Source organism: Cynocephalus volans, chromosome 16, assembly GCF_027409185.1.
Source record: "Cynocephalus volans isolate mCynVol1 chromosome 16, mCynVol1.pri, whole genome shotgun sequence".
Taxonomy (NCBI): domain Eukaryota; kingdom Metazoa; phylum Chordata; class Mammalia; order Dermoptera; family Cynocephalidae; genus Cynocephalus; species Cynocephalus volans.
The window spans coordinates 22393980-22463275 of record NC_084475.1 but is presented as its reverse complement, the minus strand read 5'-3'; the positions used below and the strand labels follow the sequence as shown (position 1 = coordinate 22463275).

The 69296-nt window shown below is 56.1% G+C and overlaps 2 protein-coding genes and 1 long non-coding RNA gene across 4 annotated transcripts in view; 2 read left to right on the top strand and 1 right to left on the bottom strand.

Moving 5' to 3' along the window:
• The first annotated feature begins 21430 nt into the window (after nucleotides 1-21430).
• On the top strand, nucleotides 21431-32165 carry SECTM1 (secreted and transmembrane 1). 2 transcript variants are annotated; one of them, XM_063081174.1, is made up of 6 exons: nucleotides 21431-21577; nucleotides 27251-27410; nucleotides 28178-28486; nucleotides 29436-29489; nucleotides 29784-29926; nucleotides 30557-32165. In XM_063081174.1, the coding sequence occupies exons 2-6, from the start codon at nucleotides 27317-27319 to the stop codon at nucleotides 30566-30568; spliced, it is 612 nt and encodes a 203-aa protein (XP_062937244.1). In that variant the 5' UTR covers nucleotides 21431-21577; nucleotides 27251-27316; the 3' UTR covers nucleotides 30569-32165. The 2 variants fall into 2 exon arrangements, with proteins under 2 accessions (XP_062937244.1, XP_062937245.1); XM_063081175.1 differs by lacking the exon at nucleotides 29436-29489.
• An 18854-nt stretch (nucleotides 32166-51019) lies between these two features.
• Nucleotides 51020-53368, top strand: CD7 (CD7 molecule). Its single transcript, XM_063080394.1, has 4 exons — nucleotides 51020-51101; nucleotides 52032-52364; nucleotides 52590-52723; nucleotides 53249-53368. Exons 1-4 carry the CDS (start codon nucleotides 51020-51022, stop codon nucleotides 53354-53356), a joined length of 657 nt encoding a protein of 218 aa, XP_062936464.1. The 3' UTR covers nucleotides 53357-53368.
• Nucleotides 53369-67775: 14407 nt separating this feature from the next.
• LOC134364386 (uncharacterized) overlaps nucleotides 67776-69296 on the bottom strand; it is a 4383-nt gene continuing 2862 nt past the window's right edge. Inside the window, exon 3 of the long non-coding RNA XR_010021849.1 lies at nucleotides 67776-68297. This is a non-coding gene — a long non-coding RNA (uncharacterized LOC134364386). The remainder of the gene's footprint in view (nucleotides 68298-69296) is intronic.

Here is a 69296-nt window from a genome sequence, read left to right as displayed (position 1 = left end):
GAAGAAGTGTGTGGAAACGCCCCTGCTCGGCCCTCGGTGCGCGATTCCTCCTCCGGATCAGTACAGGACTCTGCAGAGAGGCCCACCCAGGAGAAGGCCCTGACCAGACGCGCCCCCGCACCTCGGACTTCCCAGCCTCCAAAACTGTAAGCACTAAATTCCATATTCTTATAAATTACCCAGTTTTAGGTATTCTGTTATACGGCACAGAAAACGGACTAGTACACCTGGGGTTGAGGAAGAACAGATTTTTTGCTACCTGCCTATTTAGATTGTTTAATGTCTCAGCTGTGTACTGTATAATCTATTAAGAAAAACACATTTTAAAAGGAATAAAGGGTCTCACCTGTGATGCCTAAAATAACTTAAGCAGATAGCGTGGGGCCCAGTGATGGTGGCAGAGGTCCTTGGGAAAGAGGTCGGCAGCCCAGGGACTGTGGTTTGGGGTTTAACATATAACCAGGGCTTCCCTGAGAGGAGCGCTTGACCGTGGGGGGATCCTATCCTGGGGTGGGAAAGACAGAAGGGACTCGGTGAGCCTGTGGTGGGCCTGAAGCAGTGGTGGTCCTGAGAGGTGCAAAGAGGCATTTTCCTGGAGCGTCTTCACCCGCTGTGGCCCGGCAGGGACAGGCTGAGCCCAGGGCACCCGGAACAGGCTAGGCTGCAGAAACCGCAGGGCGCCACTGAGGCAGAAAGGCATGGCAAGGCAGGGGAGCTCCACGTGCACGCGCACCCGCACGCAGCCCTACGTCCACGTTCACAAGCAGCTCACGGGGCGGCCAGTCACAGGGCAGGGCTCCAGCCAGGCAGGAAGCTGCTCTGCTGGTTCTCAGAGTTGCTCGGATACAGAGGAAACAAAAAAATGTCAACGTCTGTTATGAGAACAAAGTGTCCATTTAGACCTGGGTTGGAAGGAAACTCAAGGCATAATGTGCTCATCAGTACCCCACGTGCTGGCCAGTGATACCCACGTGCTCACCAACACCCCACATGCTCCCTGATATCCCACGTGCTGGCCAGTAGCACCCTATGTGCTTGCTGATACCCCATGTGCCTGCCACAGTCTGAGCTGCTGCAGGTGGGTGGGCTCCAGCAAGCTTGCCTGGGGCTTCCCAGCTGGGCAGAAAGGTTTAATGACCCAAGTTCTCTCCTCTTTCAGGGCTCCGCAGACACACTTGCCTCCCTCCTATCCACCAAGGGTCCCAGGAGAAGCGGGTTTGTAGGCCCCCACCCCTGCTGCCCTGCTGCAATGAGGCATGAGCAGGTGGGGCCCCCTGGATGCTAATAGGCCTCTGGGAATGTGGGATGCCAGGCTGTGCTGCTGGGGGTCGGGGGGCTCTGAGTCTGTCCCTGTAGTCTCCCTCTGAGCGGGGAGAAGTGTAAGGGGGACCTTCGCAGAGGCTGGAATGAGGAAGGAAACCCCCTCCCCCACTTCCCATTGGAGGATGTGTGTGCTGGAGGCCCCTGTTTCCAGCTCCTTGGCTGGGTGGTGAAGACAGACACCTCCCCAGGCCATCCCAAGGTGAGGCTACCCACCATGACCAGAATCCCAGCTCTGCTGATTACACACGGCTCTCTGTGTAGACATTTTTCCCAGGGCTAAGAGCACATGGCCACGCAGTGGGTACGTTCATTGCTCCAGCCTTGGGCGAGGTGGGCCTGGTCAGTGGGAGCCACCCCCAAGCCCAACCCCTAAGGGTGCTGACACCGGCTGCCAACAGGAGCCCCAGTAGGGAGTGGGACTGTATTGCTAAGGCCATCATTAGAATCCTGCCGACATAGGCGACTGTAAATCTACATGACCATGTCACTTGTCGGGCTATAGCAATAGCTGCGCTAATTGTATGGCTAGGCGTTTGTATTGTCAGGCAATTCATAACTAAAGCCAGAACATTTTATTATTTTAGTTATACTGTTTCCATTTATCTTGTCAGGGCTGGGCTCAGACCCTTCAAACCCATTGTACAGACTGGGTCACCAGACCCGTCACATGCAGGTCCATGCTAGGTAATTGGGAAAGATCCCGGGAGCCATTGGCAGACGACTCGAGCTCAGTCCTCAGCAGTAGCAGCAGCAGTGGTGTTGGCCTCTTGGGGCATCCCAGGGGCATTGGCAGCAATAGCCTCCAACAGCAGTAGTGGCACCCCGGGGTCAAGGGGGCCCTGTGGATCAGAGCCACTTGTCCTTTATACTTAAGTCATAACCCGGGACACTTTGGTGCACATGTGCATATTTACATCAAATGCTCAGCAGGATTCTGAACACCTGAGGGGCCCTGACCCCTTTCCTTCACTTTCCCTACAGGGACCCCTCCCCAGATGGCCCCTGAGTCCCCTGCCCGCCATGGCCAGTGCACCCACACTGCGGTGCATGAGCACTGCATCCTCAGGCAGAGCAAGCACCCATGTTCCCACCTCCTGATTCCCAGAAGGGTGGGGCAGCTCCCAGAATGCTAGGGACCATGAGAGTCTGTGCGAGGGGGCCATGGGACAGAGGTGGGTGGCAGGAAGCAGGTGTAGGGGCTGACTCGGCCCTTCTGGGAAGAGACCACGGAGCCTGTGCTCCTGTGGGACCCATAAGGAAATGCCAGACCTGTTAGTGAGGATTCCCGGAAAAGAGAACAGGAGCTCAACTCATCCATCCTCCCAACCCTGACGGATTATCTCACCCCCCTCCCAAATGGTCTCAGGACAACCCCTCAGAGGCAGATAGAGGCCGAAGGCTGGGCTCCTCAGTGGGCCGGCCGTTCTGTCTGAGGCCCATCCACCCAGGTGCCAGCCTGGCTGCCAGGAAGGGACAGCCTCCCAGCCCAGGACAAGTGCCCACCACAGGTCTCAACTCACCACCCCACTCCCCAGTGAGCCAGGCCAGGAGACAGCAGGAGTGTCGAGAGTCCCACACCACAGGCTACTTCCTAGATGTTGGGGTCAATCTATTCACTCAGTAACCCATCATCTCCACATTCCTTTAGTCTCCGAATCTTTTTAAAACCCTTCCTTCAGCTGAACCATTAAGGCGAGGCATCAACACAGTCTGAAAAGCACTTGGAAAATCCAACCTTAAAATGCAAAGTCAATCTGAGACCCTCCCGGCATGGAGCAGGGACAGAGGAGAGAAGACATATAGTAAGGTTTTTATCTTAATATACATAACGGATAGAAATTCTGATTAAATTTGTATACCACTAAAAAAGTACACGTTTTAATATTTGTGATTCATGATTTAGCATTGAAGAAGCTCACGAATGTTCTGGAAGCTGCAGGCGCTCATTCCTGTGGACCAGCTGCCGATGGGGAACTATCAAAGGGAACACATTTTGAACATATTTTCAAAGAATATATTTCTTTTCCAAATGAATATATTTTCTACATATTACTGCTTTTACGTTGTTAAAAGTTTGAGCATCTGCTAGAAGTATAGAAATAAGATGCCCAAAATCCATTTCACCCACAATAATATGAATGACATAAATTTTCTTATAAATACAGATTTCTCATATGGCTAAAACAAATACAAATCTGCTACACAGCATCTACAAGCACACCTAGAATGAGACATGTAAAAGTTGAAAATGTAAGATTGATTTAATATGTCAGGAAATGCTAACACAAAGGGCAGTATCAACAATGTCAGGTGGGCTGAGTGCCCGGGGCACCCGTGCCATCTGTGCCACCAGCTCCTGCTCCACCCACAGTCCAGTCTCCGGTGGGCTATGGCTTCTCCAGCCTCCAGGCCATATGCCAGGATGGCTACTGAATGTTGCACCAAATAAACTCACGTGGTGTGGGGCACCACACACACTCCCATCTGTTCAGTCCAACGAGTCTGTGATGAATGGGCCACACACTGTGGGTGACAGTGTGTGCGTTTTATGAAGTGGACCTGACTGGCTTCTCCACTCACCTGCATCCTCTTGGATGTGCTTCCTTAACAGGGGAGAAAGGGGCTTCAGGAGAGGCCGATGCTATGCATGTGCATCCCCTCTGCTCCAGGGACACCCATGCCTGCCTGGTGGCAGTCACTGAGCACTTACGGAAGAGTAGGGACAGTCAGAACAAAATGCCCTTGCCTGCTGGTTCCCAAATGTGCATGGCAGGGCAGCCACCTGTCCCACGGTGTCTTCATGCCTCTCCTCCCTTCTTCCATGCCCTCCACCCCACACCCCACACTCCAAGTCAGCCTGGGCTCGGTGCAGCAACAAATAGCTCCACAGCTCTCTTGGCTCTGTCCCCTGTCTGTGAGCTGCCCCCTCCAGCTGGATTCCAGCACACGATGGATCACTGACAGCCAGGCACTGAGTGGATGAGGCCTGACACCTGTCCCTGGGCTGGGTGACTGCTTGTTCTGCTCCCTGCTGTCCATTCCTGCACAGCCCTGCCCTGGGGCACCTCTGCTCTAGTGGCCTTGCAGGCACTCCCTGTACTCTGGACATTGACCTCCAGCCAGTCAGACCAGGTAGCCTGAGGTCTATTTGCATCCAGCCCTGGGCCAGGATGCTGCTTGCCAGGAAGGAGGCTGGAGGCTAAACATGGATGTGGGTGGCAGGATGAGCAACCTGCAGAGCCCACTCTTGAGCCATCACAGTGGGGGTAGGAAGGGCCCGAGGTGCCTACTTGTTCCTTTAAGTGTCCTAGGGAGAGAGGCTGAGGTGGCCAGAAAGGCCTCCCTGAGCCCTCAGCTTCCAACCGCTGCTCAAGCCTCTGAGGGGAGGGGGCCAAGCCCGCCCAGTGAGTCCCACAGCTGTGCCACTCAGAGGAGGCCCCTTTGCCTCAACTGGACGCCTTGATGACCATTCAGGAGTCCCTGGGGACCTGCTCCACTGTAAGGAAAGTGAAAGTAAATGGTCAGGCTCCCTCAGATGTTGGAATCTTGCCGAGCCAGACCTAGCCTGTTTGATGTAAATATGTTAACCGTGCACGCACAAGTGCACCCAGGTGTTCCTTGGTTATCTGACAGGTATAAAGGACAAATGGCTCTGATCCACAGTGCCCCAGGGACGCCCCCCTGGGAGGCCACCAGGCCTCTGCTGCTGGATCTGCTAGAGACTGCTGCTGAGGAGGCTGGGGGCTGAGCTTGCATCTGAATGGAGCGTGTTAACCTTGCCAATGGCTGCCAGGATCTCTCCCAATTACCTAGCCCATAACCTGCACAGGAGGGGTCTGTGACCCAGTCTGTACAATGGGTTTGAGGGGTCTGTGAGCCCTAGCCCAACATCTACCCTGGAAAGATAGCCAGGTGGTGCCTGGTCCTGGCAGCCTCTCTCTTGATCTGCTCAGAGCTGTGGTGGCTGCAGGGGGCGGGGTGTCCAGGGCACTTGGAGGAAGGGGCAGGTGGGGTGTGACTGATGAGGGTGTTACTCCAGCAGCCCCTCCCTGAGAAAGGCTTGGGTGTGGGCTGGGGGAGGCCTTCAAAGGCTCGAGGGCATTTCAGCCTGGCCGCCCCTTCTCTCCACCTCATCGGGGGTCTAGAAGGAGGTCCCCGAGTCAGGCTGGGCAGGGCTCACTCTACCCTCCTCCAATCACTCTCTCTAATCTAATAAAATTATTGTTTATTCTTAAAGAACATGGTTTTCCCTGATTATTTATGTGTCCGTAGTAGAAAATTCGAGGAAAAGGGCTGTGACCTGCAGCTGTCCTACTTAGACCTGATGCCTGACAACACCTCACTCCTATGGGAGACCAGAAGCGTGCCACCCACAGTGTGCCTCTTTTTGGCATGAGGATCATTTTGAACTGGTTGTTTTGAGGAACTGCAGGCCCAGGAGAAGCTCTGAAAAGTTTCCTTTTGTGAGGGAAACGTGTTCCTAAAGGGAGGCCCCATGTGTCAGGGTGTGTCCCTGTGGCAGGAAGGCCAGGACAACTGTAAATGGCAGAGGCTGTCATCAGCGGAGCAGGCACCAACCTGCAGGTGTCTGCTCCTCCTGGTCCCTCCACAGCTGTGGCCCCAGCGCCCTTAGTCCTGTTTCGGGGGGTGAAGCTAGTCCTGACTCCTTGCCGAGATGTACTCATTTCTCCGGTTGTCCCCATGTAAACGTGAGGTACAAATGGTAATAAACTTGCTTTCGTCTTGCTGTCTTTAAGGGTCTGTGCCAGCTGAGAGCAATGAAAGGCAGAGATGAACTGGTTCTCCTGCCCGGCCCCCCACGTTGCTCCCACTTGGCTAGAAGCATAGACTGTCATATGCTGTGTCTGCCCACCTGGCTCTGGCTCCTTCACTGGCCAAGTCATCAAGGACACCTGGACAGTCCCCCGGGCCACAGCCTGCCTGACCGGTGCGCAGACACCACGCCCCGTGCCCTGGCTTCCCGGGCAGCCCTCGAGGTCCCCCGCAGGCACCTCCATGCCTGGCTCCCACGGCAGTGTCACGGGGGCATCCCTGCCCCAACGCTCAGCCCGCTCTCATCCCTCTGTGAGTGCCCGGAGCCTCCAGATCGGTGTCAGGGAGCTCCTCCAACCTCAGGGCTGGCGTGGGACCCTAGCAAGCCTCTGTCAAGAGGCACAGGGATGGAAGCGAAGGAGCCGTCGCTCTGAGCCCAGCCCCGCGAGGCCAGAGAAGCCCGACTACCCCCTGCAGGGAGGGTCCCAGCCACCCCCGCCACCTGGCCACCCAGTGAGGCCCCAGCTGACCATGAGCCACCCGCTAAGCCCAGACTGCTGGGAACAAACATACTGCCCCCGTTCCGGACGCTGGGTCTGGGGGTGGTTTGTTTGGCAGCTACAGGTAACTGAGACCAGGCTTTCTCCAGACAGTTGGGGGAATGAAAAAACAATAAATATAAGGCAGTTAGGAAGGTTTCAGAAACCCTAGAAAGCTCTGCAGCTCCCAGTTCTCAGGGGACAGGATGCAGAACCACCGAGGGGCCCATGTCACCATCCCGGGGCTGCCCCCCTGGAGAGGACCCTTGAGCCCCGGCTGGCCGTCCCTCCCAGGCCAGATCCACGTGCTCGTATTTGCTCAGTGGGGTCAGGAGAATGCACCCTTAACCAGCTTCAGTTCATTAACTCCTGTTTCCTGTCAAAGCAGAGGCAAGACCGGCAAAGTTCAGCATAACTGCCCCGTTTCTTTTTTCTCTGCAGCCGGTTTTTCCTTCATTTTCTTCTTTCTCTTCTGCTTGTTTTTTGTTTTTATCCCCCAAACAATTCCACTTGGCTTCAGAAGTTTGGGTGACACTCGGCAGCTGGCAGGAGCCCAGAGGTGGCTGAAAGGTCGGAAGACATTCAGGGTCCCGTGCGCACGTGCCCAGTCTCCCCCCTCAATCCGGTCCTCTGACCCGGAAAGAGCATGGGTGGCTGCTGTGGGGACAGGCTCCTCAGGGCGGGCTCTGGTTTCTAATTCTCCTGCTCGGAAATGCTCTCATCCTGCTGGGGGGGAGGGGACACTTAACTACAGCCCCTGCCCAGACGTGTGTCAGAAAGTAAGTGGTTCATTTTCAGAAATAATTCAGGCCCAGCCCACTCCTGGGGGGTCGCTGAATAAATAAAGTTCTCCTTGAGCTGGTGATGAGTTGCCAGCCCTGAACTGTTTATTTCAAATGGATCAAGTTCTCCTTGAGCTGGTAATGAGCTACCAGCCCTTTATCTTCTTTATTCCCTAATGTTTCTCCTTTCACAGGGTTTCGGGGGGCCTTTCCGGTGAGCCCTCAGACAAAGAAATTTCTTACAAGGGGTAATAAATTGGGGTGATCTCAGGCGTCACCCGGGAAGATTGTGCCCCCTGACCAGCGAGGAGACGGGGCAGGGACTTGTGCACTGGGGGATAAATCACCTGTTGCACCCCTTGTCCACGTGCCTGCCCATCAGACACCCGAAACTTGCAAGGTCGTAACTAAAGTCTCGCTTCACTGTACCTTGTGTCTCTCTGTCCATCCTTTGGCCTTGGACAGGGGAGGGCGTTTCTCACAACATGGTCCCCAGATGTGGAGGGGCTGCCTGCTGCTGCCCTCAGGCGTCTGTCCTTGCAGCCCCTCAGCATGCCCCTGAAGGTGCCCTGCATGCAGGAACTGAAACGGAGGGTGGCCTGGGGGGAGGATGCTGGAGGGGCAGGGGGGAGTCTCCCAACAGCATTTCCACTTCAGTAGCAAAAGAACCGGACCACTCGTCCTGGGATGCCTCTCAGAACCCTCCCTCTGCTCCCATCGAGGGCTGCAGGAGGGAGTCCCCCAGCACCAGCCTCGGATCAAAAGGAATCACAGCCCAGGGCTGCTGCCCCTTGTCCTGGCTCAAGGACTTCGGGGACTCCCAGGCCCTGGCCTGCCCTGTGAAGTCGGTTGGGGTTAGAGTCTCCCCTGATTTTAGGCAATTCTGGGAAGGGAGAGGCAGGCATCCACGGGAGGGTGGGGTGCGGGTGGGCCAGCCCCTCCCCAGGCTGAGAACCCCTTCTGGGGGCACATCTGGGGTGAGCAGGACCAGGCATGGCCGGTGACAAGAGCCCTGCTGATGGATTTGGTTGTGTCGTCCCCTCCAAAACTCACGTGGAATTTTGATCCCCAGTGTGGCAGTGTTGGAAACTGAGTCATGGGGGCGGATCCCTCATGAATGGATTAATGCTCTCCCTGGGGGAGGGGGCATTAATGAGTGAGTTCTCGCTCTATTAGTTCCCGTGAGAGCTCGTTGCTTAAAAAGACCCTGGCACCTCCTCTCTCTTGCTCCACTCTCCTTGCTTCCTCTCGCCATGTGATCTGCTTGTCCCCACCGGCTGCTGCCACTTTCCACCATGAGTAGAAGCAGCCTGAGGCCCGCGCCAGATGCAGCTGTCCCAGAATCATAAGCCAAATAAGCCTCTGTTCTTTATAAATGACCCAGTCTCAGGTATTTCTGTTATAGCAGCACAAAACAGACTAAAACACCTGCCCAGGGCAAACACAGGCCAGTAAAGAATCAGAGGGAAGCCGCAGCTTTGAAAGGCTCTCACCATGGGTTTGTCGGTCACAGCAGCACCCCGCACATGATGCTGGTCTCAGCAGACAAACTTGGGATGGGGGGGACGGGCTCAGGGGATCTCCCCTCGGCCCCACTCTCTCTCTGCACTCCTGGCTCCCACACCGCCCTTGGTAAGTGTCTGCTGAATAAACAGTTACCAAGCCGAGAGAAGCCAAGTTGTTAGAACACAGTAGTTTAAACAAACCAACAAAGATTGAGCACATAAAAATGTATCTGTGCTGTTAAGAAGAACCTGGCAGGGCTGCCCGGCCACCATGCAGGGCAAGGACTCAATGAGGGAGACTGTCTCGGCACCATGACCTGGTCCCTGTCTCTTGGGCACTCGGGCAGGGCCGGCTGAGTGCACCAATGGAGGGACCGGAGCAGCTGGGGGCTCAAGGCCAGGCTCCCCTGGGCAGGGCAGAGCCACATGCCGCGTCCTCCTACTCCCGGGCCCCAGGGAAGGCCATGTTGGCTCAGGGGCTGGCCTGCCCTTGCCAGACTCAAACTCCCACTCCTGCCAGGGCCCTCACCTGCTTCCCGTGGCCCCTGCCCACATCTGTCTTGTCACCACATGGGGAGTGATGTGAGTTGCTCACACACACACGCAATTCGTGCTCCCAGGAAAATGGTCACGCTAGGCCCCATGTGGGTCAGGGTGCCCATGCAGAGTTCACAGGTGCCTGGAACAAAGGGGATTCCAGCTGTCTGGGGCTGACAGCCATGCTGGTGGGACACTGCTCTGGGCCAGAGGGAGGCCAGGCTTGGCAAGCCGCCGGGACGTGGGGGGCACTGGCAGGATGGGTGAGGGGCCTCAGCCCTTGGGCCCAAGAGCAGGACGGGTTGGAGGTGAGAGTACCACCTTCTGCTCCAAGGACACGACCTCATTAGCAGGCTCTTGCCTGAGCCAGAGGACAGAGTTGGGGAGACGACAGTTCAGAAAGGGAGAGGTGGCTCCTCACACACTTAACTGAAGAAAGGCAGCAGGAGCTGCCTCATGGTGCATCTGAACAGCAGGGTGGTCAGTAATGCACTTGGGACACATGGAGGAACCAACCCTGCCCCTGTGTCACCCACTGTGTGAATTAAAGTCACTGTGGATGTAAGCACATCAGAAGCAGGAAAGCTCCCTCAAGGGGTTTCATTGAAGGTGATTTTTAATCGTCTGTTTGTATTTTGTAAATATTTTACAATAAACACATACATAATAAGGAAAGAGCTGAGGAACCCTGCCCCTGCCCCCCACTGGCCACTGCAGCCACCTTGTCACTGTTGTTGGTGCCAACAGCCCTGCCATGTCAGGAGGGTGATGTCAAGAAGATATACTGGCCGGGCCCTTCCCCAAAAGGAATGGAGGTCAATAAATGAAGTGAGGCGCGGCGTGAGCGCTCGCAGTCGGGCGTCAGGAGCTGGGGTCCCTCTGCTGAGCCCGCCTGCCCCATGGTGAGGGCTCGAGCGCCTCGTGGCCCGAGTGACCCAGCACTTCTGCTCTGCACAGGGTCCCAGCAGGCGGGTCCCAGCAGGGGGACATAGACGACAGCGGCTCTGAGGCTCTGAGTACTGGCGAGGGGCCGAGCTCGCTTCCTGCAGTTGCTGTCCCTGTGCTGCTGCTGTGAGGAATGCACGAGGGAAGAATGTCCCCATATCGAGAGCTGTGCTTCCTGAGGTTTAGGCAGGGAAAGGTGGAAGCTGGAGACCCTGCCCAAGGCCTTGACCGCCAGCCTTTGCGGACCTGGACCCCCTCCCGTGGGGGTGGGGGTGGTGTCTCCTGGGCCCCAGCAGCCCCACTGTCCAGGAAGACGGGATTGGCCATGGCCCCACCTCTTGGGGAAGTGCTTCTCTGTTCCAGAGGCCTAGGGTGCACCAGACACCCAAGCTACATAGTGGCCTTGGGAGGACGGGCAGGCCAGTGGCATGGCGCCCACAGGGCCTGGCCCACAGTCCACTCGGCCGGACTCGCCCAGGTCCCTGAGTCCCCCCTTCGGCTGGATAGGCTTTGGGCTCCCTTGCCTGCACACCCCTCCCCTTAGAAAACACGGAAAGATGACCCATGGCTCCTTCCCCCCACCCAGGCTGCTACTCCTGTCCTCCCAGCCCAGGTGGGCACTGCAGGGTGGCAGTGGCCTGCAGGGTCTGACCCCCGTGGATCCCTGCAGACCCCGGCGCATGCCCCATAAGTGGCACCACTCCTCTGACTGCGGCAGCTGCTCCAGCTGACGTGACCCTGCGGGCCAGTCCCGGAGAGGTTCAGACCAATCATTCCATGATGCTCATACCGGTGGGCAGTGGTGACACATGAGCAACCACACTGCCCCCACCTAGATGGGCTGCCTGGGTCAGATGACCTACCTGGCCCAACTGGCTGTGGCCCAGGCTGTGACTGGGTCAGGGGCTGGCCCCTGGTGCCCTGTGGTGGGGACTGGCCCGGGAGGCACTGCAGAGCACGAGGGAGCCTGCAGGAGCTGTGGGCACGGGCAGCACGAGACGGGCCTCCAATGCCTGCTCCTTATCAGTCCTTCAGGTACGGCAACTGCGCATGTGCAAAGAGATGGCTGGAAAACCACCGGAGGAACAGGGCTTCCTACGCTCTGCAGGCAGAAAATGTCCCGCTGACAGTGCCAGCAAGAATACTCCAAAGAAGGGGGCTGCCGGTAGCACAGCTGGTTATCATGCGGTGTCGTAACGCCAAGGGTTCAAATCCCTGTACCTGCCTGCCACACACACACACACACAAAAGGTTTCTAGTCAGCGATATGAAGGACCTATAGAAAGAAAACTTTATAATATACTGAAGAAAATAGAAGCGTACTCCGATAAGCAGAAAGGCACGTCTTGGTCTTAGGAAGGCTTAATATGAAGAACATGATTCTTTCTAAAATTAAGCTATAAAGACAATAAAATCCCAATCAAAATCCCAAGAGCATTGACGGCTGGGGTGTCTGGGGACAACAGAACCAGATGTCTGAAGAGTGTGGCCATTTCAGATGGATTCCATTAGATGCAGAAACATAGCTATGTAAGAATTTCAAATCAGCCTTAAATTTTAAAACTTCTAAATTTTATAAAACAGAGACAGTAGAATTAAGTTAGAAGAAAAAGAAAACAACAAAGAACCAAGTAAAAACCTTGGATAAGGAAGGAAAAAAGTGCCGTTGGGGCCGGCCCGTGGCTCACTCGGGAGAGTGCGGTGCTGATAACACCAAGGCCCCGGGTTCGGATCCCATATATGGATGGCCGGTTCGCTCACTGGCTGAGCGTGGTGCTCACAACACCAAGTCAAGGGTTAAGATCCCCTTACCGGTCATCTTTAAAAAAAAAAAAAAAAAAAAAAAAAAAGTGCCGTTGGATTAAGGACACCAGGGACAGGTAGCAGCAGCACAGGTGCTGCGGGGACGGAGAGACCGGTATGGACGAGTCTGGCTGAGCAAACCTCCTGGAAGAAGACAGGAAAGCGGGACAGACGTGGTGTGACTATCGTCGGGACCACAGGAGCTCCAGACAGAGAGAAACGAAACTGAAAACGAAAGACTCAAGAAAAAGGAAGGAACTACGTTTCCTGGAATTTAAAAAAAAAAAAAGATGGAAGATCTCACTTTAAAAGGGCACAAGGATGCAGAGGAAAGGCAGTAAGAAAACACTCTCCGGAAAGACATTAGCAAGATGGCAGAACAGACGGTCCCCAGTGTCACTCTCTCACACAACTGATGAATTGACAACTGTTAAAAAGCAGATTGACAACCAGGGACCACTGGAGCTCGTGGGAAGAGGAGGAGAGACCCGCGGAGCTTATGGTGACAAGAGAAGCCATGGCAAGAGAAATAAGGGACTGCTCTGACCATTTGGGGCCCTGGCTGCTTCAGGGCTGGCCCTGGCAAGGGCAGGAAGAAGCTGCAGCACGTGGAGCAGGAGCTGACAAAAGCCACGGCCGAGCCCTTGCGTGAAATTGCTTGGCGTCTGCAGGGGAGAAGAGGCCCTCGGAGCACACGGTCCCAGCCCCCAGGCCGGCAACACCACCGACAAAGTTCCTGTGGACCCACATGGGAGCAAGTGTTAGTGACAGGCCAGGCTCAGCTCTCCTCTCGCATTAAACAAATGACTCGAAAGTCCAGACGTTGGTGCAAGGATTAGAAGGTTTATTCAGATGACCGGCATCTGGGGGATGATGAGGCTAAAATCGTCCGAAGTTCTGATGCCTGTTCTGGGGTATATAAAGGGGATGAGGCAGGAAGATGAGGTGAGGGTCTTTGTTCTAAGAAAAAATGGGGGAAGAGTCTGGGAGCAGCAGGTGGTCTGAGTCAAACGTAGGGTCCCATGATGGATTGGAAGCTTCAGCGTCACAGTCTGTGGTCAGCTTCGAGTCCTTGATGTTACCTGGAGGTTGGAGTCCTTGTCTTCTAGGGAGAGCTCGAGGATAATAACCTCAGTCAGACATCATAGAAATGCCTGACTTGGATTTCTAATTAATGTGGATGCAGTTTTCCTTTTTAAGTAAGAGGGGGACTTTACAACCAGCTCGGCTGTCTGCCTCTCTCTTATCTCTCCTTTTGGTAAGAAAAACAAGAAACCCAGGTTCAGTCGTTAATTGTAGGTGCGCCCCTGTGTAGTAAGTCAACATAAGAGGCAGTGATTTCATCTCTCGGCTGTCTCCCAATTCTGCTAACCTCCAGGAACTGAAAATTATCAGTTTCCAAGTTAAAGTCTGACTGAAATGTTCTGCTTGGTCTTATTTACCCCAAAGATGGTTGTTTTTCTGTCTCAGGTCCCTTTCACAAGGGGCCACAGCCTACCAAAGAAAGGAGCCATCCACAGGGTGGTGAGTCATCGCTGGGGACTAGTGCATGGCCTGCCCCACAGGAAGCATTTGGAATGCAGGGGAAGCTGACCTGCCTTCTGGTCTGCACAGGCCCGCTTGGTGGAGACCGGTCAGAGCAACAGAAGTGCAGGGGCACAGTTTGCTGGAAAGACTCAGCCCCAGGCCAGAATTTCCACACAGCCCAGGTGTCTGACCTCACAAGACCCAGAACTGACTAAAAGGCAACAATTAAAATCCAGTCCTCACAAAGAACCTTCTCTAGAGACTCAGCAGCAAAGCAGCACTTTAACTCGACCACAGGGCTCCAGTGCTGGTCCCCATAGAAAGTTCCCAATTTTGGAACTAACCAAAACCACAGACTAGAGACAAAGCCCTGATATTCACCAGTAAAGGTCTAACACCACCTAAGAACACCTATAAAATCTAGAAGAGGTAGTGTCTCCTCAAATGCCCAGGCATCAACGTAAAGACACAAAGATCAAGAAAGAACAGAGAAATGTGACACCAATGAAGAAAACAAATGCAACACCAGCAGCGGACCCAGAGCAACAGTGGATCCATGGAGTGTCTGATAGAGAATTCAGAATAACCATCTTAGGGATGTTCAGGGAGTCAAAAGAAAATACAGATAGAAAATTAAATGATATCTGGAAAACAATCTAGGAGCAGAATAAGAAACTTTACAAAGGGATTGAATTAATTTAAAAAAATAGAAATTCTAGAAATAAAAAATATGTTATCTGAACTAAAAAAACTTAATAGAAAGCTCCAACAGCAGACTCAATCAAACCGAGGAAAGAATCAGTGAGCTCAAAGGTAAAACATATGAAATTATTAAGCCAGAGGAGCAAAAAGAAAAAAGAATAAGAAAAATGAGCCAGAAATACAGCAAACAAGGGACTCCCTCAAGTGCAATGACCTCTGCATAATTGGCGTATCTGAAGGAGAGAAAACAGGAAGAGATGCAGAAGGATATTCAAAGAAACGCTCCAAGGCACATCATGATCCAATTATCCAAAAACAAACACAAAGAAAGGATATTGAAAGCAGCTGGAGAAAAGAAACACATGCTATTCAACAGAGCCCCAATACATCTCAGCAGATTTCCCAATATAATCTCCACAGGCCAGAAAAGAAGGGGATGATCGATTCAGGTACTGAAGGAAAAGGACTGTCTGCCAAGAATTCTGTACCCAGCAAAACTAACCATCAAATATGGAGGAGAAATAAAGTCTTTCCCAAACAAAAGCTAAGGGATTCACCAACACTAGACCTGTCCTACAAGAAACGCGAAAGGGCACTCTTCAGCCTGGAAGACGACACTGAGGAGCTGCGAGAAAACATTGGCAGGTACATAACTCGTTAGTAAAGTAAGTTCACAGACAACCTCAGAGTTCTCCAGTGTCATATGGGGGGGTGGATAAAACATTTATATCCTTATTAGGAAGACTAAAGAACAAGCCTACCAAGACAACAACAAATCTGTCAACTGTATAAGAGACAGGAAATTTTAAAAGATGTGACTTGAAACAACAAAATGTCAGAAAGTGGGGTGGGGGGGTGACAACCAAAGCTGGCTTTGGTTCTCCTTTTTTCCTAGCAAAGTTGTTTGTCTAAAGTAATCTGTTAAAACTATAAGATGTTTTTTGTAAGCCTCAAGGTAACCATAACACAAAACTTATAAGAAACATACTAAAAAGAAATGATGAGAAATCAAAATAGGTCAGGAAAGATGAACACCGCATGGTCTGTCACAGAAGCAGAGAGTAGAGTAATGGTTACCAGAGGATGGGGGTGGGGAGACGAGCAGGGGTGGACTACGGGTACAAAACCACTCTGTCTACCCCAAGTGAACCACTGTGCAGTACATGCATGTACTGAAACAACACACTGTACCCCACAAAAATAAACATAAATAAAATTGGGAAAAAAGAAAAGAAAACACCCTCCCCATACATCACAGTGAAGTTTAGGGAAAACAAAGACAAGAGAAAAAATTTTAAATCTTCCTCAAAAGGATAGTGCACAAAGGAACAAGAAACAGGTGACATCAGATTGCTCCTCAGCTGTTCCGGATGCAAGATGACCCTGGAGCAATGTTTTCAACATACCGAGGAAGAAAGCAACGAAGGTCCTAGAATTTGTCCTCAACCACACAGCATCCGAATGTGAAGGTGTATTAAACACACTCTCAGGCCCATGAATCCTCAGGGCGTTGGCACTCAGACACCTTCCCTGAAACCAGGAGAGCCACCAGTTGTCACTGTCCTCTCAGTGACGGAGATGCAAAGATTACTCAGAGCCCAATACTTGCAAGTAGTGAGAGGCCCAGAGGGACTGCACCAAGCTACTCCCACAAGAAAGGAGAGAGCAGGTGCAGCCCCGAGCTCAGGCCTGTCTCGTCTTTTATTATAATATCAAGACCTTGGCCATGTAACAAGCTGAGTACAGTATCAAAAGACGTCCAGAAAGGAGTGTGTGACCAGGACAGAAAGTGATCTCAGTGTTCCCTACTAATGAATCAGAACATCTTTGCTGTTTCCAGCATGTGCTGTTTTCAGCACGTAATGCTCTGACTCTGTGCACTTAAGGCTTTTGCCCTCTGTGCACTCCCCTATTCTAAACAGGCCCCTGTGTTCCCACAACCTGTCCCAGAGATGCCAGCACAGATATGTGCAGTGATGGTGTAGGGAAAGTCAAGGAAATGGTCAGGGCCCCTCAGGTGTTCAGAATCCTGCCAAGCACTTGATGTAAATATGCACGTGTGCCCAGGTGTTCCTTGGTTATTGTCTAATGTAATTGCACATGTGTACCCACGTGTCCTGGGTGATGGACTTAAGTATAAAGGATGAGTGGCTCTGATCCACAGGGCTCCCCGCCCCTGGGATGCCCAGGGTGGGGCACTACGGGAATGCTGCTACTGCTGCTGCAAGCTATTGCTGCCAGGGCCCCCGGGACCCTCCAGGAGGCCACCGCCACTGCTGCTGCTGCTGCTGAGGACTGAGCTCGTGTCATCTGCCAATGGCTCCGGGGATCTTTCCCAATACCTAGCTTGTGAACCTATGTGTGAGGGGTCTGTGACCCAGTCTGTACGACAGGTTTGAAGGGTCTGTGAGCTCTAGCCCTAGCAATACAATTGGCTAAGTTGGCAGGGTTCCAACAATTGCCCTAACCCCTAGCCAGACAATTAGCATAGTTGCCATAGCTATTGCTGTGGCCATAGAGAGGATGACCACATGCCTCAGAAAAGCTGGCTGTCCCTAATGAGCCAGAATTAAAGTCTAGAGCATGTCAACATAGAACAGGTGTTCAGAGGCTGCCAGAGACCAAAGGAAGTGACATTGTACCACAGTTTTCACCCTGCTGGGGAAGATGTGTAGATCTCTCTCTCTTTTTCTTTTTTTAAGTAAGAAAAGGTTGACAAAGAAATTTATAAACAGTTGAACAAACTGCATTAACAAAGTAACATGGTAAAAACAAGTCCACAATAATTAATAATCCGATAAATGAAAGTGGATTCAACTACCAGTTAAATGTCAGAGACTGTCAGACAGCATAAAAATCTAGATATTTTCTGCTTGCAAGAGACACATAAAGTATATAACACACAATGGGTGAAGGTAAAATTCTGCAAAAAGACCTATCAGAAATATTCTAGCACAGAAAGCTGGTGTTGCTATTCTGATCCCAGACTAAATAGACTTGAAAATAAACAGGATTATTAGGATAGAGAAAATCATCATCTAAGGATAAAGGTTCACTCTACCTAAATGATATAGCAAATTAAAATATTTATTCACTTTAATGTGAAGTATGCATAAAACAAATGTACTTCACAGGGCCTGGTTTTCCAAAGCCTTGCAGTTTCAAATATTGACCTTGCAAAGGACAGGAAATTTTCCCCAGGCTATAAAGTCTCTGTTGTAAGATAAACAATTGTAACACAGTGAGGTTGCTGGCTCAAAGACAGGCAGGTTACTGATTGATATGTAAAGATACTGGGAAATTATTGTAAGAAGAGAACAGTTTGCTAAAATCAAGCTTTTGTTAGTGGATCACTTAATTGCATTATAGAATGTCAACTTACTGAATGTTACCAGCTTCTATTGTTAAACTTGTTAAACTATACTTAGCAAAAACCCAACCTATGTTCTCTTCCTGTAACTTCCTGGTCTGGAAAATAAACGTGGGAAGTGAACCCCAATTCGTGGTCAATTTCCCAAATGGAAGGAATGCCTCTCTCTTGAGGGTTCTGGGAGATTAACCCTTTTTGGGGGCTTCTCACTGCTCAGAAGAGATGGGCTTTGAGTAATCTTTGGTGGCTCTGTCTCCCAGGGGAAAGGGGTGACAAATCCGTGGGAGGCAAAGCAACACTTTAAAATAGCTTTCAAATAAAGACTGAACCACAGAAGAGATTGATAATACTGATTGATATTTATATTATCAATAACAATATAGGGACTGATAAATATATTATTAAAGATAGAACAACAAAAAGAGATTGATAATCTTCCATCACGGTGGGCCTTGCCAACCCTCTACTCTCAGATACTGACAGCTGTAGGCAATAGAAACTGGCAAGGCTGTAGCAGCTCTAAACTACTGCACTGACCACCTCACGTGAGGGACACCTGTGGAGCTCTGATTCAACAATCCGAGGACACACCTTCATTGACATACAGGACATTGACAACCACTGACCCTGAGAAGACAATTGAGTCGTGACCAAATTGCAAGATTCAAGGTGAGGGGACCCAGAGCATGAAGCTAGAGGTCAGAATGAAGTCACAAGTTGGTCACTGAAAGATAAGCACTCCAACACTTCCAGAATTTTAAAAACATGCTGCTGAATACATTTGAGAGTTAAATAAGAAATCACAACTGAAACTTCCCAGTTCCCAGAAGTGGGAACCAATGCCCAGAAGTGGAAGAAAGTGAAACTCCACACATCACCTGGTGCAGCAAAAGCTGCAGCCGAGGAGACAGCAGCAGGTGAGCCCGGAAGAGGAGACAGGCAGAAACGCTCGAGCCACATGTCCATCCTAGGACGCAAGGTCTGGCATCGTGTAAATATGGGAGAGACACAGGATTGGACACGGATGTGTGTGTGTGTGTGCATGCGTGTGTGTGCATGCGTGTGTGCATGCGTGTGTGTGTGCGTGTGTGTGTGTGTGTGTGTGTGGACACAGACGGGGTCTGCAAGGCCGAGTCAGCGGGGGTCCTCAGGTTCCCTGGGGGATTGAAACTGGAGGGCGGACGGGAGCGCCACAGTGGTTTTTATTAGGCATCATGGCTGGCTTGACATCAGCACAGCCAGGCTGAGCAACTTTCCCTCTTCTCCCGTCCCCTTTCCCTTTTCTGCTCCCGGACTGAGATCTGTCTCCTGGGAAGGGGTAAACATTAATGTTGTCATCAAGGGAACGTCTGGTGGGCTCTGTCTAGCAGGTGTCGGGCTGGAGGGCTTTGAACTGAGACAGTGGCTAATCAAGAGCCTGTGCCCTAACCAGATGTCATCAGACCACAAGGGCTGTGTCAGTCACCTTGCAGTTTATTGCATCTGTGTGAGACAGGTTGAATTGCTTTATTGTGTGTCTGTATCACTTTTGGAATAAACAGACTGGTTTAATTGTCACAGTGTGTGAATGCTTTATCAGGGTACATGTTTTCATCAAACTCCCAACGGCACCTCACCCATCTCATGGCGTGGGGACGAAGGACTCGAGCCCTCAGCTGCCCTCAGGCCCCTCACCTTGTGGGATGCTCCCCCCTGAACAGCCGCCCCCCCCAGGACATGGGGACCAAGCCCCTGCCCAGGAACCCCCACTAAATTGAGGGGCCCTGGCAGGTCCAATGGGAGAGAAGGAACAGGCTGAGGCTGATTTGGGATGTGGCCTCAGGGACAAGACCCTCCTCTGGCCCAGGGCAGGGCATGGTAGGGTGGAGGGCCAAGGGCACAGAGGACATCAGGGTGGGGTGGCATTTCGGTCACCAGGCTGGGTGGTCATTTGTGGGGCCTCTCTCTAGTGCCTCCCTGGCACTCTGGGTGACGGGGCTCCCTGAGGGCAGGGGCTGGGGCCTCTGTGCTCATCCATGGGGGGCTGAATTTCATACTGATGGTGGTGCCAGCTTCCCGTGAGGAGGACAGGCTTTGTTTCATCTGCGCATTAGGAGAAAGTTAGTCTTTGCAATGTCCAGGAGGACTTTGTTTTCTATTGCCCAGCTCTGGACACCAGGGCTGCTGGGTGGCTTGGAGGACACAGTGCCTGGCTGGGTGGCAGGCTGGCCATTCCCTCCACAGGAACCCAAGGTGGCAGGCTGGCAGCGCAGGCAGCAGGGGTCAGGGGCCAGAGGGACACTGACGGAATCACTAAATCACTGTAAAGACCTCCAGACTCGCATCCCTCACCCCTCCCCCTCCCTCTCTTCCCCCTCCTGTCCCCTCCCTCTTTTACCCATCCCCTGTTCCCCTGCCACCCAGTGGGCTTATAGACATGCAGGTCACATCACTGCCCAGCGGCACCCCAGGGCACTCAGGATGAAGACGAACCCCTTCTCCAGGTCCCCTCACCCCATCTCCTGCCCCAACGTTCGTTTCTTCCCCAGCTTCTCCCTGCCCTTGCCAGGCCAGGCCAGGCTCCAGCACCTGCTCCCAAGGGGTCTCCTTGTATCTTGTGGCCATTCGATCGTGTCTCCACTGCCCCAGGTGTAAGCTCAGGGGACAGAATCTGTGTCTGAATCTCCCTTCCACACACACACACCACGGTCCCTCTCAGCCATTAGGAAGCTGTCGCTTGGAGGGTTTGAGCAGTTTGGCTACTGGAGAGTGGCCGTGAGCGGATGGAGGACCAGCAGGCACCTCTTGGTCGGCATTAAAGCCGGGCCCCAGGCTGGTGAGCCCCTCAAAGTTGGTGCCGCTGGACATTGACCAAAGACTGAGAATGCAAGTCTACAACAGCAGTTTCCCTCCAATAAGTCACACAAAGAAAGGACCAAAGTCTCTGCCTTCCCCGGCCGCACTTCAACAGGCTTCCTCATGACCCGCACCAAAGCCACTTGTGCACGGGCAGTTCACGAATCCCCGTGACACTCCCGCAGAGCGCTCGGGGACGCCTGGAGTGTTGGGCCTAGGACCCCTGGCGGGCAGGGGTCCCCTGCGCTCATCGGGGGCTGCAGCTCAGGGCTGAAGGGCAGTTTCAGCCGTTTATGTCCTTCCCGCTCTTTATCTGCCCGCACGTCCGTGCAGCCTGGACACGGCCGCCACCTGCCCCTGTCACAGCTCGACCTCGCGCCTCCTGCGGATCCCGCCCGCGACGCTGCTCGTCCCCAGACCCCGCGGAGACCCGCGGGTGCCCCGATCAGTGCGGGAAAGGGATCCCCGACCCCTGCAGCGCCTCCTGGGAAAACGCACCCGCCGGTGTCCCTTGCTTTAGAATGAGCGGCTAACGAAGTGCTTCCGATGGGGACAGTGACGATTTCGCCACAGAGAAGTCACGAGCGTGTCTCTGTGACCGCAGGCAGCTCCCGAAGCCCGCGCGTCCTCCCACGGCGGGTTCCCTCCTCCGTCCCTCCGGGCGCGGGTCCTCCCCGCTGCCCCGCCCCCTGTTCCGCGTCCTCCCCGGAGGGGACAGCCCGGCGGGGACAGCCCGGGGAGCAGCCGCTCGGAGAGGAGCGGCCCAAGGAGGAGCGGCCCGGGGAGGAGTGGCCCGGGGAGGAGTGGCCCGGGAGGAGCGGCCCGGCGGGGACAGCCCGGGGAGCAGCAGCCCCGAGAGGAGTGGCCCCGGGAGGAGCTGCCCGGGGAGGAGCGGCCCGGGAGGAGCGGCCCGGAGGAGCGGCCCGGCGGGGACAGGTGAGGCGCGGCGAAGGGGACGGGAGCGCACGGGCGCGGGCCGGGGCCCTCCGGGTGCCGGGGATCTTCGGGTACTCGGGGTCGCCGGCTCCTCGCGGGGACTGGGCTCCCGGACGCCCACCCCCGCCGCCGCCTCCGGCCTTAGAGACGCGGCCCCGAGCGCAGGTCCGGGGCGCAGGGACAGCGACTGGGCGCGCCCGGGGAGGGTCGGGGACAGGGGCCGCGGGTCGCTGCGCGGAACTGCGTCTCGGCCGGCGCCCCAGGCTGGGCTCTTGGAGGCGCAGAGGCAGCATCTCGGGCTCGGGCGTCCTCTGGGTCCTCTGGGACCCCTCCCCGCCTTCCGGCCCTCGGACCCGCCGGGAGCAGACGCTGTCGCTCACGCTCGTGCGCACGGACGCCGGCTCGTGTGCACATGTCCCACCGTGCGCGGGGCGCTCGCGTGGGCTCTGCACCCTCACCTCCCGGGCACACGCGTGCACTCGCAGGCGGACACTAGCAGACGCCCAGAAGCAGAAGGAAGTGTGACACTTCCCCAGCCGGGCCCTCTGCCGCCGCTCCCCAGCTCACTCAGGCGGATTCAGTTGGTTTCCCACCCACTGCTGGTCAGTCCTCTGCAGCCTGGGAAGCACTTTACCCGCCTGTGGGTAGAGCAGCTGGCACTGCAGGGCCCAGCACTTCCTGCTCCAGGGGGCCGGGGCTGGGGCCCTCTGCGAAGGGCAGGTGGGCAGGGCCACCCCAGGAGTGAGGTGCAGGGGATCCTTCTGTCTTCCCAAGGACACTGTTCACAGGGGCCAGGGGGACATGCTCCCAGTGAAAGTGAGGGGGTTTCGAGGGTAGCTGCCCTTTCTGGACAAGTCCAGAAGGACTTGGAAGGAAATGCTCCCATGGACAAAGGGCTCAGGGTGCCGTGTCTGTGGGGCTTGGCATTTTGAGTAGACACATCCCACCAGGCCACCAACAGGAAGGAGGCTCCGGCAGCTTTGGCCACAGGGAGTCACTGGGCTGAGGGGTCAGCTGTACCAAGACACTGGACTCCCAGGGGTGCATCCTCTGCTGTGAAGACACCTGCCAGCTTGCTCACCTGTGCCTTCGCGCCTCTCGGGAGGGCTGGAACCTGGTCTGCCACCTGGTCTGCCACCTTGCAGAGGGAGGCCTGGCTGCAGAGGGTGGTTGCTCATTTGTTGGCCCTCCAGGGAGTGTGTCCTCCCACATTTCCAGCCAGCAGAGACCTTGACCTGCCTTCTGTCCCGAGACCTGGGAGTCTGGGGCACCAGGACCCACGACTGACTCGGCCAGGAAGTCTGCACCTAAGGCTGTGCCTAGATCGGCCAGAGACAGAAGTGTAAAGAACCTGTAAGGAGCCGTGTGTCCCCCGATGGCCAAGGGGTGGTGTCCCTAAGGCCAGGGCATCCTTCAGAGACCAGCAGAAGGGAGACACCACCCTGCAGAAGCCCAGCTGCCCAAGGACAGGCCCCTGTGACAAGGGAGCAGTCTGGCAAGCCCAGAAGGGGGGGTGTCAGAGGGACCTGCAGAGACCGAGGGAGACCTCGCAGCTGTGCCTGGGCCTTCGGGAGGTTCCCTGTGCTCATGTGGAGCCCAGCGGATCCCACCCCGCCTCTGCCGACATCCAGGCCCGAGGCAGTGCTGATTGGGGGGGGAGTGGGTGCAAAACCAGACAAGGGCCCTGAGTTTTAAGTCTCGGCTGGACTGTAAATGACTGTTCTTGAGCAGGAGACTGGAGACGCTGGGAGCTGCCTGGGGCTTCCTCCAGCGGCTGGGATGGAGGGCGTCGTGGCCTGGATGAGACCAGATAAGGTTAATGTTCCGCCTTCATCTGCAAAATGCAGCTCGTCGCATAGACCAGGCTGGGTTAGGCCAGTGCCCCAGGCGCAGCCCCCCCTCAGCAGGCACTCAGGTCCGGCCATGGCACCCAAAGCAGTGGGAAGCCTGGGCCCGGGGTGGACCCCAGCCATGGTCAGCAAGGGAGCGTTTGGGCTGTTGGTATGTCCTGGCAGAAACTTCCAAGTTAGGGAAAGTTATTTTGGGAAAATATCACAGGAAAAGGCTTGGGCAGATCTTATCTAAGGTGCCAGGAAAATCCCCTGCCCAGGGAGTTTCGACACATCTTTCTAGAACCTTCCCATCCACAGAGGCTCCTGGCACATTTCAGGGCATTGAGCTGTTGATACCAAATCTGGCGATTGCCAAGGGACCAATGGGTGGAGGCCGGACGGCGACAAGGATTCCGTCCAACGGGGACCCAGCCTCCTTTACACAATTCAGAACAGGTTCCGACAGGACCGGGCGCCTCTCAACAGCACCAAGAAAAAAGTGTGTTAGAATCATGTTAATGTCCTTGTGGAGAAACGGGTGTGAGCACAGACAGCAGAGCCACTTCCTGCAAACATGTGGCCAGAGCCACCTCAGCATGGTGGGACAGGCCACTTCACCTCCTAAATGTCCCTGCACCACCTACTGTCCTCTGGAAGAAGCGGAGCAGATCTCACCACACGCTGTGTACAAATGACTTTTGGGAAGATTCCAGATTCGAACATAAAAACAGATCGAATGTGGCAATCCATGGATTCTTCAGGGTCTGAGAGGGCTTTTTTAATAGAATGTTCTTAAAAACAAATAAACTTTTAAAACTTTTAAAACAAAACCTTGAGGCTTTAAAGAAAAAAACTGACAAGGACAACATAAACAGAGCAAGCCTTTCAATTCCAGGAGCAATCCAAGGAGAAATGACTGGGGAATGAATTTGCCTCATGTGTGACGACAGCCTGTTTCTTTAAAATACCGGTGTCTTAGAGGGGCCAGCCTGTGGCTCACTCGGGAGAGTGTCGTGCTGATAAAATACCGGTGTCTTATAGACTATTGAAGAGAATCAGGTAACCCCAAGAAAAACAGGCAAAGGGTTTGCAAGGCAGGGCCTAACCAGAAACCCTTGAAGGGCCATAGACACAGCGAGGTGCTTGACCCCCACCCCTAGTCCAGTGCACAGATGTGATTGAAGTGACCTGGAGGGGCACAGGCTGTAACTGGCACACCCGTCCCATGCCGCTGCTAGATGGGAGGACAGGTAGACATCCCCCATGATGCGCTCAAGTTGATCAGGAGACACAGAGAAAACGGACACACCGTGACCCCAAAATGCTGCCTCCAGGTGTCCAGGATCACTGCAAGATGACAAAAGTGGGGGGAATAGCTGGATTCTGGGCTCCGTGGAGTGAGGCTGCAGGGGGAAGGGGAGGGGACCATGGGGGAGTGCCTGGGGCTGCCAGACAAATGGCCACAAACTGGGGGGCTTAAAACAACAGGAACTGATTCTCTCGTGGCCCTGGAGAAATCAAGCTGTCAGCAGGGCTGCACTCCCTCTGGAGGCTCTAGGGGAGGCTCCTTCCTGGATCCTCTGTCTCTGGAGGCCCCAGCATCCCTTGGCTTGTGGCCACAGCACTCCAGTCTCTGCCTCCGTCTCCACGTGGCTTCTTCTGTGTGTCTGCATCCAAATTTCCTTCTTATCGGGACACTGGTCATGTTGGATATATGGCCCACCCTGCTTCAGTGTGACCTCGTCCTAACTAATTACACGTGCACCAACCCTATTTCCAAAGAGGTTTCCATTCACACTTCCGGGTGGACATGTGTTTGGGGGGACAGACAGTCCAGAAGGGGAAGGTGCCCATGATTAAGCATCACATCTAACGTGACTTCAGCTGCACCTGTGTGTGCACACGTGTGCACAAGAACATGCATGAAGTGTGGCTCCGGTGTCCGGGGGCTGCTGTCAGGGGACGTCTCCAGGGGGCTTGTTCTTTTTCAGACCTTATTGCTTGTTGCTGTTTTACAAGGAGCGTACAAGGCACCGAGGGGGAAAAGCTACCTCCGCAAAATGGCAAATTAGAAACAGAAGAAGGTTTTGGTGTGTTTCAAGGCGAGTCAAGTGAAGCGGGGGAGCAGAGAAGGAACAAAGAAGCCGTACGGGGCTGGGGTCAATGAGTGTGAACGCCGCCGCACTCGGACCCGCCAGACCTAGAGAATGTCCCCAAACATCAGCGAAAGCCCAGAGACAAAGAACTCAAGGACTCCTCACCCACCCAGGACCTTCTGGAAACCCCTCCCCACACAGCACCCGTCCCCACCTAGCACAGAACCTGACTTCTTCCTGTGGTCCCCTGGAAGCAGACCCCTTCGGGAGGCCTGCGGGAGGGACCCTGCCCCAGGTTGGATGCAGACTCGTCCCCCAGGGCCAGCAGCACTGCCAGTTGTCCTCAGACCTACATCCCCTGACACCACTGGGGTGGGAGCAGGGGGAGCGAATGGGCAGCAGCAAGTCAGGGTCAAGGTGGAGAAAGGGGCCCCGAGTAGGTCACAGGGAATTTGGAAATCGTGAACACCTGTGGCCCTCTGCACGGGGGCTCTGGTCCAGGCTGGCCAGTACCACTGACGTCACTCTCCTGGTTGGCACAGAGCCTCCTGGTCACCAATGGCCCCAAGCTCCTGGAGGCCATTAAATTCAAAGTTCCCTGTGCTCCTGGCCCTTCCACCCAGTCCCCTAAAAACTGGAATAAGAAATCAGACACGGCTGAATTCAAAACCGGAGTCCCACCTACATGACGTTCTAGAAAAAGCAAACTATGCAGAAAGTAAAAAGTTCAGTGGATGACAGGGGTCGGGGGACAGGTGCGGCACGGGATGGGGTGCAGGTTCTTACACATTTGTCAATATTCATAGGGTGTTCAACACCAAGTGTGCCCTAATGTAACCTGTGGACTGTGGGTGACAGTGTGTCACCGTGGGCTCCTCTGTTGTAACACAAGTGCCACATTCGTGTAAGGTGATGGTAATAGGGAAAACTGGGGGGCCAGGGCAGGGTGGGGTGGGATATACAGGACCTATCTGTACTTTCTGATAAGTGTTTCTGCAAACCCGAAACTGCTCAAAAACAAAATTTCAAAAGTCTATTATATTTACAATCAAAGTATCAACAAATGGTCTACTAGGTCATTTTTAAATGCTTTTACATAAATTAGTCAGGATAAGTTTCTCATTTAACAGGCCAGGTGACTACTGCAGGTCACTGGAGCCTGAGGGACATCTCGCTGGCACTTGTTTCAAAGCAAGTAAAAGCCCAGTTTTTTCACTCATGAAGTGCGAGTCGCACATGAAGATGCTTCTTACTGATCAGAGCAAATCTGGAAGCGAGCCAGACGTGCATTGAGAGGTCCTGTGACAAGCAGACGGGCCAGGGCTGCAGAAGGTGTCTCAGGGAAGTGTCAGGTCAAAAGCAGCTGCAAAAGGTCCTACCTGTCGTGACCCTGCTTCTAAGGAGAAGCCAATGCAGGCACAGTTTTGGGCACTTTATTATACAGCGAAAGGGTGAGGCCGCGATGCCCTGGGGATGGGCATGGGCTGCTGTTGACAGTGACTCTTCTCCGTCTCGTCTGTTTCCTCCTTTCTGCTCGACGTCCAGCATCACAGCCAGGCACGGGACAGGGAAGGAAGGGGTGGGGCGCTGGGAGGCTGAGGGTCAGGCCGGGGCTCTGGCACTGCAGGCGAGCTGGGTGGGGGTGTTCAGGACCCCGGGCTGCCGGGCCTGGCCAGGCTGTGGCCACTCCACTGTCCTCTGCCGCAACCTCGGGGCCTCTGACCCATGGGCTTTCCTTCCTCCAGGGAGTGTCCCATAACCGATGGTGAGGACCAGGGACCCCTGAGGACACTCTCCCTGTCCAGACCCCCATGATGACCTGCCTCCTGGCGTGTCCCGGCCCCATTCCCTGGATGCTCGGGACCCTCCTGCTCCTGGCTGGCTCCCTGAGTGCTCAGAATGGAGGTAGGAGTCGGTGTCCCACCCTCTCTGCCAGAGGAGGGGGACCAGCGGGGTCGAGGCAGGGGAGGGAGGAACAGACCTGGGTCAGGGCTGGATGTGACCCAGGCGTCGGGAACGACCCTGACCTTGAAGACCCAGGGCCCGTTGGTGAAGAGGTGGCCTGCGCCCCTGGGTGGGATGGGGTGAGCTGCATCCCCCCCCCCCCGTGCACAGCAGAGGGTGGGTGACCACGGCACCTGGTGGCCACTGTCAGAGCATTTGTGGGGGGCGCCCAAGACCACATCCAAGTTCTAAGAGAAAGAGGGTCCCGGTCAGGTAGGGACATGTGCTGTGGCCAGGGAGAGGTGGCAGGACAGGACCGAGGACGGCCATCCCTGCTGTGGTCCGTGGTCCTTCTGTGGACCAGCTGTTCAGCATCACCGGGGGCTCCTTAGCCATGCAGACCCTCAGACCGGACAAAACGGGGTCTGCATCGGAAGTGGGTCCCCGGTGATCCCACCCACACACACACACACACACACAGCTCTCTGGATCTGGATTCTCCCAGGCTGTGCAGTGATGTGGCCCAAGGGTTCTAAAACATGCCACTACCCAGGTCAGGTCATTAGCAGGGCCAGGGACAGCGCATGTGCGGATCTGATCTGATCATCGCATAAACAGCAACTCCTGGAGACCGTCACCTGCCCCTGCCCCTGGTCCTGGGGAGAGGAGTCAGCCAGCATCCCAAGGCCCAGCCCTGACCATGTGTGCGACACGTCCCCTCCACACAGGCTGGGACAGCCCCACCTGCACCCTGGGCGTGGTCTCCGTGACCAGGGGCGAGTGTGCCGTGATGGGCTGCAACATCTCCAATGCCTTCTCCCATGTCACCATCCGGCTGAGTGCCCACGGGCAGGACAGGACCATCTTCCTCAACAAGGCCCAAGGAAACTTCCAGAAGGAGGGGTGGCAGCTGCAGGTAGAAGGAGGCGTGGCCCAGCTGGTGATCCCAGAGGCCCAGGACAGCCACGCGGGGCTGTACACGTGGCACCTCACAGGGCACCAGAGAAACAACAGACAGATCACACTGAATGTTTCAGGTGAGGGGGAGCCACAGGCCCAGGGGACCCAGGGAGGCCAGGCCTGGGCTCTGAGCACACAAAGCAAAGCGAGGCAAGACTCTGCTCCTCAGAAGAGCTGCAGCCGAGAGCCAGGCACCCCTTGTCCTCCCCGCCGCCCCAACTCCCACACCCCAGAGGTGGGGGAAACGGTTCCCGAAACCCCGAGCTCTGAGGGGCCCCCAGGACCCCGGCCCAGCCGGGAGCCCGTGCTGCGCCCGACAGCGCCGCCCAGAGGCCCCGGGACTCCAGCTCCTACAGCCCCCACCTCTGCTCTGCCCCTCAGCACCTCCCACCCCCGCTGCCTTGCCTGGACACTGTCCCCCTGGAAGACAGCAGTGTCCCCACCACAGCCTCACTCTCTGACACCCCCCCCCCCCGTGTCACCGCTGGAAGCAGCCACCACCCCCTCCATCGTGCTCACCCCTGACCTCCTTCCTCCTGATGCACCTATAGCCCTCAGCTCCCCCCAGGACACAGACACGGCCCCAGCACCAGGGTCCGCAACGCCAGCCACCCTGGCCACCTCCCTCCGTCCCTCCCTCTGGGCTATGCGCCCCCTGCAGGTTCCATTCATTCATCTGGGAACAGGCAGTCAGCACAGACCTTCCCCACCCTGTCCCCTCCACGCCCCCTCCCCTGTTCTCAGGCCCCTCCAGGTGGGCCCTGGGCCTCCTCTCCCCCCCTCCCCCGGCTGCAAAATTCCTGGGGAGTCTCCACGTCCCCCTCCCGGCTCTGCCACCCCCACCACGCTGGGCTCTGATCCATCTGGGTCACCCTGAGCTCGGTTGTACTTCGCCTCCCTTTTGGGAGGGGCTGTGACCCTGCCCCTGGAGGGGACCCAGCAAGCCCCTCCGGGACTCCAGGCGACACCCTGACTCTGGGGACTGCATCGGGCCGCCCCCTCCCCTGACGTGTGTCTCCTCGGCAGAGCCCCATGACCTGCAGGAAGGAGGCGGCCTGGAGCGCTCCACGCGGTCCTGGGGTAGGTGTTGTCATCACTGTCCCCGAGACACAAGCACCCTCTGGGTCTCCAGCAACCTCAGGCGTCCCAGGCTCCAGGCCTGGGTCCTGCCCATGCTGGGCACCTTCCCCCGCTCCCCGGCTCTCCAGCGGGTATGGTCCCCGCGGGGGTTGTTCCCTCCCAGGGGGCGTCCCCGTGGGGTAGGGTTGGGTTCACGGGGAAGGGGTACAGGGTGGACGCGGGAGGCTGCTCCGGGGAGCAGATGGTGCCGGCGGACACCTGCCCCACTCTCTGCTCCACACCCGACTCCTTCAGGCCCGGGGACTCCACAGGTCGTGTCATCGCCTGCGGTGGGGCCCAGGCCCATGGTGGGGGTCATCCTCGCCGCCTTCTTCCTGATGCTGGTGGTGGCCGTGCTCGCCTGGTGCAGGCGCCACCAACCCCCGAAGTTCGCACAGGTAGGAGGCGGCGCCTGCTGCATGGACTGCAGACCTGGGGGTCAGGGACGTGGGGGGTCACCCCAGAGCCCTCCAGGAAATTGCCCCAGACTGTGCTTGCCTTGCTGCCCTGTCCCGATCTGGGCTCAGGGGTGGGTAGGGAACACTGGTCCCAGTGAGCCGATCGCCGCCACCAGGACCCCAACTGGCTGCTGCCCAGAACTCAGGTGTTGGACTCTGGCCGGGCCAACGAGGCGCACTCCTGCCCCTCTATCTCCAAGGCCTGACTTTGTTCCCAGGACACCCCGGAGGTGGGGGGAGGGGGTGTCTGGACTTCTGGCCCCTGAAGGTGATCTAGGGATTTGCATCAGGTGCAAAACCTGTAGCGGAGGATGCCCTGGGAAGGGGTTCCCCTCAGACCCAAGCCGGTCTGGGGCGTTGGCGGAGGGGTGTGAGTGTGTGTGAGTACGTGTGTGCCTGCGGGGGTTTGCACGTAAGCACGCTGGGGTGCGCATGTGCATGCCTGGTAAGCAGAGCTGGGGGGAGGCCTGTGGGCATGGTGGGCCGTCTGTGTGCAGTGGTGCTGAGTGTGTCTAAGAACACGCGCACACACGTGTCTGCTCACAACCCTCATCCCGCTCCCCTCCGCAGGTGAGATTGTGAGCCAGGAGCCAGGGCCCAGCAGCAGCTGAGCAGAGCCCACCCCCGCTGAAGTGCGGATCTTGCCTCCTTAAGCCCCTACCCAAGGCCAGCAGCACCCTGTGTGCCAGGAGGTGGGGAGGCCCGTCCTTCCATACTCACGCAGAGGACAAGGACGTTGGCTCACTTGAGAAGGGCCTAGGAAAGCTGCGCAGCATCCTGGACTTGGCTCTGCCACCCAGGGACAGGTGACATCCTTCCCACACTGTGGTCAGAGGCTCTCTCTGTTCCTCACCCTGTTTCCAAAAATGGGAAAATCTCAAATGTCAAAGAAGTTGACCTAACAGGATCCATCCCCTTCCATGCAGAAGACAGATGTGTGCCTCGACCTCCCCAAGAGCTCTCTCTCTGGCAGACCCCATCCCGAGACATAGATCAGGTCCCTGCAGAAAGTGACCCAGAGGACCAGGGCAGCTGGAGCCAGTTTCCAAGGCCTCAACTTGAGCCTGACTCCCACCCTACTCAGGGGACCCCCTTTCTTTCCTTTCATCCTGCCCTGTTCCTCAGGCCTTGCCAACCCTCTACTCTCAGATACTGACAGCTGTAGGCAACAGAAACTGGCAAGGCTGTAGCAGCTCTAAACTACTGCATTGACCACCTCACCTGAGGGACACATGTGGAGCTCTGATTCAACAATCCGAGGACACGCCTTCATGGACATACAGGACATTGACAACCACTGACCCTGAGAAGACAATTGAGTCGTGACCAAATTGCAAGATTCAAGGTGAGGGGACCCAGAGCATGAAGCTAGAGGTCAGAATGAAGTCACAAGTTGGTCACTGAAAGATAAGCACTCCAACACTTCCAGAATTTTAAAAACATGCTGCTGAATACATTTGAGAGTTAAATAAGAAATCACAACTGAAACTTCCCAGTTCCCAGAAGTGGGAACCAATGCCCAGAAGTGGAAGAAAGTGAAACTCCACACATCACCTGGTGCAGCAGAAGCTGCGGCCGAGGAGACGGCAGCAGGTGAGCCCGGAAGAGGAGACAGGCAGAAACGCTCGAGCCACATGTCCATCCTAGGACGCACGGTCCGGCATCGTGTAAATACGGGAGAGAAGCAGGATCAGACATGGTGTGTGTGTGTGCGTGTGTGTGTATGCGCGTGTGTATATGCGTGTGTGTGTGTGTGTGCATGCATGCGTGTGTGTGGACACAGACGGGTCTGCAAGGCCGAGTCAGCGAGGGTCCTCAGGTTCCCTGGGGGATTGAAACTGGAGGGCGGATGGGAGCGCCACAGTGGTTTTTATTAGGCATCATGGCTGGCTTGACATCAGCACAGCCAGGCTGAGCAACTTTCCCTCTTCTCCCGTCCCCTTTCCCTTTTCTGCTCCCGGACTGAGATCCGTCTCCTGGGAAGGGGTAAACATTAATGTTATCATCAAGGGAACGTCTGGTGGGCTCTGTCTAGCAGGTGTCGGGCTGGAGGGCTTTGAACTGAGACAGTGGCTAATCAAGAGCCTGTGCCCTAACCAGATGTCATCAGACCACAAGGGCTGTGTCAGTCACCTTGCAGTTTATTGCATCTGTGTGAGACAGGTTGAATTGCTTTATTGTGTACCTGTATCACTTTTGGAATAAACAGACTGGTTTAATTGTCACAGTGTGTGAATGCTTTATCAGGGTACATGTTTTCATCAGACTCCCAATGGCACCTCACCCATCTCATGGCGTGGGGACGAAGGACTCGAGCCCTCAGCTGCCCTCAGGCCCCTCACCTTGTGGGATGCTCCCCCCTGAACAGCCGCTCCCCCAAGACATGGGGACCAAGCCCCTACCCAGGAACCCCCACTAAATTGAGGGGCCCTGGCAGGTCCAATGGGAGAGAAGGAACAGGCTGAGGCTGATTTGGGATGTGGCCTCAGGGACAAGACCCTCCTCTGGCCCAGGGCAGGGCATGGGGGAGTGGAGGGCCAAGGGCACAGAGGACATCAGGGTGGGGTGGCATTTTGGTCACCAGGCTGGGTGGTCATTTGTGGGGCCTCTCTCTAGTGCCTCCTTTGCACTCTGGGTGACGGGGCTCCCTGAGGGCAGGGGCCGGGGCCTCTGTGCTTGTCCATGGTGGACTGGATTTCATACTGATGGTGGTACCAGCTTCCTGTGAGGAGGACAGGCTTTGTTTCATCTGCCCATTAGGAGAAGTTTACTCCTTTGGAATGTCCAGGAGGACTTTGTTTTCTATTGCCCAGCTCTGGACACCAGGGCTGCTGGCCAGCCTTCAGGCCTCACGTCCCCAGGAAAAGGAGGACTCTACCTGCGGGGCAGCTGAGACCTTCTACAGCGTCCAGTCTGGACCCTCCTCTGCCAGCCACTGGAATTCGAGGGTTCCCTAGAATTTGGTTCTGATCCTCCTGTCTTCCATGAAATCAGGGCATGGTTCATACCCCAGAGCCCCTCACCTCCTGCACAGTGAGGCCTGCCCTCCTGGGTGTCCACAGCCTGTGGGCATCTCCCCTTGGTGTCCCAGGGAGTCTTCCTGGTCCCTGACACCTGCTCCCCACCTGCCAGCCTGCCACCTTGGGTTCCTGTGGAGCGAATAGCCAGTCCGCCACCCAGCCAGGCACTGGGTCCTCCAGGATGACTCGACCCATGTCCAAACTACCACCACCATCTGTGACTTCTCTCTCCTGGGTCCTACTCAGAGCCTTTCCCACTGGCCCTGGACACGCATGGAATCACTGAATCACTGCAGGGACCTCCAGACTCATATCCCCCATTCCCAGCCCATCCCCACCCCACCCTCACCCAAGTATTGCATGGAGACCTAGTTACACTACAGAATCACCGGCTGCTTATCTGAAATTCAAGTGTAACTGGACGTATGGGACGTACTATACCAGGGTGAACTTTCTCCTGATGAATGAAGCAAATTCCATGTATAAAGCAAGTGCGGCTGCTCAGCCTGCGGTGCTGCCGACACCTGCTGCCTAAACGGCGGAGTCAGGGCGCTCCCAGTCCGAACCAGACCTGCCACTTTCTTCCCTGTGGCCCACCCTCCCCCACTACGTCCCCCCACCCCCCACCCCTGTGAGTTCTTCATTGTCTTTTTTTTTTTTTTCCTTTTCGTGACCGGCACTCAGCCAGTGAGCGCACCGGCCAGTCCTATATAGGATCCGAACCCGCGGCGGGAGCGTCGCCGCACTCCCAGCGCCGCACTCTCCCGACTGCGCCACAGGCTCAGCCTCTTCATTGTCATTTTTAAGCCAAGGACAATGGTTCTCGGGCCTGTCCATGAGTGCCCTGGAGCATCCTGCTGGGGGCCCACGGGAAACGGCTTTATTAAGCCTGTTGTGCTGCTGTTGGTACCTCCTGGCCTTGGCTGACTTCCACGCCTCCCTCTGCACCTGCCCGAGGCTGGGTGTGTGGCCTGGGCGTCGGGCTGGGAGACGGGGATAAGACCTGTTCCTGGTACCTTTCTATCCCAGTGCTCTTGGACCCTCCACCCCCAGCTGGACAAGGGTCAGGGCCTCAGATGTTGGAGGCTTCAGTGAGGGAGCTGGTGATGAAGGTGCTGGAAGAAAGGAAGGGGCCATGGGAGCAGAGAGACCCGCGTGGGAAACAGGAAGCTACCCGGGCTGGAGGTGGCAATCCCAGGACTGCCGAGTCCACAGGCCGGTGGAGCAAGCTCTGTGGGGTGGGGCGGGGGTGGACAGAGCGCCCTGTGGGGCCTCTGCTGGCTCTCGGGGCCCTGAGGCTACCCGGTGGCTTTTGGCTCTGTGCCCAGAGAATATTCACGCTTGTCTCGAAGACTGAAGCGCAAAGTCCCTGGCAGCGTTTTCGAAGCCAACTTGAGCCTTCCACCCTCCTGGTGAGGATGGGACCCCCTGGAGCAGCCCGGGAGAAAGGGGCGTCCGCTGCGGGGAGATGCGGGATGGTGCAGTGAGCAGGGGGGACCCCTCGACAGGCCTGACCCCTCCCCGCCCCTCGTGGTCTGGACTGCTCCAGGGTGGGCAGCTGAGCCGGTGCTGTCCCTGCAGAGGATCCCGGGGCACCCGCGGCATCCAGGCAGCAGGCTCTGACCCAAGCCGAGGCCCAGGGGGAGGGCCGCGCACCCCGGTCAGAGTTGGGCAGGGGCCGAAGGCAGTGGCGGGAGCCCCAGGGAATGCTGGGGCAGCGGGATCTGCTTGTGGACACAGGAGTGTGGGGACAGGGGAGCCAGGCCAAGGCACCCCTGGGGTCGTCTGTGAATCCCCCCACCAGACAGGGAGTTGCCAGAAGGCTGTCAAGAGTCTCCCAGCTGGTTGGGGGTGGGAGTCTGTGGTGGGCTGACTGAGACGGCCCGAAGATGTCCCCGTCCTGATTCCCAGAACCCGTGAGCATGACCTGACATGGCAAAGGGATGGGTTCCAGTGAAGGACCCCAGGATGGGCAGTGACCCTGGATCATCTGGGAGCCCTGGATGTCATCACAAGGGTCCCTAGGAGAGGGAGGGAAGAGGGAGGACCAGAGGAGACGTGGGAGGGAAGAGGAAGTGGGAGGGAGGGCGGAGGACGCTGCGCTGCTGGCCTGGGGACACAGGGAGCCCCACGCGTCCAGGAACACGGGCACCTCTGGACGCCAGAAGAGGACAGAGCGGACGCTCCCCTGGGGCCTCCAGAAGGGACCAACCCTACGCAATGTTAGTTTAAGCTCAGGGGCCCTTTCGGACTTGCGACTAGCGACGAGGCTGCCGGCCCCTCCAGCAGCCCCAGCGGGTCTCCAGCCAGAACAGGGGTGTGGGTGAGGCCGGAAAGGGGCTGGACATGGGTTCTCTCCCTCCTCAAGCCCGGGGCCATGGCACATGCGCATGCAGGGTTCCTAACAGAGGGTGCCCGGCTCCTACTCGAGCGAGCATAGTCGTCGTCTGGAAGGTGGGAATCCAGAATGTGCCCACCGGGCCCACCAGACCCCAGAGCAGGGCACCCTCTGCACCAGCTTTGAGGGCCAGGACTGTCCTGAGCCACACCAGCCACCCCCACACACTGATGGAGAACATGCCCTTCATCAGGCAGTGGCCCTTCTGGTAGGGTCACTGTGGGAAAAGTCAAGGTCCCTGCTTGCCAGGGAGTCAAGGCCAGAACGGAAGCGCAGCAGGACGACTCCTGCGGGGAGAACACGACACCCCCTCGGCCTGCCTCCACTTCCCACGCCACAGGCCCCCCTGAGTTCGGGCCCAAGTCCCCACTCCTGGCTCTCCTGCAGCCCTGCCTGACCCCCCGGCTCCCAGGCCCTTCTGTGAGTCAAGGGGGCCACTCTGTGGGGGGGACAGGCTGCAGCTACACGTGGAGAGGACACCAGGAATTCCTGCTGGTGTCTGGGGCTGTCTGGGGAGGGTCAGAGAGGCAGGATTGTGTACAAGGCCGGGCTAGGCCAGGGCGCGGCAGGCCCCGGTGAGTCTCGGCCAGCTGGGGGGAGGTCTGAGCAGTGGCCCCAGTGAGCAGAGGAGCCAGGGATGTGGGCACTGTCCCCGAAGTCCCCACAGCTGCTCTGGCCTCTGTCCATCTGCCACCGCCCCTCCTCTGTGGGTGTGATCTTGGGCCTGGCAGGGGGCATCTTTCCACAGCTGGGTCTCTGGCTCTCTCAGCCTGTGGTCCACTCGGGCCACAGAAGACCCTGCAGAGCATGACACCCTCAGACCCCTGCTCCTGACTCAGAGATCCCCTCAGAGCCCCCTCCCTGGGCTGGGCGTGAGGGGTGGGAGGCCAATTCAGGAAGACCCCAACAAGGTCAGTCCAGCCAGAGCAGCCCTGGGGGCAGAGCATGGAGCAGACCTCGAGAGGCTGACAGGACAGACAGGGGACGTGCCACCCACGCCCCAGTTCCTGCCCAGCGTCCCTCCCATGCCTTCCTGTTCCACGGTGACCAGGGCTGTGGAGGGCACAGGTCTGAGGAGAGCAGAGCTGGCAGGCCCTGGAGGAGCATGCGAATGAGGCCCAGCCACCTCTCCCACCTGTGGCCCTTGGCAGTGACTCAGCCTGTCTGTGCCTCGGTTTCCACCACCATGTGGAAGGCCTGGCCTGGTCTCCTGTGCTCTGGTCCTTATTGAGGACTTCGTGAGCTCTCAGCAGCCTGCGAGGGCCTCAGTGTCCCCAGAGCCTGCACGGGTGTCCGTGTCGTCGAAGTTAGCCCAGCGGAGGGGTGGACATAGTCTCGCTCCCAAGTGTGCACAGCCTGGGATCACAACGAGGGTCATCATGCTGCGTCGTGTTGAGGAACAACAGCCACGCTGGTGTCACTTGTGCTCATGGGTTAGGGCTTTCTGCGTATCTGCAGTGAAAGGTGCCAGCCCCACGCTGGACTGTGTGGAAGATACCCCCGCACTGTTTGCCTGTGGGGCTCCTGTCCTCAGTCACATGCCCCGTCAGCATTCTGGAAGCTGCCACCTGGCCCAGCTGTGCCTGGGGACATCGGCGATGAGACCTAAGGCTGGAGGCAGAGTCCTCACTCTGGGCTGGGGGCACAGGAGCAAGCAAAACAGGGGCTCCCAAGGAGAAGGAAGGAGGGGCAGGTCGGGCTGCTTGGCGGAATTTCCAGAAAGTTGGAGCTGAAGAGAACGGGCGGGAGTCGCTGGGAGGCTTTGGAACCTGGGTTTGAAGGTGGTGGGGACCAGGAGGTGTCCCCCTTCTCTTTTGTCTCTTGGGGGCTGCATCTGCTCAGCCCCTCCTCCCGCGGCTGACCTCAGGCCCAAGGCACAGCTCCAAAGGTCACCTCTCCTCCATTCAACACGGGCTCCAGTCGGGCCGGAGGCTCCTGCCCAGGGAAAAGAGAATGCAGATTCCTCTCGGCACAGAGGCCAGCCTGGGGCAGGACCAGCAGGGAGGCTAGGCTTCTGCCAGGGCAGGCGCAGGGCAGGGGTCTCAGTCACAGATTCAGCAAAGGGACGGGCCTCACCTGGGAGGAGGTGGGGATCAGACCAGGGGGACTTGTGACCCAGATTGGGTCCTTCCTCCATGGAGCCAAAGGAGAGGAGCCAGGCAGAGGGCCAGGTGTGTGTGGAGTGTGGGACGGCTCTGCTTCCACGTTGTCTCTGATTCACGGGGCCTTGAAAAACACAGGGGGTGATTTATCCAATATGTGCAGACAGGGAGGTGGGGCATGGAGAGGGGGAGGGAGGCCGCACTCCACACCTCGGGCCCCACGGCTCCCCCGTCTCTAGTCCTTGCAGCCCTGTCCCATGAGCTGTAAGCTCACATCTCCACTTTACAGATTTGGGGTGTGGTTCTGGGGAGTCTGCCCAAAGCTGGAGCTCTCCCCAGCCCCTCACTCTGTCCCTGCTGGTGGAAAGCCTGGCACCCTTGCTTGGGATTCTCCTTGAGGAATCTGGCCTTGGGGGGAAGCGAATGTGTCCCAGCCTACCCAAAGCTGCTGCCATCTCTTCACCCCAACAGGGGTGGTGGCTCCTCCAGCAGCTGTCCTCAGCCCAGCGCCTGACTTGCCCAAGGGGGCCTCCCCCACCCCTCAGCTCTGTTCCAAGGTCCCAGCCCCAAGGTCCCAGCATGCTTCCACTTGGAGACCCGAGGCTCTGAGGGTTGCTGGGGGAGGGTGGGGTCTTTCAAAGGGGCTGCTGAGGACAGATGCAGGCTCGGTGCTGCCCACCAACCCCCAGCACTAGAAATTTTCATGCTGCCTCATGGCTGGGGGCTGGCCACCCAGCACCTGGATGAGAAGCCACCCCCAATCCCCACAGCACCAGCCCAAAGTGAGGGCAGCCTTGTGGCATGAGAGGCAGAACCCTGGCTATTACCAGACTCAGGTCAGGCTGCCCACCCCCTTGAAAAGGAAAGAAAAAAAATCAGAATTCAAATGGTTGGTGTTAGAAAAGCAGACGTATTCAGCTGAAGGAGGTGGTAGGCTACCCCATCTCAAAGATTTATGTTTACTAAGGGGTTCTTAAAGGAAGGCTTGAGGGAATGGAGTGTGGGAGGTTGTTGTCGACCAGTACCCAAGGGGAGATGGTGGGAAATGAAGAGACACACTTTATGGGGTCAGGAGGACCTTACAGGATGCGGACCTGTAAGGCATCGTAGTTTATTTTAGGTTCCTTTTTATAAGCCAGTGAAAATAACAAATCATACTGATTAAATCAGTTATGTCTGGCAACAAGCTATTTATAGAACATTTTCAGCTGCCACAGCACTTGAAGATTCACAGCTAAGTGCTTATCAACAAAATAAGAACATAAACTTCTCATTTACAAAGCTTCCAGGGTCCTGCGTTCAATCAAAGGTCAGACCTCAAGGGGAGGGTGAAGGGGAAAGTAGGCAAAAGGGATGCCAGCCTTGCTGGCTTCCCTAGAATAGCAAGGACTTTGTCAGCTTGTTATTTAGTACCTCACAGGAGGTGAAAAGCAGGAGAGCAGGAGATGTGAGTTACGAGGAGTCCATTTCTATGGGTCAGGTACAAGGTCTCACCAAGGCCTCGTCTGGTTTCTGTTCTCATCTTCACTGTTATCTCAGGACCCTGCAAGACTTCAATTTGCTCTGGTTAACTTGGCTGGTGCCCAAGGTCAGCTCCTGTCATTTGGCCTTGATCATTTCTCAAAACTCTACAAGTCTCAGAGAAAGAACTATTAGCTTTGCAAAGAAGGAATTAGCTTCTTGGCCTTGTTTTCCTACTTAGTGAGTGAGATAAGAAAGTCAGAGCATGAGAAGAAGGAGTGGAGGGAAAAAACTGTCCATATCATATCATACCCACTATATCATGTCCAGCATGATGTTGTCTGTGTTCCATGAAGCTGTGCCTTTGGTGAACAAGTCCCAGTCTCACTTAGGCAATAGTTGGTCCAGCAGACCCCGCCCACTGGAACAGACTGCCTCTGTAACTTCAAGGCAGTCCCGCCTTAATTATGCCATCCTCTATGCCATTGGGGTGGCTGGATTCAGGTTGGTGGTTGTTTGATTGCAGACTTTGGGTGGAAACAGTTCACATTTAGGAGGTCCGACTCCAGCAAGGAGCATCTGGAACTGCAAGGCTTGCTTGGGAGGCACACGTATCTGCATATATTGTTTCTCAGGAGGAAAAGTTACTTTGCATAGTAAATCTCTTCTCAGCAAATGTATGGGACACTGAAGCATATACAAAAAGCTGTGTCTCAATGTCGTGTCCCCCAGATGGCACTCCAGAGGCTGAAGAAAAGGCTCTTGTTGGGGCCTATCTGTAACCTCTATTATGGGAACTGTCTTCCCAGCACTTTTAGCTAATTTAGTGTTTAAGACTGAGTGACTGGCTCCAGTCTCCAATAGAAAAATCAATTAATTTGTTCCCCACTGTCAATTGTACCTGGGGCTCCTGCGGAGAAAGAATTAGTGGCTCTGAAAGGTTTAGTGGAGCAGTCTGGCCCCATCACTCATCATCAGAGATGTCTTCCTGTTCCATCATCATTTGGGTCCCAGTTAGGCTTAACCAGGGGCACAGTCCTGGCAGAATCTGGAGTTCCATTAGATCCTCTTGATGGAGGTGGTGAGCCTCATCTTTTGCCTTATCTATAACAAGTCGCCTATCATCAGCTGTCAATAAAATGTTCATTAAGACCTGAACATCTGCCCACGTGGGTCGATGAATATTAGAAACACTGGTAAAGAGCTAAGTCATTTTCTGAAGATCATCTCTGTATGGAGGATTTGAATGTTTCCAATTTAACAAGTCTAAGGCAGAGAAAGGTGTATATGCCCAGTAACATCCTGCAGGTTGGCTGTGCACATTCAGTCCACCAACTGGGAATTGGTGGAGTGGAAATTGTCCCCCTATGGTCGGGGATGCACCAGGGCCGAAATGGGTGCCTTGCTGAATCTTAGAAGGAGAGACCGTTCTGGGGCCCTGATCATATTGGAATGGGGCTAATGCCCCATCTAACTCATCATTGGGAAGCTCTGGGGCCACCATTTGAGGCTGAGGTACCTCAGACAGTGGCTCAGGAAGAGGCACCACTGCAGGTCCTATAGGACTCAAAGCCTCCAACAAGTATTGATTTTCCATTTTATTATCCTTTTTTATTCTCACTGTCTGGCAAAGGGGGATAACAAGGTGGCTTATCAGATAGTCTGGAGGAGCCACCTCATTTTACCATTAATTTGGACCCTGATCCTCCTCTCGAAGAGTCCCAATTATGTAAATGGCGTGGTCCACGCCATGGTGGAGCCCTGAAAAGAACAGCTTGAGCTGCCCTCTCCGAGTTGGCAAGGCCGCCGGAGGGAGAGCTGCTGGCAGGATCATGGCTACGAGCACTTGCTACAACTGTTAGGATCTCCACCTTGGCATAGTGGTGCTGCTTTTATTTTCTCTTTTGATGTTTTGGCCAGCATGGCAGTTTCCTGAGTTTCCAAAAGACGCAGAAAATGACACACAAACAGTTGTTGTCATAAAATTAGTCCCACCAAAGATCCGGGAAGATTGAACAATTCCAAATTGTCCCTTTTGAGTCAATGGATGTTTCAAAAACATCAGTCACAATTAATCATGGGCAATTGCCTTTACCAGAGAAATTAATAAATAAAAGAAGTCCCCATCCTCTTCCCACCATCTGGATAAATGGTTACATGGGATAAAAAATGAGAAAGGGAAAAATCTGGTACCCTCCCAGGGGACGTCCAAAGTATGATCTAAGTTGGCAAACGTCATTTACTGGAGATTGTATTAATGGCAAGAGAATGGTTGGCATTAATGAGAAATTATATGATTGGGACAAATTAAGTATATGGGAACGAAACCGTAGAACCCCCTTTACTTGGTGGTGTCCAGTTTTAATAAATCATTAAAAATCAGGTATTGGGATAAAAATATATGCTGTAAAATTATTAAACCTGCAAAATTAGATCTTAGAAGAATAAGAGAGTGCACCTGGCTTTGTGAGGGAGGGTGCTATGCACAAGGACACTTTAACATTTAGATCAAGATTACAGGGCCACAGCCAATGCATAACCTCAAAATGTGCATGATAATGCTGCTCAAATATCCATTGTTCCTTTTCTTTCCATTAGAACATAATCATTAGACCCCCATTAGAATTTAAATGTTAGCATTGTTCCTTTTAGCAAATTTGTACTTACATTTAACAATAGTAGTAGGTCATATGACAGTATTGTCTATCACTTTGTAACCGCAATAGCCACCACCCTGTTAATAGGGTAGATATTAACCACAGTTTGCCAACAGGAAAAGGTAACAGGTTAACTTCAGGACAATGAGACAATGGTCCCGATCTGATAACCTGATACCAAAAGGAGGAAGCACGAGCTAAGACATGCTGACGAAGGGAAAAAACTGGCTGACCACCAAAAAAAGTTTCCCCTGTGCTTTTTGAATTATTGACTCAAGCTTGCTGATGTAATAAAAATAGTATCCAAAGCCCCCCTACAGAGCTGTAAATTTAAAGAAAAGGCATTGTCTCATGCTCTACTGGGCTCCAGCCCCAAAGCGCTGACAGCCCGCAGAGAAAGAACGTGCACAGTGATGCACTGAGGTCTCCATCTGTGTTTGTTATTTTCACCGACCCTCTCCATCCCTTTTCGGGTACTCACCCCTCGCTGAAGCTGGACTTCGGCATGTAAAAGCATAAAAGACTGAGCATAAGGTTTTTCATCCCATTTACCTTGTCTTTGGCAAAACAATTCCAATTGTACCAAGGTATGATAATTAAGAGAACCGTTTAGTGGCCACCTCTCTCCAGAGTCTGACACGTACATAGTCCACACATTATTGCAATAGAGCATCATTCCTTTCTCAGTTATAGGTGCATGAATAAAACCTGGCCAGTCTTCCAGAATACAGCCCAAAGGACTTTGAGCCACACAGAGGAGAAATTACCCACGTTATTAGTTTCACTTTCACACACAGAAAAGCCAAACACACAGATAAAGCACTTCCAAACAAACAGACAAAATGCTGGGTTCTATGTCCTACAGCTGTCTCCAAACACCAAGCTAGCTCATAAACAAATGGTGCAGGCAAACAGCTCCCGACGTGCACCCTGAAACAGCCACACACCAAACGGAGCACTCCTCCAGACGAATGGTTGGTCTAAGTTTCAGCAAGTCGTATCCCACACTAATGCTACCTCTTCCTAACAAACAGTGTGAATAGAGGACTTCAAGCATGCATGCTGGGGCAGCTTACCCAACCCTAGAGTCCATCAACTCTCACAAAAGAGCCTGTTGGCCCCTCAAAAGAGCCCATCAGCTCCCACATCAGAGCCTGTCGGCGCCTCACTAACACTGCTTATCTTCACCAACCAAAAGGCAGTGAATCACTGGTTGACACCATTGCTGGAATTCAGAGAGTCCTCCCCAGAATAAACGAAGTCCGGCAGCTGCTGGGAGGGATCCCTAGATGCCCAACCTCAAGGTCAACCCACCACAGGCAGCTGGCACCACAGGTGGACCCAGCCTCACTCCCACTGAAGTGGGGGGGCTAGGCCTCCCGAGGCACTCGACTCCCAGCTCAGCTCACCAAAATCTGTTACCGGACTCAGGTCGGGCTGCCCACCCCCTTGCAAAGGAAAGAAAAAACTCAGAAGTCAAATAATTGGTGTTAGAAAAGCAGATGTATTCAGCTGAAGGAGACGGCAGCTACCCCATCTCAAAGTTTCACATTTACTGAGGGGTTTTTAAAGGAAGGCTTGAGGGAATGGAATGTGGGAGGTGAAAAGCAGGAGAGCAGGAGACGTGCGCTACGAGGGGTCCGTGTCTATGCATCAGGTACAACATCTCACCAAGGCCTCATCTGGTTTCTGTTCTCATCTTCGCTGTTATCTCAGGACCCTACAAGATTTTAATTTGCTCTGGTGCACTTGGCCGGTGCCCAAGGTCAGCTTCAGTCATTTGGTCTTGATCATTTCTCAAAACTCTACAAGTCTCAAAGAAGGAACTGTTAGCTTTGCAAAGTACAATTAGCTTCTCGGCCTTGTTTTCCTGCTTAGTGAGCAAGATAAGAAAGTCGGGGAATGGGAAGCAAGAGTGGAGAGAAAAACTGTCCTTTTAAAAATCCTCCCCCCTCCGCAGCCCAGGCAGCTTTAGGTCCCAACATGGCTTCAGTCCTGCTCACTCCAACATGGTGTCCTCTTATCTGGAGCCTGAAGCCTCGGAGGCTTCCCAGGAGGATGGCAGGGAGTGGGTGGAGAGGGGCTGCCTGTAGCCATGCAGGGCATGGGGATGTCTGCAGAGAGGTTCAGAAGGGGCCCTGGGGAGGACGCCATGGGGGATGGTCAGGCCACCCTTCCGATGGTGTCACACTCCACGGTGGACACATGGCGCCCGGGGGGTCTGTGACAATTCCTGCTGTGAATGTTTTGTAGTCATTTGCTGTGTATTAGAAAAACATCCATGGCCAGCTGCCCCCCAAAAAGGAAAAGAAAAACATACACATTTGAGGGTACTTCAAAAAGTTCATGGAAAGATTCGGGTCTTTTTGTTTTTCTTGCTGGCCAGTACAGGGATCAAACCCTGGACCGTGGTGTTAGCAGCACCATCCTCTAATAACTTAGCCAACAGGACAGCTGCTATCTTTTAATTCTATTTTTCCACAAACTTTCTGAAGTGCCCTCGTGTAAGCAGCACAGGCGACCTCGCAGAATCATCTTTCTCAGGGTGAGGCTGCAGCAGGTACTGAGGTTTAAAAAGTGCACTGGTGTCACGTGATTGTTAAGTGACTGTGATTGAGGGGCGGGGGCGGACTTTGCACAGGCTGGGAGCCGAGGCTGGAGGCCAACCCTGAGCGAGCTGACGCGGGGTGTCGCTGGACCACTTCGCCTCCTGCGAAGCTGAACTCCATGGTCGGGGCAGGTAGGGCTTTGGGGAAAAGCTTGTCCTTCATCCCCCAAGGCTCTCAGTGGGTTCGGGTCCACACAGATTGAGCACCTACTGTATGCAGAGCATGTGTGAGGCCCTGAGGGAAACACACAGGTGGTGACATCGTTGAGACCTGTCAGAAGCTCCTCTCTGCTGCCTGACCCTTCCAAGTGTGTGCATGCGTGTATGTGCGTATGTGTGTGCGTGTGTGCATGGGTGTGTGCGTGTGCATGTGTGTGTGTATGCATGTGTGTGTGTGTGGTGCAGGGAGCCGGAGGGGTCGGGATCACAGGAGGCTTCCCGGAGGAGGAAGGAGGCTGGAGTTTGGGGACACTGGCCAGCCTGTCTCCACCTGGGATGAGGCCCCTGGAAGGGGCAGCGTTCCTAGGGTCCAGGAGGGCAAATAACCCTTTGTTTGTTGATTCTCAATTGACATCCCAGAGAGACGGTCAGGGAACTTGAAACATGACTCTAAACCTCCCTGCTCCCACCCCCAGTGGTCAGGAAAATGTGGCCTGGGAAAGGCAGAGGAGGAGGGAAGGCAGGGGGAGGGCTCTTCCCCAGTGCCAGGACCCCACAGTGCCTCTCCTGGGCAGTGTTCCTGTGGTCCCCAAGCCTGCGCCAACCCAGTGTTTACAAGAGAGAGGGGCTCAGGTGGGAAGTTTTCTGGCTTGGCTGCCCTTGCTGGCCAAGTCCTGGTGGAAGTAAATGTTTGACCAGACAAAGGTCTCAGGGTGCAGACACTGTAGGGCTCACAGTCTGAATGGACACCCCCCCGCCAACCACCAAGAGGAGGCTCCAGCCAAGGGGACTCGCTGACCTGAGAGGCTCTGCTGTGCCCAGTACCGGGGCTGGACCCTGCGACAGGCAGAACCATCCCGGCAGCTTCCTGCCTGGCCTGCCTGGGGGTGTCCTCCAGTCAGCAATGCAGGCACAGTTTTGTGCACTTTATTATACAGCGAAAGGGTGAGGCCGCGATGCCCTGGGGATGGGCACGGGCTGCTGTTGACAGTGACTCTTCTCCGTCTCGTCTGTTTCCTCCTTTCTGCTCGACGTCCAGCATCACACGCCAGGCACGGGGACAGGGAAGGGAGGGGTGGGGCGCTGGGAGGCTGAGGGTCAGGCCGGGGCTCTGGCACTGCGGGCGAGCTGGGTGGGGGTGTTCAGGACCCCGGGCTGCCGGGCCTGGCCAGGCTGTGGCCACTCCACTGTCCTCTGCCGCAACCTCGGGGCCTCTGACCCATTGGCTTTCCTTCCTCCAGGGAGTGTCCCATAACCGATGGTGAGGACCAGGGACCCCTGAGGACACTCTCCCTGTCCAGACCCCCATGATGACCTGCCTCCTGGCGTGTCCCGGCCCCATTCCCTGGATGCTCGGGACCCTCCTGCTCCTGGCTGGCTCCCTGAGTGCTCAGAATGGAGGTAGGAGTCGGTGTCCCACCCTCTCTGCCAGAGGAGGGGGACCAGCGGGGTCGAGGCAGGGGAGGGAGGAACAGACCTGGGTCAGGGCTGGATGTGACCCAGGCGTCGGGAACGACCCTGACCTTGAAGACCCAGGGCCCGTTGGTGAACAGGTGGCCTGTGCCCCTGGGTGGGATGGGGTGAGCTGCATCCCCCCCATGCATAGCAGAGGGTGGGTGACCACGGCACCTGGTGGCCACTGTCAGAGCATTTGTGGGGGGCGCCCAAGACCACATCCAGGTTCTAAGAGAAAGAGGGTCCCGGTCAGGTAAGGACATGTGCTGTGGCCAGGGAGAGGTGGCAGGACAGGACCGAGGACGGCTATCCCTGCTGTGGTCCGTGGTCCTTCTGTAGACCAGCTGTTCAGCATCACCGGGGGCTCCTTAGCCATGCAGACCCTCAGACCGGACAAAATGGGGTCTGCATCGGAAGTGGGTCCCCGGGTGATCACACACACACACACACATGCACACACACACACACGCACGCCCCCCCACCACATACACACCCACCCACCCACACACGCACACACACACGCACCCCCCCACACACACCACCCACCCACACACACACACGCGCACACACACACACAGCAACTCCTGGAGGCCGTCACCTGCCCCTGCCCCTGGTCCTGGGGAGAGGAGTCAGCCAGCATCCCGAGGCCCAGCCCTGACCAGGTGTGCGACCCGTCCCCTCCACACAGGCTGGGACAGCCCCACCTGCACCCCGGGCATGGTCTCTGTGACCAGGGGCGAGTGTGCCATGATGGGCTGCAACATCTCCAATGCCTTCTCCCACGTCACCATCCGGCTGAGTGCCCACGGGCAGGACAGGACCATCTTCCTCAACAAGGCCCAAGGAAACTTCCAGAAGGAGGGGTGGCAGCTGCAGGTAGAAGGAGGCGTGGCCCAGCTGGTGGTCCCAGAGGCCCAGGACAGCCACGTGGGGCTGTACACGTGGCACCTCACAGGGCACCAGAGAAACATCATGCATATCACACTGAATGTTTCAGGTGAGGGGGAGCCACAGGCCCAGGGGACCCAGGGAGGCCAGGCCTGGGCTCTGAGCACACAAAGTGAAGCGAGGCAAGACTCTGCTCCTCAGAAGAGCTGCAGCCGAGAGCCAGGCACCCCTTGTCCTCCCCGCCGCCCCAACTCCCACACCCCAGAGGTGGGGGAAACGGCTCCCGAAACCCCGAGCTCTGAGAGGCCCCCAGGACCCCGGCCCAGCCGGGAGCCCATGCTGCGCCCGACTGCGCCACCCAGAGGCCCCGGGGCTCCAGCTCCTACAGCCCCCACCTCTGCTCTGCCCCTCAGCACCTCCCACCCCCGCTGCCTTGCCCGGACACTGTCCCCCTGGAAGACAGCAGTGTCCCCACCACAGCCTCACTCTCTGACACCCCCCACCCCCGTGTCACCCCTGGAAGCAGCCACCACCCCCTCCACCGTGCTCACCCCTGACCTCCCTCCTCCTGATGCACTCACAGCCCTCAGCCCCCGCAGGACACAGACACGGCCCCAGCACCAGGGTCCTCAGCGCCAGCCACCCTGGCCACCTCCCTTCGTACGTCCCTCCCTCTGGGCTATGCGCCCCCCTGCAGGTTCCATTCATTCATCTGGGAACAGGCAGTCAGCACAGACCTTCCCCACCCTGTCCCCTCCACGCCCCCTCCCCTGCTCTCAGGCCCCTCCAGGTGAGCCCTGGGCCCCCTCTCCCCCCCTCCCCCGGCTGTAATTCCTGGGGAGTCTCCACGTCCCCATCCCGGCTCTGCCACCCCCACCACTCTGGGCTCTGATCCATCTGGGTCACCCTGAGCTCAGTTGTTCTTCGCCTCCCTTGTGGGAGGGGCTGTGACCCTGCCCCTGGAGGGGACCCAGCAAGCCCCTCCGGGACTCCAGGCGACACCCTGGCTCTGGGGACTGCATCGGGCCGCCCCCTCCCCTGACGCGTGTCTCCTCGGCAGAGCCCCACGACCTGCAGGAAGGAGGCGGCCTGGAGCGCTCCACGCGGTCCTGGGGTAGGTGTTGTCATCGCTGTCCCCGAGACACAAGCACCCTCTGGGTCTCCAGCAACCTCGGGCGTCTCAGGTTCCGGGCCTGGGTCCTGCCCATGCTGGGCACCTTCCCCTGCTCCCCAGCTCTCCAGCGGGTGTAGTCCCCATGGGGGTTGTTCCCTCCCAGGGGGCGTCCCCGCGGGGGAGGGTTGGGGTGCACGGGGAAGGGGTACAGGGTGGACGCGGGAGGCTGCTCCGGGGAGCAGATGGTGCCGGCGGACACCTGCCCCACTCTCTGCTCCACACCCGACTCCTTCAGGCTCGGGGACTCCACACGTCGTGTCATCGCCCGCGGTGGGGCCCAGGCCCATGGTGGGGGTCGTCCTCGCCGCCTTCTTCCTGATGCTGGTGGTGGCCGTGCTCGCCTGGTGCCGGCGCCACCAACCCCCGAAGTTCGCACAGGTAGGAGGCGGCGCCTGCTGCATGGACTGCAGACCTGGGGGTCGGGGACATGGGGGGTCACCCCAGAGCCCTCCAGGACACTAGAGGCCTGAGGTGATGTGTCACCCCCCTCTACCACCAGGAGCAAGGCAGATGCCAGCTGTCTGCGTGGAAGACAGGTGTGGCCTCGACCTCCCCAGGGTCTCTCCCTGGCAGACCCCCTGGCGGGATGCCCTCCCCTCACATCCACCCCCGCCTGCTTGTCCTTCTTGGGCCCAAATGTGCTTGTCATCTTCATTAGTGTGACCGTGTCTCTTAATTAGTCTCATCTGCACACACAGGATTAAAAAAGAATTTTTTTGCTAAAAGACCACATCACATGCTTTCACGCTAATCCTCCAATGCCAATCTTTAAAACAAATACAATATACCAATCAACAAACCATCAACTTAGCTGGGAAATATAATTTTTTTAAGTGGAAAAAACAAAAATCTAAAAAAGCTTCTTTAGCATCTTAAAGCAATAAAAATGTAGCTGCTGCATCCTAAAGATGTAAACATGGGAAGTCCTTGCTAACTTTAAAGATCCCAAACAGGAGGTCAAGGACAGTGACTGGCGAGTGTGCCCTCTCAGGGCCCGTCAGCGCCCAGACCCCTGGGCAGGCGCCTGTCCCGGGCCCAGGGTGAGCAGGAGCGTTTGTGTCTCAGGTTAAAATAATGTTCACGTCACCACAGTGCTGGGTCTGGGTGGGTTGGGCCCATCCACCAGCTCCTGCCCGACACCTGTCAGTCACAGTGGTCGCAGCACCCAGGCCCACCGGGCTTCTGGGGGCCACAGAAATCAACCACATCTAGCCTAAAAAGAGTGTTGAGGTATTTCAAGTTATGCCAAAGTTCATTTTTAACATTGGTACTATGGCGGGAGGAGTGCATGACAGTCATGGGTCCCCCGGACACCGCAGGCCAAAAACCTCACAGGAAACACAGTGTCGGTTCTGAGTATTTTCATTTTGTCTTTGTTGCCTATCTTGTACAGAGAAAAGTTCATGTAAAAATAGAATTAAAAGATAATTCATCCATAACACCAAGATTCAGATCCTCATACTGACCAGCCCCCCCAAAAAAAGCTAATATGAATCTTTCCAAGAACTTTTTTTTTTTTTTTTTTGCAGTTGGCTGATACAGGAATCTGAACCCATGACCTTGATGTCACAAGCCTGTGCTCTACCAACTGAGCTAACCGGCCAGCCCTCCATGAACTTTTTGAAGTGCGCTCATATTTTCAAGTTTCCTCTAATGAAGATTTGGTTCTGGGTCCTCATAAAGCCCTTCCAGGCCCTGCCCCTGCCCCCACGTGTGCGTGTCCGTCTCTCTCTCCCTCTCCTCTCCCTCCCCCAGCCTCTTGCTGTCCTCAAACACACCAGACACATTCTGGCCACAGGGATTCCGCATCTGCTGATCCCTCTCCTTGGAACACTGTTCCCCACAGACCATAAGACCCTCTCTCACCTCCTCAGTCATTTATTCAATGGCCCCTTCCCCATTTGGCCTTCCAGGACCACCCCTCTCACCACATGCGTGGGTCCTGCTCGCTGTCTGTCTGGCCTCACTGGAGGTCAGCTCCAGGGGTAAGTCCCTTGTCCACTCTGCCTTCTGCTCTTGGCACAGTGGCTGGTGCATCAAGACGCCCAGGAGTGCTCATGAATGCGTGTCTGGAACACGCATACGGTGGGATCTAGAGAAAGGAATTGGGTCAGGATCTGTCATTCACGCCTTCCCCAGTGCCTTGCTAGGACCCTCCAGGGCCTTTTGGCAAGATTCTGCTCCTTCCCCTCATTTGCAGACTACCTGTGGGGTAAGAAACCAGCTGCCCCAGGACACAGCCCAGCAGACCTAAACCTGTGTCCCACCGTTGGAACAGGGATCACGCCCCGCTGCTTGGGTGGGACTCCAGGGAAGAAACAGCCCCTGGCTGTAGGTCCATACGTGAGCCGTGGGCACCTGTTGTCCTGTGTATACACACGTGCACACACACGCACAAGCTGGCTTTGGGCACCAACATTTGAAACTTCACCATTGCGGCAGGAGGCCCCCAGGACAGGATATGCACCCACAGGAAACAGAATCTGGGGCCTCCCCAGGGGCTGCAGACCTCGCCATGGCCCACACCCAGGCGGGGCTCAGTCTGGCCCACCCTGGGGTCCCCGATGCTCTGTGGATGGTGGACGTGCGACACTCCAGATCGCAAGGCGTGGATCAGGTCCCCGCAGAAAGAGACCCAGAGTACCAGGGCACCTGAAGCCAGCCTCTGAGCCCCCCTCGCCTCTCGACCTTGACGCTCAACCCCACCCAGGAGACTCGTCTTTCCTCTGGTCCTGCCCCAGCCCCCAGGCCTGACCCATCTCTGTCCTCTCCCCTAATGTGCCCTGTGGCGATGTAGGGGGTGGGGTAGAACCCGGACAGCCTGTCCCGTGGGCGGGGCGGTGGGAGGAGGGTGGGTGTGGGAGTCTCCTCCCCCTGCCTGCAGCCCCTCCCCCAGCCCCAGCGGCGCTTCCTTCAGGAAGCCCTCCCAGAGCGCCCTGACCCCCGCCACCACGTGCCTGCTCCCTGGTGCCTCCTGCTCGGGCTGTCCGGACCCCCGGGGAGGCGACCTCTCATCGGGTTTTTCGGGGCAGTGCCTCCTCGGTGGGGTGCTACAGACAAGGCGAGGCCCAGCCGTCTGTGGGAGGGGGTCTGGAGCTGGGGTGTGGGGAGATGGCCCGGCTCCCCCACATGCCGCTGCTGCCCATGCTCCTGGCACTCGCCCGTGCCCTGCCCGGGGCCCTGGCCACCCAAGGTAAGTGCTCCCCAGACCCTCCGTAGTAGCGTGCCAGAGACAGAGGGGTCCCTGAGCAGCGCCTTCCCACAGAGCCCCTCCTGCCCCTTCCAAGGGGTCAGGTTTAGCCCCGAGCATGTGCCGGAGAAGGCAGGGGAGGGGGACGACACCGGAACGTGGCTGAAGCCTGGGCCCCGCGCTCTCTTTTCTCTACCTGCGTGTCCGGGCAGTTCTTTCCTGCAATTAGCAACGTTGCCTTTGCCATGGGAGGACCTCGCCGTGTAGTTTGCTTTTTGGAACACATGTACAGGTGAAGCTCTGCCATAACGTGCTCAACGTCAGTTAAAACAATCAGGGAGTCAGGGGCTTCCCACGCACAATTCTTGTGCAAAAAAAGAAAACAAAAAAAACACTGCGGTATTTAGTCTGCCAAGAAGCTGAGAGATGACTTGAAAAGAAGGGTTGTGACTGCACTGGGCCCATCACATGACAGTTGTTTCTGGGTGTTTCACGGACGACAAGAAGGGGCTTGCTCCACAGAACCACTGGCTCGGGGTGTGTGGAAACGGTGGGGGAAACTGAGGCAGCCAGCGCTGGAAAGAGGAGGCTGGGGGGATAAGACAGTGGCCTCCAGCTACCCGACTCATTTAAGAGAGGGAGAGAGTGTAGAATCGAGTGGAGTGGCCCGAGCCGCCCGTGGAGGGCCGGCTGCTTTGGAGGGAAGAAGCCCCAGCCCCTTTTCCCTGAGGTGGCCCCGGCCTGGGTGGGCCCCCCATGGGCCCTCAGAACTTGGGTGCAACCTCCTGGGTGCTGGAGCCAGAGCTGCTCCAAGGCTCCGTAACGTGTGGTGACATAGCTGTGGGCTGTCCCGGGGCCTGGACATCCCATCACTGTCCCCTGCAGAGAGGCATTCTCTGTCCCTCCCGCCGGCCTGGCCGTGTCCTCCCTTAGAGCTGCAGCAGTCTCCCCGCTACACGATCACCCCCGAGGGAGGCTCTGTCAACATCACCTGCTCCAGCACTGGGCCCCTGTGCGGGATGTACCTGAGGCGAAGCTGGCCGCAGACCACAAACGTGATCTACTACGAAGACGGGAAGGTGCCCACCGTGGATCAGGGCTTCTCGGGCCGCATCGACTTCTTGGGGTCTCAGGACAACCTGACCATCACCATGCACCACCTGCAGCTGGCCGACTCTGACGTGTATACCTGCCAGGGCATCACAGAAAGCCAGACCATCAAGGAAAGCAACGTCTGGGGCCCCAGCACCATAGTCGTGGTGATAGGTAGGGAAGCTGCCCACCCCTGGGACCACGTGTCTGGGGACCTGCCCTCCCACACTCACTTGAGTTGTTCCAGCTCAAAGCCCACCTCCTCCAGGTAGCTTCCTAGGTTGCTCCCCCTCCCACCTCCACGGCCCCTCCCTGTCCTGAACCCTGAAGTTAACGGGGTCTTCCCCACCTGGGAGAGTCCCCTCCTGCCAAGCCCCCTCTCTTTGTTCCTCCTCCCAGAAAAATTGTCCCAAGGAGCATGCACATGCGAGGAGGCTCTGCTGGCGTCCTTGGCCCTCCCAGCCGCCCTCGCAGTGGCCTGCTTCCTCATCGGACTGGGCGTGGGGGTGGTGTGTGTGCTGAAGAGGACACAGGTCAGTGTGAGCCCCCAGCGTCACCTGCGTCCCTGTCAGTTGGCCCCCCTCAAGAGCGGGGAAGAAGGGAGGGACAGGACGCCAGCCCCAGAGAGCCGGCCCCACGGGAAACCGTAGCACCTACAGCACCCTCTCCTGCAGGGTCTCCAGGGAGCTCTCAGTATAGACGGGCACGGTAGGGCGGGAGGGAAACCCGGAACGGGAGCCAGGAACGGGCCTGCCGCTCAGCTCCGGTCCAGGTGCAGGTGTGGGGGCAGGTGACGGCCACCTTCCCCTGTACAGTGCGCTGCCCCTGGGCTCTGCCCCGCCCCCAGGTCTGGGGAAGCCCCTCACGTGCCACTGGGCAGCGCAGGAGGCCCGGGGCTGGCGAGGTCCCTGGCAAACCGAGCTTCAGGCAGGCCCAGAAGCCCGGCTGCGTCCTGGTGCTCATGTTAACAAGGGGTGTGTGTTAAAGAAAGGGGCGCCCAGAGCGAGGAGCCCTGGGGGTCCAGGTCCGGCTGGGAGATGACCGGCTCTGTCTTTCAGATCAAGAAACTCTGCTGCTCGAGGAATAAGGCTGCGGTGTGTGTGGTGTACGAGGACATGTCCTGCAGCCGCCACAACACGCTGTCCACCCCCAACCACTACCAGTGAGCCCAGCAGGCGCCACCACGGCCTGGCCTGCCCAGCTCGCCCGGTGCTGACACACAGCCAGCTCTTGGCATCCGCCAGGCTCCACCGTACTTCTGGGTGGACGGGGTGCCTCCTCCAGGAAGCCTTCCCTGCCTGCCGCCCGAGGTGGCCCTGCTCAGGCTGCCATCAGAGAGGACGCCTGGCTGTCATCCTTCCTTCCTCTGGCCAAGGAGGGCTTCTCTGTTGGGTGTAGTCAGGCAAAGGGTCCTCTCCCTCAGGGCCAGCCCACCCACCAACAGGTCTCCGTGCCCCTGGAGCAGCCCGGCCGAGGGGGTGGGAGAGGGTTAGACCCCCTCCCAGCCTTGCCAGAATTAAAGTCCTTGTTTTCCTCCCTCTCTGACTTCTGCATTTATTTCTCGATCAGCTGGGAGCCAGGGATGGGGCAGGGGCTCAGACTGACAGACCCCTCGCCAAGTGCCCACCTCGGGTTTGTGCAGCTTGTGTGTTTGTGCGTAAGACCTTGGAGGAAGAGGGAGAGAGAAGGCGGGGGCAGGGCACTTCCCCTCCCCGGACCCCAGTCCAGCCCCCGCAGACTCAGACACCCCACAGAGAAGCCACTCGCCTGGCCAGGTGGACAGCAGAGTACGCCCCTCAACAGCCTCTGCCACCAGCTCCAGCAGGCAGCGGCCACTCCTGGAGCCACAGCGGGCTGCCATGGGACCTTGGGCAAGGGCTGTCAGCTGGAGCCGCACGAGCTTTCCCCGGCCTTCCCAGACCACTCTCCGTTCCCAGATGCCCTGCTGGGAACACCCGCTGCGTGGAGCCAGGGCCCACACGCACCAAACGCCTTCCGGCTGCCCCCGCCAGCCCCCCACCCGCTCCTCAACTGCCCCCACCTGCCCCTCACCTGCCCCACACCTCCCCCACCTTCCCCCACGTGCCCCACACCTGCCCCTGGGATGTTTCAGAGTTGGGACCCCTGCCCAGCTGGCCAAGGGCTCTCTGTGGACCCCAGCAAGTTCTTCCCTCTCTCTTTTGTTGGCACATTAATCCTGGACCCCTCCTTGTGCAGGATGCCACCTCAAAGCCATGTCCAGCTGGGCCAGTGTCCTGGAGTATAGCTTGGGGCTCAGCCAGGTGTACAGCAGGTGTCATGGCCTTAGACAAGCCACTGCCCCTCTGGCCTCAGTCTCCCCATCTGTAAATTAGGTTGGGGGTCTCCGCATTCCCTTCAAGTGCTGTTGCCAGGTGGAGCCGACTGTCTTGCCCACCGGCGCCTGACCCTCGGCTCCCCCAAACTGCCTCTTTCTCACGCATGTCTGAAGCAACTTCCTGAGAGATGAGCAGACAGCACTATGAGCCGTCTCCAGGGACTCATCCCCTCAGTCAGGGTGGTCAGCCATGACCAGAGCCCTGCAAGGACAGGATGGCACCGCCACTGTCCCCCTCCCCTCCTTGCGACCCACGTGCCAGCAGCTGTACTCATGGCTGGCTCATGCTGGCTCCTTTACATCCAGCACCCTCCATGCCAGGGCCCTGCTCTCCGTGCTCCTCCTCCTGTCCCCTCCATACTTAGGTCCCTGCTTCCTGTGCTCCTCCTCCTGACCCCCCCATACTTAGGTCCCTGCTCCCCATGCTCCTCCTCCTGACCCCCCCATACTTAGGTCCCTGCTCCCCATGCTCCTCCTCCTCCTCCTGACCCCTCCCATTAAAGCTCAGCTCCTGACACATGGAGTTGGCCAAGGGACAGCAGCCAAAAGGGGGGTGTTGGCAAGGGAGACAGAGGGCTCTGAGGAGTGGGGCCTGTCACCCAGGTGTTCGCCCTCTCTCCACTGCAGGCTTGGCCCACCCCCAAACCCTGGACCAGACCTGGGTACCCTCAAGACTCATGGTCCAATAACTAGTATCCTGGGAGGGCATCCTGTCCAAAAGAGGGACAGCCACACGGGCTACTTCGTGGAACAAGAGCAGAACAGCACCAGTCAAAGCCAACTAACCGACGTCCTTAAAGGACAGGGGCAGGAAAGTCAGTTGTCAAAACATCCACGTGGAAATGTTAGGGGTGAAAAATGTAATCACCGACCTCACAAAATAGTAGATGGAGTAAGCAGTGGGGAAGCCGCCGTCAGCAAGGGGGTATCCAACAGAGGAAATCTCCTAGAAGGACCAGATAAGGAGAACAAGAAAACCTGAGTCACAGGTAATAGAAGAAAATATAGCCAATAAAGGGTGAGAAAGAGACAGGAATGATTAGAAACTTCCCAGAGTTGGAGAGTTGTGCAGGAGCTCATATAAAGGAGCTTACATGAGACTGAACGGGAGAGACAAGGGAAAGCGCACACCTGGACTCACTCTGGGGACTGTCCAAACCTCAAAAGCGGAGAGCAAATCCTAAAACTTAGACAACACCAGACTTCCCAAAGACAACTTTGAGTTCAGCAAGATGATGAAATAACAGCTTAACTACTAAAAGAAAAGAGCTGTGTACCTAGAGTGCCATATCTAACTAAATTACCACAAACTGTATAAATATAATGAAGATGTTCTCTTAAGACACATCACCAAGAGTCAACTTTGAAATCACTCTTGTGGGCAGTATTCAAGTAAGAGACCCAAATGTGGAAGATCATTACAAGAGAAATAAGAAGCAATCGATAGGGTTTTTTTTTTCCCCACAAAAATAATGACTAAAGAAAATAAACATACAATCTACAATGTATGTGCAATCTACATAACGATCTAGATAAAACTTATAGATAATAACAACACAGTGGAGAGGGGGAGGGTGAAGACCAAGGGAAGTAAGAACATGCTGAGATGCTTCTCTGGTCAGAAGGGAGATGTGGGTGAAGATAAGGTGCAGAAAGCAAGCTGGGCGAGTAAACAAGGGCAGCTGCAGGAAGAAACAAAACAGAAATTCACCATTTCTTAAACCTGCAGAAAGATCTACTCAGTGGAAAGAGAAGGAGAAAAAATAAATGCAAAGATGTGTAGTGAATGAAAATATGAAATAAGGTGACAAAATAAAGTTCCGATTTAGTGATAAATACAAGTCCTAATAACAGTAATTCATAATTACAATACTTACAACAAAATTAGGATAAATGCTTTTACACTAAATGTAAAAGGGCTAATTTCACCAATTAAAAGGTAGTCTTGAGTTGGATTTAAAAGAAAAGAGTCAACAATATGTTGTCTACAAGAGATACACACTTTAAACAAAAGGCCACCAATAGGATGGAAATAAAAGGAGGCAGACGTGAATCAGAAGAAAGCTAGAGCTGTCGATCCTATTTTCTGACTAAATGAAAAAATAGAACAAAAGATATGACCAACGTGAACACACCTGAATCTAAAAATAAAGAGGCCAAATTCAAGTATGTAAAGCCAGGAATGATGGAACCACAGAGAGAAATAGACAAACCCACAATTCAAGCCCAAGATTTTAATGTGCCCTTTCAGATTGAATCATGCATGGTGTGATGCCTGTTTACCATGAAAAAGAACGGTTAGTTAACACAGAACTCCACGCTCATCAAACAGAGAACAGACATATTGTCAGCGTACACCAAACTCTTTTTTAAAATGATCAGTTACTGGGCCAGCCCCGTGGCTCACTCGAGAGGGTGCAGTGCTGGGAGCGCCGAGGCCGCCGGTTCGGATCTTATATAGGGATGGCTGGTGTGCTCACTTTGGAGAGCGTGGTGCCGACAACACCAAGTCAAGGGTTAAGATCCCCTTACCGGTCATCTATTTTAAAAAAACAGTATTATCTTTCCTTAAATTTATAAAAGTTATGATATATGTTCATTGTGAAAAAGTGTGAGACATATAAAGAGGATAAAAATCATTCTTAATTTCACCCCCAAAGCTAACCACACTGTACCCTCTGTGTATTTATTCACCCACTCCACAGATGTCTGTGCTCCAGGTACTGGGCTTAAGGCACAGACCGGCAGGAAGCCCACCTCGAGGGGCTCACAGATGGTTGTGGGTCACTGAGTGAACACAGAGCAGCAAGCACGAGGGTCCTCGGGTAGAGCAACCGAGCAGAGCCTCACTAATGCAAGCTGAGGGGGTCTCTCCAAGAAAATGAACACAGAGTTACAAATATAAAGTGAGGCACAAAAGTGAATATTTATTTAGAATGAGAAAAGAAATAATAAATTTTATAAAGTATCAATAATATCCAGGAAATAACAATCTTTTTAAATTATAACTGACACCACCAGTAATAATTCTATTTCTGCGTAATTTCACTGCCTGCTCCATGGTTGCCTCTTCAGAGGGCTACAATTTTGTGATGTCATTTTCTGGAGAGAGAATCCAGAGTTTAAATGCCATTTTGTCTGAAAACACAGCCCAGGCCAGGACAAGACAGGCTGTGCCTGCAGACGGAATGAGCTCAGCTACCCAAGGATGCATGGAACACACGACTCACTCACCGCAAGCAGGGATTCCAGAAAATTATATTTTTCAAGATTCTCATTGAAAAAGAAGAAAGGGGGCAATAGTGCAGTTGTCACTGTGTTGGCTGCACCGTGGAGCACAGCGTGTGTCTGGATGCGTGGATGAGCGCCAGGCCTCGCCCACAGCCTCGCCGTCTCCCCGGGCTCCGCGCACCTCACGCCTCCATCCTGGGCCGCCACTGCTGATTTCTGGTGCCAGCACCGGAGGACACAGACACCTCTCAGTCCACCATTTGCCCCCAGGCCTCTGTGTCAGGAAACCTGCAAGCTGGCCCAGGGCGGGCGGTGGGTGTGTTTGCAAGAAATCTGTGTCAATCCTCATGACTGCCGGAAGGAATGGCCACAAACGCAGTGGCTTAAAACAGAAATTTATCCTCTCACGGTTCTGGACACCAAAGTCCAAAGTCAAGGTGTCAGGAGGGTTGGTTTCTCTTGACCCTCTGAGGGAAAACCCATCCCAGGTCCCTCTGCAGCACCTTGTGGCTGCTGGCAACCTTCACGTTCCTTGGCTGTGGCAGAATCACTCCAGTCCCCAATCCGTCTGCACGACCTTCTGCACGTGGGGGAGTGTGTGCCTCCCACGTCCAAATTTCTCTGTGCATACTGAGTCATATGGACCATCCAGTGACCTCATCATAACTCGATTACATCTTCTAAGATCCTGTGTCCAAATAAGGTCACATTCACAGGTTCTGGGTGGACATGAATTTTGGGGGGACACCATTCAACCAGTACCCAATCCCTCTCTCTCACAGCTAGAAGCGACTGAACACCCATAAACGTGCTCCACCAAACCCAGCCAAGTGTAGCCCAGTTCGACTTCCCCTTAACTAGGCTCCAGAAATGCTCTTGGGCCAGTGATTCACACAGTAGGGGCAGACAGCGATCTGGACCCATTGCACTCAAAACAGCTGTCACTAAGTTTACATAGCCCCTGACCACAGGAGGGCACTGCAGGGGTTGGGGGCCCTCGAGGGCCACCAGCTATTCCAGCAGGAGATGCTAAGGTGGGATTGCTATTTCTGTGTTGTGGGAGAGGGGACCATCACCGATACCACCGAGACCCCAACCCCCTGCGGCTTCCCTACGGTCTGCTGTGGGCCGTGAGCTCATGGGCAGGTCTGAGACCATCCCCAAGCCCTCATCCCATGGCGGAAATTCCTAGCCCCCCATATGCCCTGTTTGTTGTGGGGCCAGCTCTGGGCCCTCCCAGGGACGAGGACACCCCATTAAGTGGCCATGGGCCTTGGCTGAGGAACCTGCAGGCAATGCCTGAGTGGTGTCCATGTAACCAAAAACCAGTTCCAGGGCTCCCCACGGGGGAACCAGGAGCAGGTTCTTGTCCCTCTGCATGAGTGGCTTCTACATTCGTTCAACAAATACCAGCTGTGTGGTTGCTCTGCCCGGGGCACAGGTCTAGGTGCTGGGGACACAGCAGAGGATGCACAGACTAGGGGTCCTGTGCCCCAGGAGCCCGCCTGGGAGGAGGCAGGCGATGAGCAGCTGTAGGAAGGAAGCCCCCGAGGTGCCGGCTGCAGTGGGCTTTGGAGAAAACAGCAGGAGGAGCTGGGGGCAGAAGGGAGAGTGGCAGTGCTGGGGCTCAGGGACACCAGGGGTCAGCGTGGGGACACCTGGACACTGTCCAGGTGAGGGATACAGGGCCGAGGCACTGGGGTGGGGGCTCCGGCTGTGTTTGGGGACCTGGTTGGAGGCTGGAGGCCTGCGGGTGGAGGGGAGATGGGCCAGGTAATGAGGAAGCCAGGCCATGCATTCTGGGAAAGGGGTGCCTGGGTGAGCTGGGAGCAGGGGAGCTGGCTGAGGGCTGGCCGAGGGTGTCACGTGGAGCAGATGCTGGCTGAGGGTGAGAATGGTAAGTTGTGAGCTCGCTGGGGTGGAGCTGATAGACCTGGCAGGGGTTGAGGCCGATGCCAAGGCTCAACTCACCTGAGATGAGAAGAGGAAGGGTTTGGATTCAGCCTGTGGGGACATCTCTTGTGCCCGGTCCACAGCCAGGGCTCTGTGTGTCCCTGGCCTAGGCAATAGATTCTGGGATCATGGGCCCCAAGTAGGTTAAATCCCCCAGCTGAGACGAGGTCATCAAGGCAAGAGGGGCCAGAGAACCGCAGCCTCAGGGCAGAGGAGGGGAGGGACGTGGGAAGGGAGGGACCCTTTCTCACCCAGTGCTGCCCTATCAACTGGGTCAGGGCTGTGGGCTATGACCAAGTTCATCTGGGATCTGAGGCCCTGCTCCCTCCCCAGCACGCTGAGCTGCCAAATGTCAACCTGTCACAGGCTTCCCAGCTGCAGTCGGTTGCCACTGGGGAGCTGTGAGGGACAGGAAGGACCAGCAGGGCCACCAGGTTCTCATGCAGTGACAAGGCTTCTGCACTGGGCCTTTCACACTCAGAAGCAGTTAACACAGGGTACATAAAGTACATCCCTTGTCCCTCACTACCACCTTCGCAAAGAACACACACAGCCGCCTGAAGGCCAGGCCTCCTGGGGCAGGACACACTGCGGGGGGGGGGGGGGGGGGGGGGGGAACCCCTGCGCCCCGCCTGCCCCTCCTCCCCAGACACTGCCAGGTCCATCCCCCCACTGCAGGGTCCATGCCCCTCCCCCACACACACTGCTGCTGGCTCCTGCTCCCCACCCCCACCCCAACCACTTCTTCCTGCTTGGGAAGCACAGAGCTTTGGATCTGCAGAAAATCCCCCAGTCCTCTGTTGCTCCCAGGACAGGGTGGCGGGGGGTCCGCACGCGCCACCACTTCCACTTTTCCTTCCCTCCTACAGCCTCTGCCTCACCACAAAGGGTGGACTGTCTAGTTGGGGAAACGACTGTAGAGGACAGGGTCGAGAATTAAACGGTGGCCTGGGGGGCTGGTGGTGGACGTGGGGGGAGGGGTGGTGGAAAGGGAGGGAGAGGGACAGAGCCCAGGCTACGTCGGGGACTGCTGAGCCCGGGTCAGCAGGGACAGCACCCCAGGCTCCCCACCGTGGGCCGAGCCCCGGGCCCCCTCAGCCTGGAGGGCTGAGCCCTACGGTGCAGCAGAAGAAAGAGCAGGTGCTCCTGCAAAGGTGCCCTGCGGACTTTAGGACAGCGGTGTGCTGGGCCGGCCACCTGTGAGCTGCTGTCGCTTTGCAGACTCTCTGGGCTGCCCTGCTGTCTGGTGGAAAGTGTCCAGGGCCTCCTCGAGCCTCCTGGGGTCTCTAGGTCGTGGGCCGGTGCCGGCTCAGGCAACACCCCTGGCTGGGAGCTCCTGAAGCTCCTCTCGCGCCCCAGCCCCACTCGCCTCTCTCTCAGGCTTAAGCCATGGCCTGCACCCGCTGCTTCATGCATTGAATCCTATGAGGGCCCATGGGGGAAGGGCTGCCACCCCTGTAACAAAACCAAGCCTGAGCCCGGAGGAGGCCCAGGACAGGAGAGCAAGGTCCAGAGGATGCCCACCTGCCCCATCCACCTCGGTGCCCACCCCAGTGACGACCTGGGAAGGAGGAGTCGCTTTCTGAGACCCCAACCTACCCCCCTCCACTGTAGGAAGGGGCCACAGCTGGGTGAGCTTTTCAGGAACCACCCGCCCCACCCCCCAATTCGGACAAGAGCCACTGAGGGAGGTGTGCAGGGGGAGGAGAGGCTCTGTTCATGGCTGCAAATGGGACATCGGGACCTGGATGGCCGGGGACACATGGCAAATGGCCGGCGCAGTTCCCACACTCAGCCTGTGTGCCTCAGGTCCCCGCAACCCGAGACCACACAGCTGTTCAGAGGAGCAGCCTGCACCCCTCTCCGCTCACAGCTCCCCAGCACAGTCTTGGGGCTTCCTGAGTTAAAGATCAAAGCCCTCCCCAGACCACGGAGGAAGACACCAGAAAACAGGGGGTTGGGGGGCCCCATCCTGGGCTCTGATGAATGATCAGAGACGGGGTGGCTGCTGCCGAGAGGTTGGTCCACCCTGCAGGGGTGGGGGCTGGGGAACCCCGTGCAGCCCCTGGCTGGGACCGCCAGTGCTCTGGCCCAGGAGGTGTCCATCACCTGGGTTACAAGCCAGAGGCTGCACTGTGGCCTCATGGTGGGTGCCCATCCTCTTCCTCACCCACAGATGGGGGTGCTGTGGGATTTGGTAATGGCTCCCAAAGGCCGGCCTCTTGAGGCCTGGGTGCCTGGCCGTCTGAGGCCCCGCAGAGGAAATGCCGTGGCGCCGACGCGCAGAGCTGGCCTGTGGCATCACCCCACCCCCCCGCCAAGACGAGCCAGCCCAGACCCACAGCCTCCGACTTCTGGTCAAGGCCAAGCCCAGAGCGACACTGCAAGAGGCCCAGCTTCCTGTCTCACAAGTGAGCGCCATGCGGCATCCTGCCTCTCCTGGGGTTCCTACTCTTTCTTCTGTGACAGCACTCAGCTCAAAGCACAAGTCCCAAACCCACCATCTCCTCCTGGCCTGGGGCCTCCACCAGGTGCCCGCTGCCTGGGACACCCTCCACCCCCCGGTGGACTCCTCCCACCCTTTTTTCTTACCTAATGCCCCTCAAGGGACGCCTGTCATGGTGGGACAGTACTTCCCGGCACTGCTAGAGGCTCAGGCACCCAACACACTGCCTTGAGCTTTGGGCCCAGCTGCCCCTCTCAACCCACGCCTACAGTCAGGCCAGGAGAGCAAGGCCTAAAGGACTCCCACCTGCTCAAAGCCACTGGGTCCGCACTCTGGTGGGTGACTTGGGAAGGAGGGCTTCATTTGGAAGGGACCTCAAGCCCCATGGAAGTGATTTTGCTCAGGTGGGGGATGGGCATCCTCCCCAAGTCTCTGCCCTCAGGGGCCACTGAGACCCCTGGGGAGTTGGGAACAGGTCCTGCAGCCAGAACAGGATGAGCGTCATTATGACGCTGACTGGCTGAGACCCCAGCTGCCCTGTTCTCTGTGTCCACTCTCTCCCAGAGCATCAGGGCAACTGAACCAACCATCTTCAAAGGGAACTGGGTTTTTCTAAACTCCTTCTGTCTGTGGCAGGCTCCAATTTCATGTTTTCTGGCTCTGAGGTTCAAGCCTGGGAAGCTGACTGAACCAATGAAACCAGAGGACTGACCCCCAATTTCCCCCAGCTGTTCCCCTGACCCCCATCTGAGCGGGTGCGGCTGGGGGAAGGGGAGACAGCTAAAGAAAAACTGCCTGACCAGGCAGGACCGCTGGATTCCTATAAGGGGCGATCGTGAGACAGGAGCGCAGCTGATTAGACATGGACTTTCCTAGGCCAGGACCTGTTCTGGAGGTCAGGATGTTTGCTCCTCAGGCTAAGACCTGGTTTGAAGGTCGGGATGTTTGTTTCTTAAATGAATGCCTTATGGCTTAGGATAACATCTGTCACGCCAATTGTGAGCTGTCTCTGCAGAGCACCTGCTGGTACAAACCTGCTTTGAAGTTTGTGCACCTCCAGGACTCAAAGAGGACCTTAGCGGGGATGCCAGAAATAATTACACTGACCTCACCACCGACCAGTCAGAGGCCCACATGCTTCCTGAGACCCCTACCGTAATTCCTGCCTTATAAGTAGGTGTGATTTTAAACTCTCAGGGAGTCCGAGGTCCTTTAACTACCACAGGCTCCTATAAATGGCCACCCAAATTAATGCTAACCTTTAACACTGCAAACTTTGGCATGAGAGACTTCCTAGTCATTTGGGCTGTGGATAAGGAGCCCCTCTTTGTTTGGTGACACCACCTGTGGTTAAGGACTTGACCCTGGCCATGTGGCCACCACCTGCCTGATCACACCTCCCAGGAGAGACCTGAGCTCTTCAGTCATGCTAATGAACCCAAATGAACTGCGTTCCCACAATGCAAGCACCACATCCTGTTAAATAAAAATTATCGGAGGCCATTGTTTTGGACTAAGTTCCTGCCCTAGGCCTAAACAGACCAGACTAAAAGTCAAAATGGAGTCACCCCTGCTCAGTTCCGGTCATTTAGGCTGTGGCCTGACCTTCTGAGAAGTCACGAGAAAGGTAACAGCTAATTTCCCAAACAGACCAGTTTAAAGTTTTCTTTTTTGTTTTTGTCTTTTTGGTGCTGGCCGGTACAGGGATGAATCGAGGACCTCAGTGTAGCCAGCGCCACACTCCAACCAACTAAGCTGACTCTCCTTTAGTCCTTACACACGAGGGGCAGCCTGAGGTAAAGTGATGTCAACCAGTCGGTGATTTTCCCGCCTTTGAAGTGAGCGGGCTGCTTTCTGTTCCTTGTTTCTGCCTTCTCCGGCCTTTTCTGCCTGTAAAGGCTTTGTCGTGTGTAATAGACTCTGGAGCGCTTCTCTGACTCTGTCAGATGGTGTTTCCAGGGCTGAGCCTCACATTTGGCTCCCAATAAACTTTACAAAATTATTTCTGCCTCGACAGCCTTAATATCAGTTGACAGTCCCTTTGCAGGCGCCTCTGATCCCACCAGGCACTAGGTGGGCGTCCTGCTCAGGCGCTTCTGTGCACCCCCGAGGGAGCCAGCCCGGCCCAGCCCGGCCTGAAGACAGGGGGCAAGGGGGGGCTGAGGACAGCCGTTGTGAGGGGCCCCAGAAGTCAAGCGCCGTGCGCACCCAGCACCTCTGAGAGCCAGGCCAGCCGTGTTATGCCCCTCCCCAGGCCACCGTGTGCGCCCTGGGGTCAGCTCTCGGCTCCAGTGCTGGCACGCCAAGGCCGCGGGCATTTCCCACTGTGACACTGGGCCCTTCACAACTTGTCCTCCTGTTCTGGGCTCCCCCGTGGCCCTGACGCCCACACCAGAAAGCCTGCCTCACCTTCTCTGTCTTCCCCAAAAGAGCCCACTCTGAGTGCAGATCTGTCCAGCAATGCCACCACCCTGCTCCTGGGTCTGGGCTGAAGCCCGCAGCCCCACCCCTTCCACTCTGCACCCTGCAGCTGGGGGTGCCTGGGATGCTGCTTCCAACACGTCCCTCTCTTGCCCGGCTCTCCTGTCCTGGTACCTTCCCCCGTCTCTGCCCAGCACCCAGGACTTCTCAGCCCGGCCACCCTCTCATCACCCCCTAGAACCTCCTAAGGGCTGGTTTTGTGGGGCCTGAGGCCTTGCCACTTCCAGGAGCTGAGAGAGGGGCCCAGAGGAGCACCATCGTTCCCACGCACCTCTGCTTGCCCCCCCTCCACACGCTGGCCCAGGCCCCCCAGCCTGGGACCCCTCCTCTCCTCTGTCTGTTGAAATCCTCTAGGCCAACCCAGCCATGCCCTGACCCTGGGACACCCTGCCTCTGAGGGCCTTTACTGCCCGCAGATGACAAGTTCTTGGCTGGCCTCCCAGCATGGGACCTTGTGCAGCGCTGGGCCAAGCAGGGTCCCCCAGCCCCTGTGGATGCCATGGGGCTGTGACCATCCTGCAGGAGCGCAGGGACAGCTGCAGCTCTGTAAAGGGCCATCTGCCCTCTGGCGGCAGGACAGAGCAGAGGCAGGGAGACAGCCCAGCTAGGGCTTCCTGGCTGGTGACTCACCGGGACTGGAAGGGAGCCCTGAATTCATCAAGTCCATCCCATAGTCGATTAATGGAGAAACTGAGGCCCAGTGGTGGCAGGGGCTTTTGACAAGAGATGAAGTCTCCCTCCCCCCAGGGCGTTTTGAGGGGATTCCCCAGTGGGCTGGGCACGGGCCTCGAACCCATGAGAAGGTCTCGCCAGGGCTGTCACCCTCTTCTGGAGAGAAGCGCGTCTCACAATGGTTTGCATGGTTTGGGGGAGTCCAGGTTTAGGAAACCCGTCATAGGGGACTTTAAAAAGCAACCCAAGCTACATAGCTCAGCTTTCTCGAAATTAAGGAAGAAAGGAGGGAGGGAGGGAGGCAGGGAGGGAGGGAAGAGCCGAGGTGGAGCCGCACGCACCCCGCACGCCGGCAGGGACAAGCCCCAGGTGAGGAAGCAGGAGCCCAGCTGCACGGGACGCGTAAAGGGGTGTCAGGCAGGGGACGGACGCTCGCCGGCCTTCGCACTTCTGTGGTTCTCGAAGGTCGCACGAGAAACGGGGACCTGTGGTTACCTCTGGGAAGAGAAAGGGCCAGCAGGGAGGTGACAGCTGGGCTTTCCACTTTCTGTATCTTTCCATCATTTGAAATTTTACCACAGACCTGTAGGACTCTCTCTGGTTTTTTGTTTGTTTGTTTTTGTTTTAATTAGTTACTTCTAGAAGGCTGGCAAGAACACAGATGTCCACTCAGTTCATTTCACAGGGGCCTGAGCCTGGTCTGGACCAGGCCCCAGTGTTGGGGAGGGGCCTTTAGTCACTGACGGCAGCTTTGAGACCAGGCTAGAAAGAAGGACACACTCTCCAGCCTCTCGGGCTCCTGGGCCAGGTGAGGACACTACCTCATCTCAGTTGCAAGCCGTGAAGAGCCCCAGGTTGCCCTCGTGGGGTCCAGCCTGCCCCTGCTCCCCATCTGCCTGGAAGTCTGGCCTGTGACGTCCAGCTCCTGCATCTGATGCAGACAGAGACCGCTCAGCCAGCCCTACGATCGCGGGAGGCTAAATCTAACAAATCCCCCGTTTTACACGAGCCTCTAAACACCTCCAAGAGCTTCCGATCCTTTGAAGGAAGCCCACAGACCTCCTCCCACCTCTAACTCATCCACCTGTGTACCCGGATGGCACTTCTGAGATTTTAATGTCCCCACAGCCAACCGCCTGCAGGGTCTGAGGCCATCTCAGTGAGGGTTGTACTCCAGTGTCCCCTCCTTGGGGCCTCTAATTTGGTCTGAAAACTTCTGTCATTGTGAATTTCTGAGGCTCTAAAGCCTATCACAAATGTCGAGGGCTTTCCGACAGGGTGGGGGCACCTCTCTTTCAAACCAGTTTTCAATCCCATCTCCTAGACCTCTGACATTTCACCCCTAGGCCCTCCAACCTTCAGGAGCCAAAATGAAGACCTTTCCCCTCCAGGAAAGATCCTTGAGGCTGGAGCCAGTGCCACTGTCCTCCCTTCCCAGAGCTCCCTGGGCTCCAGAACCCCATGCCACTCCCTCTGACCACCTCCTCACCCTGCTCTCCGGCTCCTCCTCGGCCTGACACGAAAGGCAGCGGGGCCTCAGCGGTCCTGTCTTGTCTCATGCTACACTCTGCCCTCTGTGTTCTTAGGTGGCTCCCCTGCCACATCAGCCGCCTCCACCAGTCCCAGAGCCGGACCCTGTGCACCTCTGTACCTCCAGGGGCCTCAAAGGTAGCTCTGCCCTATGAAGGGGCTGCAGCGGAGGCTGCTCTGGCTGGGGAGGTCCCGGCGCACAGGAGGGAGCACAACTCCTAGAACGGGTGTCCAGCTGACGTTCACTGCAGATCTAGGTGACAGTGATGACCCAGCCCTGCAGGGGTTACTGTTGCATGTTGTCATTTCCTTGCAGCAGGGCCAAGCATTTCCATTGCTCACGTTCCCTGAGCCGTGTCATCACAGCCGGCCCATGACATGCTGGGCCGACAATCTCCAGGGCTTACTAATGGAGAGGTCTGCGGTGACTCAGCGGCATTATGGAAAACTGCTTGCCAGAGCGAGCGCCCTGGGGGATGACACAGCACAACGTTTGAATGTACAGGAAAAGAGCCGCTTCTGCTGCTGGCAGGATGTCTGAGCAAACACGAAGGTTCCCGGACGGGGCTCAGGCCCAAGCAAGCCCCGCCCAACACACACACCAGCTCCCAGGGGCATAGCCACCACCTGCCGCCTGCCTCAGCCCTGCAGGACTCTCTCCCAGCCTCACCCCTCCCAGCTGCTCCCCCATCCTCCGCCCTGCCCTCACACCCCTTCCCGCCTCAGGGTGAAGGGCACCTGCCTAGGCCTCCTGTGGAGGGGACCTGCAGGGCCCAGCACCGCACGAGACACTGAGAGCTGTCCTCACCTCAGTGCGCCGGGAAACAGAGAACAGTCCTGTTTGCTTTTTTATATTTCAAGTTGGCTTATGAATAATTTACAAAAGTAAAAATAGAAGGATAGTAAAAACCTTTATTGGAAATTTTAATAAGAATTTAAACATAGAAAACCTAGTTGTATTTGTAACCAGTAAGTTTGGAAGCACAGATGTCATAAGAGATGAAAGAACACTGACCCGGTCCTTTGAGTTACACGGGATGGTCCAGGTGCTGGTTGCACAACATTGCATGTGGATATCCTGCCAGCCAGGTGACCAGCCCTCACTGATCCTGAATTGGGACGTTTTATCTGGACACCGCCCTCTGAAGACGATCGTTTTTCCCGCTGTCACTGGAGTCGAGGGCTGCTCTGTCTCTTGGTTTCCTTCCAACTCATCTCCCTCCGTCGGGTCTCTTCTCTTCGCCTTGTGAGCAGCCAGGGGAGGACTCTGGGCTCTCAGCTGTCAGAGCACTCAGGGGCTGCAGGGACGACGTGCAGGCCCCACCCCGCAGCAGGTGGCAGAACTGCGGGCTGCCGGGGACTCCGCTTCCACGACCTCACTCTTTTAGCCATCGTGGGCACAGCTGGGAACAACTGACGAGCAAAGATGAAGTGGTTTCTAGGATGATACGACAGCAGAGATCTCATGATACAGGAAAGACAAGACCACTGAGACCCCCCCCCCCCCCCCGATGCATCTTAGATCAGGATGGGAGGCGTTTTGTTCTATTTAAAAAATTAAAGTAAACTTGTGTTCTCTTTGTACTTTGGTTAGACTTTTAATTTCTCGGAATTAAAGTCATGAAACACCATCCACCCCCCCCCCCCCCCCCCCCCCCCCCCCCCCCCCCCCCCCCCCCCCCTTACAACAGATCTGCACAAAAAAGACATTCCAAAACTAAATGCGTGGCCAGAGCATGGGCCATGCAGAGGAAAGGAGGGGAGGGGGCAGAGGGATGGCGTGGGGGAGGGCAGGGGAGGGTATGGGAGGAGGAGGAGACCAGAGCGGGTGGGGAATAGAAGGGGACATGGGGACAGGGACTGGCAGGCGAAGGCAGGATGGGGCAGGTTCTGAGCGCAGGTGTGGGTATTGGTGCCTTGGTGAAGCTAACATTTACATCTTAGGCAGAAACTGGAGAATTGTATATGCCTTTTCAGATGTAACATTTTAACTGGCCTACCTGGTAGAAGACTACGATGTACACTAACGCTCATTAATGCTCAAGTGTTAAATACCCTCCCTGCACCATGACTAAAACTAAACTAGCAAGGTGCAGGGTGCAGCCCGGAATTATGCGGTACCGAAACCTTATCTTCAGCAACACTATTTGCAACACAGAATTTTAAGTGGTGCCATTAGGCCAACTACACTTTTGCTATTTTATCCAAGGGTTTTAAGAGGTGGGTATCTGAAAATTTCTTTTTCATGTCATAACCCATTTCTAATGACCTGTTGGAAATTATCTGTGATAGTACGTTTCTAATAAAATGCCACTATTGGGATGGCATTACTCATGTTACCAAAACCCCAAAGGTCCGTTTGCTCGCTACTCAGTAGCCAATAATTGAGAGACAAGTGTTGCTGTGAGGAAAGGTGGCCTTTAATCAGGAAGCCGGC

Excerpts from the sequence above, each read along its gene's own strand:
- CD7 (XM_063080394.1), top strand. The coding sequence starts at position 51,020 with ATGGCCCGGCTCCCCCACATGCCGCTGCTGCCCATGCTCCTGGCACTC. Across the intron at positions 52,365-52,589 it reads CACCATAGTCGTGGTGATAG|AAAAATTGTCCCAAGGAGCA; the intron begins GTAGGGAAGCTG and ends TCCTCCTCCCAG. Across the intron at positions 52,724-53,248 it reads GTGTGCTGAAGAGGACACAG|ATCAAGAAACTCTGCTGCTC; the intron begins GTCAGTGTGAGC and ends TCTGTCTTTCAG.
- SECTM1 (XM_063081174.1), top strand. The coding sequence starts at position 27,317 with ATGATGACCTGCCTCCTGGCGTGTCCCGGCCCCATTCCCTGGATGCTC. Across the intron at positions 27,411-28,177 it reads CCTGAGTGCTCAGAATGGAG|GCTGGGACAGCCCCACCTGC; the intron begins GTAGGAGTCGGT and ends CCCTCCACACAG. Across the intron at positions 29,490-29,783 it reads GCGCTCCACGCGGTCCTGGG|GCCCGGGGACTCCACAGGTC; the intron begins GTAGGTGTTGTC and ends CGACTCCTTCAG.